Genomic DNA, 72,089 nt, shown 5'->3' on the forward strand with positions numbered 1-72,089 from the left:
AGATACACTGGAGAAAAAACCCTAAATGATATCAATAGGTTTTCAGTTTATTTGCTTTCAATGTCTTGGGAGAAAGAAAATAACTACTATAAAAGTTTTTTTTTAAACTAAGACACATCGTGACCAACAGCTAGAGTTCAGAAGTTTTTGCTTGCACCTTGAGGATCACTGACCAGGAAAAAGAACATCTAACTTGGCTTAAAAAAACCTGCTGATCTGGTATTATCTCTTGTAAATAGAGAAAGCACAATCACTCACATGCTAACAAACTGAAAGCCACTGAGAAGCTCCATCCTGAGCTGACAAATCTGAATCACAACTACAATCCCCCCTTGCTGTCACCAAATTTCTCTGCAATTGTTCTGCTGATGAATATTTTGAAACAATTACAACTTTGCATGATGCTATATCCTTCTTTACCTCTGCACCAATGAAAGAAAACAGAAAACAATTTTTTAGTATATTTCCTAATATGTGTATAGGTTGGTTTAAGTTACATAGGTAGTTTCACAGAGTATATGTTCGATGTAATTTATATAGCAGAGATTTGCTACTGCATATTTAAGACGCGGCAGATTATTATATTTAAGCAGTGACCAATATGCTTAGCTCTCTAGAAGTGCATCACTCAAATAATAGTGGTGATCTGGGAAATCACAATGATGGACATTCATTTGGATCCAAAATAATGATACTACAAAATAAGCACCCTGGGACTGAAGAGCTGCTTTCAACAGTTTGCAATTATTAGACATCAAAGGTTCGGCTGAAATTAGCCTCTAATATAATCCTAAATCATCTATTGAAAAGTACTATGTATCTCACTCACACATAAGTACAATTAGCAATTTGGCAAGTTCTTCTATCAATAAGTTCCTTCTTGTAGTGATGTAAAGTTTCAAGCTTATAAAAGCAGAAATTTGTTCCCTGCTTGCCATGAATAGTTCTTCACTAGGTGCAAAAAAGGGACTTTGCCATTTGACAAAGACTCAGACAGTGAAGTCAGCAGATAAAGAAATGACTATGTTCTGCATTGTTATTTCCCATAATAATATAAATTTAATTCTCAAAGTTTGCTTTAGTCATAACATTTTGCTTTAGAATGTCAAATTGGACTTTTGATCTTGACTGCATATATTCCCTCCCCTTTCAGTCCCCAGAGTTGTAACTGCTTTTCTCATCAACTACTAAATACCCAGAAAAAAAAGCTATCAACAGCAAGATCAGGTCATACTCACAGCCTGTGCTAAACCTCATTAAAGCCTCATAAATGACCAGCTGCAGCTAACCTTCAGTCCGTCCCCAGCACATCAAGCCTTCCCCACACACACCTCACAACCTGGGTTGGGCTGCTCACATTCTCCTTGCCCTCCATAACCACCAGTCCTCAAATGATGCTGATTTAAGACCCACACTATATAATGTGGGAGATGCTGGAGTCTGTGCAAGAGTCTGAGCACTTGGCTTAAGTGTACAGGACAGCAGGATGTACCTGCACACAGGAGCCACTGCTGGACTGCAGTGATGGGGCTGACGGTAGCTGAGCCTAAGCTCCAAGAAGCTCATAGCCTGAGATACATCACCAGGCTTGTTTTATGTTTTGCTTTGTTGCTTTTTTTTTTTTTGGGGGGGGGGGGGGGGGCCGGCCAGGTAGAAGATTACTTTTGTATTTAGAGATTTGGGTTTTGTTTTTTTTTGTTTGTTTGTTTGTTTTTCTATTGAGGAAACCCTCCATGTTCTTAAATAAGGGGCACAACTGAACTGCAAAACAATGAAATTAACCCCCTGACTCAGAATTACATAACGAATGAATATTCACTTAAAACTATAGACTAAAAGAACCAAAAATTAAGCCAGCTGAAGTAGCAAGAAGAAACCAGAGAGGAATAATATACAGTATGATACAGATAAGACCTAGCAATGCTCTTTGAAACAAACTCAAGTTTGCTAAAACATATACAGTCAATAACATAAGGCTTGAGTACTTTCACTTACATTACACTTGAAATACTTCAGTACTTTCAAGTAGTATGAGAAAATTAACATCGGTGTCCACATCTGAGTCTACTTTAGTTTAGCACATAATCGTGAGCACAGTGAGAAAAAAAAAAAATGAAGGCAGTGGCCTGAAGAGTCAAGTTTCAAAATATTTTCCTTTTTTTTTAAAAAAAAAAAAAAATACACTGCTTTAATTTTACAGTAATAAATTTGTTTCTTAATGAATAGATATTTTTCCTTTCTTCTACTCTAAATTGAACATGCATAAATCATGTTAACATGTTAACAAAATAATTGGAAAGCTAAAAATAGAGCAGATCTCCCAGTCTGAGAATAATTTTACTGTTTGACCCACAGACAAGATTTCTGAGAAACATTTATCACTCTATATGATCTCCCCAAAGGACAAAGATAGAGAAATAAAATTTCTGTAAAAATAAAATAAAAATAAAAATAATATTGATTTCAATACTAGCTACTTCAAAATTATTTGCTATATTGTTAAAATACCACAAAATGTGAAAGTAAAATATCAATGTCATGGTAACACAAGTGAAATATACATATATATGTATGGTTAAAATCAAGCATAAGGCATTCAAAGTGACCAATTACTAGTTCAGTTCAAGATTTTAGTGCAAAAGCATGCTTGAAACTATTTTCTGATGCGGCTAAGCATTCCATTGTATAACAAAGCTTATAACACCACGAGCTGAGAGAAGGCCCATTTTAGAATATTTCAGCAGTAGGAACATCCATATTGGTTTAGGAATAAAATTGAGCTGAAAGCTCAATATTCTCTCTGAGGATGGACATAAGAAAGGACTGGAACGAAGCTATGAACCCTGCCTGGTAAGCACAAGTTCTGAGAGGTTCTCTCGAGGTAACAATAGTTCAGAAACTTAATCAAAAAGAAATATTATATTTTTGCTTTGTGTTGGAAAAGAAGCAGCAACCATAACGTGAAGTAGTTGAGAATAGTCAAGATACAAAACAGCCCTCAAAACGTCCCCCATCATCTCACTGAAAAATAAGCTAACACTAAGAACACAGAACATTTTGCATCAGTTACAGACAATAAGTATCATACCCAGAATTACTCACTATAGCATTAGAAATGGATGGTGATTATGATAATACCATTCATTCCCTTCTAGAGCAGGTTACTGTTTGGCTGAGTTTTTCCATTTGCACTGCAAGTTGAGAACAGCCACGAGCCACAAACACCTGGGTTCGTATTCAAGATTCAGTTCTACCTTCATAATCCTCAAGTGTACGACTGAGCACAACATAACAGAGGGCTGCTAATAGGCTTTCCAAATCTGTCTTTTTAGACCAGAATTCCTTTACTGAAATAATCAGGCTTACCTAATTCTGTCATTAGGTTGCTCTCCTGTTTATTAATGTAGTTTCCAGGAAAGGTAAATGCGTCAGCTAACTAAGAATATAGCATCCAACATTATCAGATTTAAGTACAGGACCATGTTTTAGTATTACAGACTTCCAAGTGTAAAAAGCAAAAGAAATGCATTGCTACTGTTGGTGTTACTTTTACAAATGACCCAAATCAAATCGGTTTAACCTTGAATCACCATAATGCATCCAAAAAAAAAAAAAAAAAAAAAGAATTCTACACTTTTGTCCCTTCTGTTTTGCCCTCCACCCCTGCAAGTTTACATTTTCCCAGAGCTGTCAGGGTTCCACTTTGCTAACACAGTTTTATTCTAGCAGAGGTTCTAACAAACAAGAGTTGATTTCTCCAGGTATGCCCTTAACAGAACGAAGTCTGTTTCAATACAGCTTTTTAAAATAAACTGGAGCACCAATTCAAGTCTATCTAAACTGAAAAATACGGCAAAATATCAGACAATGAACACATGACATATCAGCAAGCGTCCAGGAATGACTAATACAGAACTAATTCAAAACATCAAGCCAACACCTTTACAGATTCAAAGCTGCATCCTCATGGTGGGTATCTGACACAGTGGGTATGCTTCCCCAGCGTGAAGGATAGGGCCTAAGTCACCTTCACTCTCGGCTCACTGAGCAGAAATTTGTACTATGTCAGAGAGAAAACCCTCACGTTATTGAGAAACAAACCATTCATTACCTCCAGTATATTGTGTGCAGTTTTATCCAACAAGTGCTACATAGGTGGGACCTGTTAGGCCCCTGATCTGTGCCCTAAAACTCTGCATGTTGCCATCTTTTTTGTAATACTGCAAGAGAGAATAGAGAAGCTGTCCTGAGAATGAAGGCCTTGTGTAAACTGTTCTGTTGAGAACTGCTGTAGGGACTTCCAACCCAGAAATGAAGATATGGATTAAACCATGGCGTTCCTATAACTACACGTTAAAGCTGAAGCACCGTTTAAACATTTGGGGCTGTCCAAAGGAAAGCTTCTGTCTGTCTCATTCAGGTCTTTTTGAAATAGGGATGGTTTATCAACAAACATTTAGATGATAAAATGCATAATATTCAGACAAGCAATCTGCTTTCAAATAGTTTATCTTAGTTAAGGTGATTCATTGCTTTTTCCTTATATTTTTTCCAAGTGAAATATTTGCCTAGCAGTAGTTACTGAGCTCCCCCAGTGTTAATCTTTGTTTGATGGTCAGTTCTCTAAAGGAAGCTGGTCAATAAGATGCTAACCACACAAATTCCTAAAACAGAATGAAGATTATTCCTCTTCTTGGTAATCTTCACCTAGGGCAATTTGCTGCTTTTCCTGCTGGAAGGTCCAACAGCACAAGCCACCAGTTTCACTGGCCAGTTGTGTGAACTGAAGGCAGAGATTGAACCACAGAACCAGTAACAAAAGGACGTTGTCTTTCAACACAAAAGGAAAACCAGCACCTGCAGGCTTTGTTAGCAGCTCAAACTCTATACGCTCAGCTAGGAAAAAAAAAAAAATCACCCGACAAAGCACAAGGTACTCCTCGCTGCCTCAAGGGGAAACCTACCTCGTTGGCTGGCTTCTTTCTTACACGGGATTTCTCCTGGAGCTCCTGAAGTAATAATAAATGCTAACTTCTTCAACATCTTGCCAACAATCAGGAACTCCCACCATCACCTGACTTCCAGGCAGCTCAGTCCCCTGGAGCCATTCAAGGTCAGGCTGGACTCGGCTCTGAGAGCTCTGATCGTGCTTTAATGAGTCCTTGTTAATTACAGAGGAGTTGGACTAGATGGCTTAAGGGTCCCTCCCAACTCAAACCATGCTATAAGTTTAAAAAAAAAAAAAAAAAAAAAAAAAAAAAAGCTTCATTTTGTAGTACTCAAACATTCTCGGTAAGGAAGATGTAAAAGAATAAGAGATAACCGGCTGATGCTTTCTTTTTCTTAAGTGCTCGGTGGGCAATAGCCCGCAACAAAGAGAAGCTACCTAAATTAGCACCTCTTCAACACCTTTTTGAAACCATGTAATTAAACAATTGAGGGTCAGAGAAAGGAGAATGTTTTTTTTCTTCCTCCTAATTTAGTACCAGTTGTTTATTGGCAGGCTGTAGATGCCAGGACTGGGAGAGGGGCTGCCTGCCTTAGCACACATTGCTGTCCCTCTGCACCAACACCCCGGCTGCTGTATCGGGTCCTGGTTACGAGGTGCTCAGATATCGCCAAGTACGGCCTTTGAGGAAACACTGTTGAAATACAGCAACTGACAGCTGTAATGATTACGCTTTACCTAAACTGCTGACTGCTATCCCTCCCCAAAAAAATCTCATTCCAAACTCCAAAAAATAAGGTTTCACCCTCACAAGTCTCTCTTTTTTCTTTTTTTTTTTTTTTTCTGATGCCCATTGCTCACCTCAAAGCAAAATCAGTCAGATACTTTTAATGCTGTGTTCTGGTCACAGTCGGTGAAGGTAGTGGAATTGAATAAATCTGAGGATTAATTGAGGATTTACTGTTAATCTGGGGATCATTTTAACAAAGATGCATAGGTTGAATCTCATATTTAAACCCGCAGGAACTTAATGTTTACCTGCCTTTGTGGGTCAGACACACATCTTGATGATCTTGGTTGCAGCGTGCATAAAAGCCTCTTAAAAACACTCTGGCTCCCACTCTCAAGGGAAAGGTGGAACCTTGAAAATGCCTAGAGCTAAAAATGGAAAGCCATTCCGCTCCAAGTTGGTGGATATTACACCAGAGTTCAGCTGGCAGAATGAAGGCTCAGCAATTCAGATAAGGTTAGCACGGTATTAGGTACTGAAACACACAAAGAAACATGGGACTTCAGCAGTTTAGAGCAGAGACTGGGACAGCAGCAGCAGCCGCATCCCTTTACCATCACCTGCAATGCTATGAGAAGTAAAAGCAGAACAAACAAACCAACAAAACTCCATCCATATTTCAACTGTATTAAAATTAATGTTTGATTTGATAGGCTTTGATTTATGAAGTTATGAGTATTTTGTTTGCTTGGAAACTAAATCATGTGTTTTTAAGTCTGAGGCCTTTGCTTCAGAAAAAATAAGATTATTGTGGCAACATCAATAAATCATACTCAAATCAGTTCGCATATATGCGGAAATTATCAAATGTTGTAAAAATAATTTTTGAGAAATTCAAAAGGAACACCGAAAGTGAAAAGTAAATCAGGAAGATCCTTTATTCCTTTACATAAACAGGTTCATTTAGACTGGTGAATACTTTTCATTTCTTAACATTATGCTTTGAAAATGGGTTTCAGTTCAATTACTACTTTTTGATCAATGAAAAGCTTTAAGCCTTCCCAAAATTTATCCTCGACTTGACACACCATTAGAGATGAATAAATATCCTTCAAAAAAAATGCAAAAAGTGGTTCTACTGTCCTTTGGTGTTTTGTTTTGTTTTTGCTGCAATTCAGCTGAGCCACAAACCTTGAACTCTCCTTTGCCTGAGCAATGCAGGGCCATCTTGATGTAAGGCCCTTGTACATGTGGCTTACAGAGCAAACAACTACGCTTGGAAAAGTTGTAAGGAAATTAGGTTCTAAGAGAGCATGCCATAGATCTTCTTTTATACGACAGGATACTTTGTGTTGCCAGAATCATCTTGAATCATCTTACGAAATGAGGAAGAAAAGCCAATCGTGGTTCTGTTTTGAAGCATTTCAGTCCCTTGAACAGGTGAAAAAAGTTTATCTGCAATCTGTCAGCCAAAATGCACTCTATTCACACAAGTTCACCTCTGCACATAAAAAGCAAAAGCCTTCCCTCATCCACAAACATTTTTTTTTTTGGCACAGAGACATTTGTTTCTTCACCATATCACTGATGGAACAGCTCTTGTGCTATGTGTCCCCTTCCTTCTTTCCACTAACAAGATTCTGCTGTGCAGCACATCTTGTCAGAGACTAATTATAACAGACGTTGAGAAGCATATCCTCCAGAATAACCTTTGGCTCCAAGATGGTTCATTCACTTGAGGCACATCCCCTTGCAGAGCCCAGGAGACCAAGTTTGGCTTCAGAACAATGTCTAAATTCAATAATGATGCCATGTGCTCAGCTGACCAAGTTGGGCAGCTTCTGATTGATTTCTTTCCCTTTTCAATCCTTTCCTGTCACCATCAGCTAATTAAAAGTGCAGTAATCTGATATAATCTGTTTCCCAGTTGGTGTGACAGTTGGCTATCTAACAGAAATAATTGATTGTAAACTGCCAAACCTCAGACATTTAGACTTGCATTGTCTCCTCTGAACCATGTATAACAGGCAAAATTTGTCTCTTGATACATCAAATGACCCACAAAACAAAATTAATTCAGCCTTTGCTACTATGGAAAAATCTATCTGAAAATAAATAGATAAGTCCTAAATACAATAAAGATCCAGAGGAAAAGTAAACACTGACATCCTTGATTCCACAAAGTCAGCAGTACAGCAGCATGTAAGTCACATATCTTCTCCCACTACTGTTGTTAAAGTAGCCATAGGAACATTGTTGCTTTAGAGGATAGCATCCCTATAGTTCTAATGGTAGTTTTTTCTTCTTTCTGAACACAGGTCAAACCCTTGAGAAAGTGTGTGGCTTCCAATGGCTGGTGGTCCTCACAGCACATTCAGTCAAAGAATGACAGTCATCTTTCTTTTCCTTGCAGTAAGGATAGGATATTTGCCTTTCAGTATCCTTAACACAGAAGAATACCTCCTTCTTGGAGGGCACAAATGAAAACCTGAGTTAGAAGAAGTCCAAGTATCTCACAAGAGCAGCAAATATATTGAAATGCTACTGAAATCACTGCCACAGCACTAAATCTTTTGCCAGAGCTGTTCGCTGCCTTGTGAAGTTCAGTTCTTCATTTTCCAACCTGACAATGAGCCTAAGCCTCTGCATTCCTGTAAGTTTATAAATGAAGCAAGAGTATCAAGCATGGAAGTGTTTTATGGATCAGGTTAGGACAGTTCTTGGAAAGCCATCTGCTCATAAAATCATCTCAACACTCATCTCAAAGCAGTCAATTTTTGTTATTAAAGCTGGGGTTTGCACCTCAGAAAGGAAACAAGCTAGAAAACCTGTCACTGTTTCCACAGAGAATGTCTGGAATAAATCCGTTTCTTTCTGTTTTGTCCTTTTTTCTTCTCTTCAAAATATTTTCTTCTACATAGATAGGCTCACTAATAAATCAGCATTCTAAGAATAACGTTATACTGAAATGGGATGGCATGTGTTCCTCTGTAAAGACACCCCAGGCCCTACCACTGAGCAGCACAGAGCAGTAGCCCCAAGCTTTTGCTTATTGAAACAAAACACGGCAGATTCTTACTCTGCTTTGCAATGCCCTAAGCCAGCTGACTTTTCTCCTTGCACTTCTCATACCAGGAGGATCAGATCACACCAGGGAGCACTGCTGTCTTGTGTTTGAGCAAACAGTAAGTCTTGTTCACTTTGTTTGCTGTCCTTGATTCCTGTCAGAAGTAAAGTTTACTAGTATGTTCTACTTCAAGTCCCTGACTTCATTCTGTCCTTTTTATAAGCACACAGACACACGCAAATACATAAACATATACATTTGCTTTGAATATTTGCACACATTGTATCTATACATATAATACAAAGTGTGTATAAATTTCATAGAATCATAGAATTACTCAAGTTGGAAGGGACCTCAAGGATCATCAAGTCCAACTGCAGCCTAACCATAGTACCCTAACTCTAACAGCCCTCTGCTAAATCATATCTATGGGCACCACATCCAAACAGCTCTGAAACACATCCAGGGATGGTGACTCAACCACCTCCCTGAGGAGCCTATTCCAATGTTTAACCACCCTTTCTGTAAAGAAGTGTTTCCTAACATCCAACCTAAATTTACCTTGGCGCAACTTGAGGCCATTTCCCCTCATCTTGTCACCTGTCACCAGTGAGAAGAGACCTACCCCACTCTCACTGTAAGCACCTTTCAGGTACTGGAAGAGAGCAATAAGCCACCTCTTCCCCAGATTAAACAACCACAGCTCCATCAGCCTCTCCTCATAGGGCTGACGTTTCCAAGCCCTTCACTAGCCTCGTTGCCCTTCTCTGGACCTGCTCCAGTACCTCCACATCCTTTCTGTACTGAGGCACCCAAAACTGAACACAGTACTCGAGGTGAGGCCTCACCAGTGCCGAGTACAGGGGCAGGATGACTTCCCTACTCCTTCTCACCACACCATTCCTGATACAAGCCAGAAAGCCAATGGCCTTCTTAACCACCAGGGCACACTGCTGGCTCATGTTCAGCCAACTGTCCATCAGAACACCAAGGTCCCTTCCTATCAGTCAGCTTTCCAGCCACACCTCCCCAAGCTTGACGGGTTGCCTGGGATTCTTGTGACCAAAATGCAGGATCTGACACTTGGCCCTATTGAAACACCGTTAACCGTGGCCCATCAATCCAGTCCCTCTACAGTGCCCTTCTCCCCTCTGGCAGATCAACACTCCTAATATTCACTCACAATAATCAAGTATATTCACTTATGTATTTATATGCAAGTAAATATAAATACTTCACATAACCATTTCTGTATATTGCATAGATGTGTGTTCACATAAATGCTGTAAATTGCAATCGTATCGCTATCTAAAACTCAGGATCTTGTGCCCAGTTGTTTACTCACTATTTATATCTCCCACTCTTGTCTTCTACGAGTATTCTCTAATTAAGTGTATGATAGTGATTTAACTTCTACATGCAGTATTTGAAGTTGAAACAAATTTTAGAATTGAAGTTATTTACCTTCTAAGGGACATGAAAGTAAGAGATACACAGCATTAAGAGATCTAACTGATCTAGTAGACTTGAATGTCCAACTTTTAAAAATAATCAAATTTGGCAACTGAAGCCTGTGGATGGTTAAGAGATTCAGACTCATATCTTTAATAAGAAAAATTTTATACTACATGCAAGGTGTACGCAAATATTTCAGGCTTGTTGGAATTGCACGGAGTACTGGAAATGTAGTAGGAGCACAGATGTGTGCATATAGAAGTGTACAAAAACAAGGCATCAAAATTAAAAAAGGTAACAAGCATCAACAATACAGTAATGTGACCATCTTCCAATATGTAGGTTATAATGTTTTTTTTTTAATGTAGTTTTTTTTGGTTCTGTGCAAAAACAAAATCATTCAATCATTCAGGTTGGAAAAGACTGTTAAGATGAAGTTCAACCATCACACTGAAAGCTCACTACTAAACCATGCCCCTTAGTGTCACATACGCATCTTAAACAACAAAACAGCAGTATTGGAACTTTCTCCACCTCCCTGTACAGCCCATTCCAATGCCTACCCACTCTTTCAGTGAAGAAATTCTTCCTGATATCCAGTCTGAACATCCCATGGTGAAAATAGAAGCTGTTGCCTCGTGTGCTATCAATTTTCACCCCTGAATGAAGACCAACATCCTCCTCACTGCATCCTCTTATCAGGCAAAGAACAATTAGGCCTCCTCTCAGACTTCCAAATTAAGCTGCCTCAGTTTCTTCAGCTGCTCCTCATTGGCTATTTTTGGCTCAAAAAACTTGAAAAGTAAACCAACTAGAAAGAACTACTCTGTATTGCTTATTGGAGGTACACTGACTTCCAGCCCAAAAATTAAGCTCCATGTCCCTCCCCAAGAAATGCATTATGGTCAGTTTTCCCATGTTATCTCACACACAGGTTTTCCCTTCTTTCAGGAAAAAAAAGGATTTCCATTTCAAGGTATTTAACTGTGTGCTCAAGTACCAAAAACCTGATTAATGTTTTAAGGAAACCCAAATACAGAATTAGATCAAAAACAAACAAGCGTAAAAGAACCCTAACTGTCACATATCCCTCTCACTGTACTTATTTCCAGCACAGCCTAAATTATATTCCTGAGTCAACCAAATGACATTGAGGAATTAATTACTGAGGCATTCAAAGTGACTACACAAAGATTTCCTGAAGGACCGGTATGGATTAATCATGACATCTCAAGGTGCAACCCTTAATAGGATTTCCAAAGATTTGATCTATGAGTAAATTCTGAGCTCATGAATATCACACACGAATCCAGATGTATTTTCCCATTACAGCCATAACTGCAAAAATTCACCAGGCTTTACATTGTTAGTGGGTACAAACATCCGCTGGTAATTTTAAGGAACAATCCTTCATTCAAAAAATAGTGATGTTTTTCATCGTGAAAGCTGAAATTATACCAGCTGGAGATTTCTACATAGATGCATAAGCTATATATGAGATATGCATTTCCGATTGGTAGAAAGGAGTTGTATGATGATTTATTGCTTTAGAAAACGAGTCTTCCTAGCATTGGTTATCATGTTCTTACACTGCTACACATTGGTATGTAAGCTATTTTATCAAAAAAATTTCCATAAATTATTAGTTCTATATGTTACCTGTGGAAATTATTTGAGCTATGTGACAGAAAGTAAAAAGATGTTTTCACAGACTCCTTTTGGCTTCTTTTTAAGAGTAAAGCATATTGTGTTGCATACTTACTCCACTGCTTAGTAAAACCATGTTATCCCATGAAGGCAATAGAGGGAAACGGACTACTGTAAATATTTTCCAGATATGTCCATGAACAGATTACAGATGAACCACATTATCTTCCTTGCTAACACTTGTGCTACCATCCCTACATTTCACTTTAGATCCTGACAAGCATTTCTGTAGCAAATGACAAATAAATTCAAATGTAAATCAGTGCCTTTATACCATCTTCATGCAGATATGAGTGACAAGAGTGATAAGGACCTGACAAAACCCTTCCAGTTTAATAGGTAACGTGATTTGGACAGAAGTGGACATTTGGCCTCACACAAAACATTTACTGATTTTTAATGTTTATTATATGGCTTGTGCCAAGAACTGAAGTGTTGATTCACAACTCTAATTTACACTTCAGAAAACTGTTGGATCAGAACCACATTTGCTCAGACTAAGGCAAGATCATACCATTCCTGGGTAATTATTCAAATATATGTATTTTCAGCTGCAAAATACATATTTCTGTCCAAGATGGAGAGAAAAACTAATCTTTGGCTCCACTGATATATTAGCCTATGTAGCCTCTGATGGTTTCAAGTTCCAACCCCAAAACTGACTCCATTTCTACACATCAGCGGCTATATAAATACACATGCTTTTGACTTACTGTTTGCTCCTTAAAAGAAAGATTATTACTACTATAGCCAAGGTAAGTAAAGTCCTATTATGCTCACATGATAACTGGAAGTGCTGAATGTCACGTTGGTGGATTTTGCCAACTGTGCTTGGTATTCGGCTACCATTTCTCCATGTGGGTGTTCTGTTTGGTCTGGTCTTACTCTGTATTTCATTGATTAGGTGGGTACAGAAGGATAACTTCTTTGTCACTTCACGGGAAGCTGTCTGGATGGCCGCAAAGTGTATCATAAATCAATTCTGCTCAGAGGACTGCTTGCAACAAAGTCAATAACAGAGCAGGAAAGCACACATGCTATCAGAAGAGCTAGAGAGAAAGGGAGAGGAAAAAACCCTGTTCTCAGTTTTTAAAAGAAAAAGAGTTAAAGAACTTCAGCCAAGTTTTGTCAAATACACAATAGAAGACCGCATTCCTTTCTTCTGTGTCATTTTTTCAGTGGTCATCCATTAAACATACCACCATCACATGGATACATATCAAAGCAAGAGTCTCCTGTGAGCAGCTAACACACGAAAGGGGTTGCTCGACCTTTTAAGTTAATTTTCATATTTCACCATAGGCAGACACTACCCAAACTTGCACGTTTCCTAACTGAGTTTCATACTTCTATAAAACCCTGTATTTCCTCTTTCCTTATGGCTACACTCTAGTTTTTCCCACTAAATATTTCTCCATTAACATATGTCAAATAAAATTCTCATTATATTGGTTTATGTATTCAAGTTGAAGTAAAATTACACTTGTATAGGGCCTACTTCAGGCAATATCACAACATATTCTGGCAATAAATCTGCCATTACCATTCGTATGTTACACTGTGTTATCTCCTACTCAATTTCCTGGTCCTGGCATGCCACGCTGGCACCTGTTAAACCTAAGCAGACAAACACTGGGAAGACAGAAGAGAAAAGAAGCCTGTACAACTGGATGACATTCTGATAAAGGCATTGCAAACCATTATTTGTTTCTAAATGTCTACAACAAAACAAGTAACATCTAAAGTACTCAGTGCTTCAGAGAAACTCTTGATTTAAACACCAATCATTTCCCTTCAGTTTAGAAACCATGTGCTGAAATGATTAGCATAATTTGCCAATCTGTGAAATTGCTAACAAAAATCCTCTGGGGTCAACACAGATTTAAATATTCTTAGTTAGTTTTCATGATGAATATTAATACTCTGTTTCCCAGTTTCAAGTTGCTTATTTTTGATTTTGTTCTCTAATCGAAATGGTGCTTTTCAAAGGAAGCTTGCTGCTTTTCTCTGGTCTTTTTGTTCCATACTTTAAGGATTTGTAGACAATTCCTCTGAGAGTCATTAGCCTTAACTTAAGGCAACTATGAAAGTTAATTAAAAGTTTAGTTCATTGACAGATAAAATAAAACTCTACACTTAGTCTGGAAAATAATGAGTAGGACTAGATGCCACCTAATAAGCAAAGACTGCGCTAAAAAAGCACAACTTAACTTTTCATCGCTGCGGTCAGAAATCGTACATTTCAGGTCCTGTTTTGATCTCTCTTAGCTTATTAGCTGTTACCTCTGCTTAGCCATTTCCACACCTCCCTGCTTGATTATTGAGTTCAAGCACACTTCCAAAAGCAGCTACAAAACAACAGGAGCTCCTATCATTAACAGCAGTTTTCTGGGAGAAGAAAAAAGGTGATGAGGTCCATGAAGGTGTGACCTTCCCGTTATACAGCAGCTGAAAAAAGACAATTTGCTTTTTACTCTCTGTGGAGTTCTTACCCTTCTCATCTCCCATGTGGCCTGAAGGGAATTGAATTTTGTGCCTAACAAGCAGAGCTCCTCACAGATTGATTTTTTTTTTTCCTGGTCTATGCAATTCTACCAATTCTGCCTCTACAAGCTAACTCAAGAATCTGATAGTGGCTCCAGGAATACTCTGACCAGGTTACACAGGGCAGCCTTTACCAGTGCTTCTCCTTCTAAGGAAAAATAAGGAAAGAGACATAGGCTGCTGCTTTTCTTTCTAACACTGTCATCTCTTTCCTGAGAGCAGCAGCTCAGTTCTTACTAAAAACAGAAACGTGAAATCTATGGACAATGTTTTATATTCCTCTGCGCCAAAAGCCTCAGCAATTGTTTCTCCCATTCAGCTGAGCAGTACCCAGCAATACCTGTTCTTTTCCCAATGCATTTTCTTTTCCCTCGTGTGATGAAGAGTGCATGAATTTTGAATGCAGCAATTATCATTCAATAGATAGGTTTAAATGCCCTAAATGCTGCTTAAATTCACAGAGGAAAACATCTTTTTCTTTCCGTGCTGGTGGGTAAAATGCCATTGAAAATACAGTAAAATCAGTTTTTGTAGAATTATGTCTCTTAAATTGCTGTTGGGGTTTGGATCTCACTACCTCAGTTATTATAACTCAAACTAAAATCCCTTAAAGCCAAAGATGTCTTTTTTTTTTTAAGCTGTTACACTTAGAAATGGACATCCCACATAAGAACCTACTTGTAATGTCGACCAGTGGGTGTAGCCATACAGAAAAATATACGGATTAAAAATCTGCCAGATCTACTTTTAAGATGTAGCTCAAACAACAGGCTGAGTTACCAAGAGATTGTACTAAACTACAAAATAGAATTTCTTAAATTACACAATTCTTTCTGGGTGCACAATGAGTTATGAAATTTCACGTGAGAGTTAGTTTTCCTCATCGATCTGGCTTTAAAAACATGCTATGCTACGATATGAAAGACACTTCAAATGGAAGCTTCAAATATAACGATAACATACACACAAGAGCAGGATAATTTATCTTTATGGCTAGCATTAAGCAATGAGAAGTCTCACAGAACTTGCAGATTCTAACCAGCAAATAGTTTGGTGAACATTGCAATAGAGGAAAAAGCAACTTCTCAAAAGTTTTCTTGTAAAGAAATAAAAACGCAAATGATGAGCTCATGAAACGTGGTCCTCTGCTGCATCTTCACAGCATGACTGACACTAGAGGCTACCAAGCCCCCACGCGGAGGCCCAAAGGCACTTTCACAGAAAAAGTGAACACCAGCCAATTACCAACTTAAATGTGCTCAGGAGATTGTCCTTCCTTCAAAATGGTTCTCAAAGCACGTGATGGTGTTAATATTTAAGGACAGTAATGCTTCTATAGTGAAGGCCAGAAAAAAGGGAGAAGAAAGCCGATAACAAGCAACGCAGGAGAGCTCAAACCAATTAGTAAAAATAGATCACAGTGAGTCAACATCCAATAGCTCATGGTTAAGAAAAGTATTCACCTTGAGACAGTCAATATGTGCATTACATGTGGATATTTAACAGATTATCTCCCTCGTTTTAATTAACTGTGCAAACAGTTAACAATGGTCAAATGCAAAAACTGAACATCTTCTGCACAGCTCTAATGAGAATGCTGTCATTCTCCAGCAGTTACACTCTGATGTGGATGCTCCACAAATTGTGAAGAGATCCTTACAGATGTCTGGGATATCCACTTTAATGATGCTTATTTATTGATCAGTGAAAAATTCCCAAGGCAATGAAAGCAAAATAACATGTAATTGCCAATGCTAAAGCTTCAGATCTACAAGGGCCAATGTTTACAGTGTCCAAGAGATTATTTTGGAAGCCAATTAAACATATTAATCTTCTGGGTCGCATTCTAAAATTGCTATGGCCAACTCCAGTAAAAATGGAACATCTATTACACTATTAACTGAAAACAGCAGTATTAACTTCTGTCTTGCAGTTCTCTTGTGGAGGCCAACGTCTCTGTTTTCTTCCTTCCCAGTCCCCTTAGCTGACTTCTGAAGTGAAAGAGTGGGGTGTGAGAAATGAAAGCTTGCTCAGATCTACAGAGGCTCCTTTAGGTCTCCCCTCACTGAAGGAAGCTCTGCCACTTCTCCTTAATCCCTGTCCCCTGCCTACTTTCATGAGTCACCTGCTACTCACAGATGATCTTAGATAAGGGAATCCCAGGTAACTGGCTGGGAAGGTGTTGCATACTTTCAAATTAACATCACCACTAGTCTAAAAGCATTACTAGCAATTTAATAGGTTTGCACTAATTGTCCCGAACAATGCAAAGCCGTGTTCTAGGAATGAAATATTGGGAAAACGTTAGGAGGCAGCATACACCACTCTAGAAAATACTACGGTGAAAAGATGTGTCCTACAGTGAGACTGAGCAAATGGAAATATTTCTGTAATTTTTGTACTACCAAAGGCTCCAGGTGCAGCATGTTTCCTGTCAGATGAGCAGATCTAAAACCAACATTGAAACGTTACTTTACACCAGTGGTTTTCAATTTTTATTTTCGTTTGAGAATACTTGATTATTTTTCCCAGAGACATATATAAAGTAAATGTAAGCCTACTATCAATCATCTTTAGTGGCCCTTCTTGTCAATTTAGCTTTCAGGGTATGTGCGTCAGAGGTGAAAAGTCCTGCCCTTGTGCCCTTCTGAAAAATTGGTTTGGTAAAGCTTGTCACTTCAAGGAACGGACTGCCTGCCACAGCTGTAAGAGTGCCTTTGAATTTTGTTATACTTCTATTTAAATCTGTTGGACCAGGTGGGCTCAGCTAACAAACAAAACCTCAAGCCATGAAGTACCAGGTGGTGCTGGGGAATGTATAACAACCTATAACTAATGGGCAGCAATGGGTTTCTCAGAAGGCAGATGCCATATAACAGGGAGTTCAGATACTGCTGATTTGGAGCACTAAACAGAAAAAAATCAGGAACTTGAAATCAAAAATACCCTCAGTCATCATAAAACCCAGGTAAATATTTTCATAGCAACTCATTATGTCCCCCTCCTATCCCCTCACTGGGGGAACAGTATGAGAAGCTGAAAACCGAAATGCCTTGTCTCTGTGCAGCACTGCTCAGCACCAAATAAAACATTGGTGCGGTGGCAACGTTGTTTTTCCTTACATTGCCAAAACACAGTATCAGACCAGAAACTGAAAAAAAACAGCTGTCCCAGCTGAAAGCAGGACACCATAACCAAGAGGTTTATACAAGTTTAGCTGCATCTGTCTGCCTCCTGCAACACCAACTGCTGACACAGGTACTGTGCAGGGGAGAACAGAAGGATGTTTTCAAAGTCACTGGGAAACACAATGGTTTTTTTCCTCTTTTCTCTCCCTGGCCCAGATCAAATGCTGAGAAAGAGCACTTCTGCCTGGAAATCACCTTTCTGGGGTGACCTCAGACCCTCAGAAATGCATTTAAGGGCCTGTTATCTGTGTCTGCTAATTACAAAGGTGGAAAGCCTCTAAATTTACCTTAGGTTCACAACACAGGTAAGAAAAGACTGAGTTTGGTTGGTCTTGAGGCACTAGGTGCTGCTTAGAGATGCTCCCCTAAGGAGGCATTTTTGTCTCTGCCCATGCATTGTAAGGAGAAGTGGCCAACATATGAGTACAAAACAAAAGCAAGAGGCAAATGAGCTGGTAATTTTTTCCCTTTCTCTAAGAAAATTTGTGCAGAATTAAAGAACATAAAGCCAAGAGAAATAATATAGGCCATGTCATCAGGCGATGGAATTTCCAAGCCTGAAGGCCACCTAACTCCTTGTTTCTGGTGGGCTCAAAGCCGCGGCTCACTTCAACTTGAATATATTTGTGGATCCAATTAAGCAGAGGCCAAATCAGCTCTGGAAATAACTCTCTCCTAGTAAAACTCTGATGTGTATGTATTTTCATTTGCATTCATTTTACAGCCAAAGAAGAACTGTGTTTATTTAATGTTACAGTTCATTAACTGTCTTTCATTTCTTTCTAATAGTAAGCTGAATTTCATTGGCAGCTGCTTTGGCTGTTTTTAGTTATGGTGAGCAGTACAATGATGCATGATTTGAGGAAGTCATGGACAATAAGAAGAGAACTGCCCTTCTAGGGACATCAGTGTCAGAAAGAACATGAATAAGAGCATAGCAGATGTAATACTCAACTTCGCAGGCTACTTGGTTTGTGTTCAGAACCAGTCAACCATATAAGTATTAAACAAAGATTAATGCTTCATGACACTTCTCACACAAACAATGTGTTCTTTCCGTTCCTGTAGCTAAGCAACAACATTGCAAAAGAAAAAGAAAAATACCTAAGAGCTATCATTCAGTTTATGAATTTAGGAATAAACTAATATTTTGTTAGCATGCACAGACCTTGTGGCTGCTTTTCCTACTCATACTGTCATTTTGCTGGGGACAACTGCCATTCACCCAGTGGCCATTTCCCACCATAGTATGAAGTGCCCGCATCCCTGCTTTGCATCAGCCGCCAGCAGTCAGGCTGCATGGCACGGCTCTAGGCTGCTCTCCAGTGTAAGCACATTAGTGTTCGCCCATTCGCTCAGCTATCGCCAACCTTCTGGCATATGCTCTGTTTCCAGTGACTAGGCTGAGCACTATTCATACTTAAAGAGATTTTAAGTAACAGGGGAAAAAATAGAACAAACCCAGCATATTGCTTATCTCTCTACTAAGAAGTGGAAATTCCACTTCCATTGCTTCCCTGACAGAGCTTCAAAGACAGCTATTACAATCAAAAAGATTAATGAGGCAGAAGGGCAATAGAGGAATGTAAGAGCAAAGGGACCAGTGCAGATAGGATGGTATTTCATAGGAAAAGTAAAAGTGCTTACCTGACTGAAGATATTGGCTCACATTAAAGACTCCACAAAGGAGGAATCTCCAACCAGAGATCCCTCCCCAGGGGCAGACAGTCTTTGAACAGGGGCTAAGAGCAGTACAGCCAGGCTCCACCCCTTCCAGTCACACAGCTGAATTGCCTTCACCTGTGCTCCCTTGACTGACATGGTCCTCTCCCCAAGTGCTCAATCAGTGATTCAAGCCATGACTCAACAGTTACCATACAACACCTTGCACAATTCTGTTCACACTTGAGTTGTTAGCTCATATAGAGGACAGTGCATGGTTCATTCTAAGTAAGAAGTCTCAAAAATTCTGATGAAATTCTAGCAACTCCAAACTTACACTAAAAAAAGTACTAACAAGGGTAGACCATAGGTGCTGAGACAGAGCCTAAAGCATTGCTAGCTTTCTTCACCTGTTTGATGTTCAGTTATTTGAGCAGAGCTCTCACATGCACTCTGTTGCAATTCTACATACCTACATCATTGAATCAGAAATGCAAGACCTTGAGAAGACTTCTTGTTTAAGAGTTTCTTGCTTTGTATGAACTCTCTTTCATGCCATGATCTATTAAATAATTTTGCTAGTCTCTGTAGGAGAGCTCTCACAAAAAAAAGCTTTGATTTTTCCTTCCTCTATTTCTAAAGGTACAAAAAGAGTGTTGGTACCATCATTACCAAGAAGGAGACATGACATTTCTGGCATATAACATACAGTATAGACAGTGTTTAACAAAGTGGAAAAAAGGAAAGACTGAAGAGAGAAAGCATCTAAGAAGCAAAACATGGAAAAAGGAAACAGATCATATGTACTGAACAAACTTGTATAGAAAATCTGCCATTTCTTGAGTTTGGGGAGCAGAAATTTCTACCTCAGAACCTGATTGCCACTACTACATTTTACCCCAGGTCACTTGAACATAGCTTGGTGCTAGTGCGATTTGCCACAATGCTTTATAGCAGAGAGGAGGACTTGACACATCTCAGGCATCACAGCTCAGCAGAGTAGGTGGTCAGCCCTGGCCACCTGCTCTACCCCCAACAGTTCATGCTTTCTTTCTTTAAGCATATATGCCATAAGATATCAAAACATTTATCAGGAAACTAAAGTAATAAACCAGAACAAGGTGCCAGTTAAATAGAAAATGTGTAGAACAATACACGAGAAAGGGTTGAAAACTAACTTGCCTCTTAATTTTGCCCTTGAAGCATGATTGTGTCCCTCCAGTAGTATTTACAAGCTCAGCAGCTTCCTGAACTGAGGAGTAACAGAGGCATGCCACAAAGCTTTCCTCCTCCTGTTACGCTGAGACAAGAAACAATCTGCTCCCGGGTCTGCTCCTTCCTCCCTGGTATCCTTGCTGCCCTCACACAGGGCATGCTCACCACCCTGAAACTTCTCCTAGAAACTCCCTTTCACACTGGCCATCCCAAACACCATGCACCTTACTTGCTGCTCGTTACCCCTCAGAGATTGTCTTACAGATCAAGCGCAGTCCTTGCACAGCAACTGGATACAAGAAACATGCCTTTTGACACTTCATCTTTAAGGGAGGCAGCTTCCTCTATGCAGAATTGGAGGTAACTAATATCTGCTGTGGAATTTTCTGTTCTACGGAAATAATTTGTTTCCCACTATTGCTATAATTCTAATTCCAAATAAAGAAAATAATCAGAAAATACCACAATTCCTAATCTGACAGGAATTCCAGTTTACCTGCTTACAATTCAGAGTAGACTGCAGGGTATTTTCTGTACATAGTGAAGCAGGAGTATTTTAAAATTGCTTTAAAAAAAAAAAAACAAAAACACACAACTCGGACACCCTGATGATTTTCTAACTAGCTTCCATTTTATTTGAGTCCAATTCTCTTACATCTATCCTTACAAGATTTTGACTAACTTTAATTCACTTCAAGAGAAACGCAAGACAAAATGCTTTTGACAAGATAGATTCTTATTTTTTAGCTTATTTAAAAGCAAAAAGCTTTTATACATACTGCACCTAATACTCATGAGAAAAGAAATTTATACTTAAGGTTAAGAATTTCAGAAGTGCTGCCTCTGCTTCTCTTTCTTTCCCCAGGATGATCAACCAGCATTTCCAAAAGGTAGTCCTCCTTAACCTGGACACCTAGTAACCAATAAGCATTCAGGTCCTTCCTTTCTTTTCCACTTTCCGCTTTCTTTGAATTTTCAAGCTAAGACAATTTTATGTTTTATTGAAGTCATCTTAAAACACGCAGCATTTCTAGGAGAGATTAAACAAAATTTGCATGATTAACATAGCACCATAGAATGTAGCTCTCCTATCTTGACACCTTACCAAAGACACGGAAAAGCATTTCTAAAAATTTTCAGCATGGAAAGTCAACTTTTCTTGTGAAGACTTCAAATAAAATCAGCACATGGCAAAACTCTGCCAAGTCCTTGGATTTCTAAGCATTAGAGGAGGGTCCCCCCCTGCTGCTTCGGTTGGCAAAGGCCACCAGTAATCCCCAAAACCTTCTTACACTGGAACAATGGAAACCTCCAGGAGATGGTACAGGCTGAGGCTCAGCAATTTCCTAGTTTTAAATTCTAAGTATAGAAATCAGCCTGAGGCCAACTGCGCTGCACTCCAGCTGATACCAGACAAGCGATGGCTTCAATTATTTCCTTTTGGAGAAGTAAAATTCACTTGCAGAGAGTATCCAGTTGAGTTAAAACCTCTTCTTTCTGGGCAAGAGTGCAATCTCTGTTTGACCCACACAACTAAATCATTTAATGGCTATGTAAACAGCCCTCTTCCTAGTTGGCACAAACAGGGCAGAGTCAGCAATAATACCAACATCTGTAGTTTCAAATGGACTCTGTGAGAGATTGAAGCTTCCTTTTTGTTTTTTTTTTTTTTTTTCCTGATAATGATTTAAATGAAAACGTCCTTGCAGTTGTATGTCATTATCCCCATTGCTTCCTTCTACCTGCCAAGTTGCTCACATGGACGCTTCCTAATCTGCTTTGGTGTAGAGAGTTTATTGTAATCAAGTCAAAGTAAATTGGGTTAACAAAGACCTATTTATTAGATTCTTAAGTAAACTCGTTAGCTTTTAAACTGGGAAGGCACACAGCTCAGTGAGAGGACAAAGTACATCACCCGGAAGATGGAAAATCATCAATGAAAGGGAAAAAAGTGTCAGGCAGCTGAAGGAAGATGAAGGGGAATAAGCTGCCCATTTGGCACAGAGGAAGATAACTGCACTGGGGTGGCTGCTGCAGCTCTCCCACAATGACTCTTTGTTGCCTTATTCCAAGAAACAAAGGAGATGCTTGCAGGCAAGTAATTGTTATTCTTCTATCAATTTTGTCCTCAATCAAAATTTCTTTGTGATGTAACTACGCTCTCTTGCATCTATATCAAGGTACTTCACTGCATGTGTATAATCAATGAATATACAGACGTTATAATTAAGAAACATACAATAAAATTCTGCTAAACAAGTTATCACACTAAAAGAAGAATGGATGGAAAGCTTACCCCTGTCCTGGGCTCATTAAGACAACTCCAAGAAGAACAACCTCCGAAAGAGACCCTTCCCCAGTGGCAGTCAGGTCTTAAACCGGATCAGGTCTTAAACTCCATGAGAGGTGGAGCATGGCTCCACCTGTAGCACTGGTGAAATACCATCACCTGTGCTCCCAGGTCTGACTCACTGCTCACCTCAGGTGGTCAATCAGAGGTTCAGGCCATAATTCAGCAGTTTGCACACAACATGAAATAAGCAAAAGGATCCAAGAGGAAGCAAAGAAGTCTTAAAACAAGCGTCAGATTTCTAGGCTCTGAGTAGGAATCCAGAGTTTGCGGTCTCTGAACTCTTGATGCCAATCCCCACAACTTGCTCAAACAGCGACAGTAACAGAGTAGCCCAAACTTGGAAACAGTGTATACAAGCTACAACCGCAGTCCAGCTACTACTTTTATTTGAACAACTGCCTAATTATTTACTTGAAACTGCAAATTCCAGTATGGTCTCAGGCTTTTCTGGCATTCATCTGTCAAACTGTCTGTCATACACAACCACCCAGAATTAAAAACCACATTCCTTTAGCATCTCAGCAAAGATCTGTCAGGCAGAGCTCTCTTTCTGATGGATGATACTACTGACACCTGCCAGAAAACACAGCTAAATTGCTTAACAGACACCTTGAATGTGTATGCAGCAATACATACTACCTACAAAGAACCCATGTATATCTTTTTCTTCATCGGTTTGAACTTGTACACTTTCTTTAATCCCAACCTCCTAAATCCAATTTCCCTGGAGATACTTACTCGGACATCGCTGGTATGATTAATAAAAACAGAACTGGAACTGACAGTGGCTAGATTAAAATGCCATGATCAACCAACAGAAACTAGAAAATGGTATAGATCCATGGACAGAAGCATGCCAAGGGTGTCCTTACTGTTTTTTCTAAGGCCATTATTTCATTATCGTGCATCTACTAACAGAATTCCATGCCTCCCAGACCTCACTACTAGAGCAAGCCCAGATTATTATCTTTTTTTTAACTGTCAGTTAATTTGAGTGTCTTAATTTCTTCTTTTTCTTTCCCTTTTTATTCTCTTCTTCCCAAGTAGCTTGTTGGATTTACTTGGTTTGTAGCATGACCAATTTGTCCTTAAATTTTCAAGTAGATCCACCTTCTGCAAAGCTACAAATCTTTCTGTGCAAAGGGTTCCATTTGTAGAAATGGCTTGTCAGTAGAAAGAAAATTTGATAAGTACAACTTCTGGTTCCTTGTGATTTTTTGTTTTTCATTATTTAATCAAAATCAGACCACTTATGTACTGTCACTGGATACAACTCATTTGAATGAAAATATACTGGGTGAATGCTTTTTCCCCCTCAATAAGCCTGTTATACCCAGGCATTCACAGCTTTCACAGAAAACCATAACATGAACATCCATTTCTCAAAAGTCAAGGTTCTCGTCAACAACCTTCAGCTCTGCATAAGCTACAAGGAAGCAACAGCCCAGAAAATAAGGATGAAAACAGTGTCCTTGGAAAAAAAAATAGAAAAAGGGGTGAAATAGCTGGGGTCAAACTTCAGGACAGTGGAGGAGGTCTAAAGAGGGCACAGGTCACCCTGCTCCTTGCCTGGTGCCTGCTTCTGGCCAACAACATCTCTGATTAGCAGTGTATATCTCCACTTTACTCATGTCAATGATATTTACCTACTTAAAGCTGTGACCACAGTTAAAGAGCCACATTGAGGCTCCCTTGGAAATCCAGGTTGTTGTATTATAATTAGCATAGTATATATACATACAGGACTAGGATGTCTCAGCAATAGATTTAATTCAGCAGCTGAGCCTTGGCAGTCCGAACGTGTTTTAAATTCTCTAAAGCTGTTTATTTAGTTCCCTGTTAATTTTTAGCACAGAAGAAGCTGACCACACATTTGTTTCACAGCACTGCTGTTTTCTGACTAGGTCTTGCCCTTCCTTGCCAATAACCATATTTGCTGTCAGTTTCAATTTTTTTTTCCCCCCAGAATTATGCATAAACCAAAAATATCTACCTTCAGTGCAGTGTATGTATCAAAAGAAAAATTGTCTGTTAACATTTCTGACTAAAATATGGAATGTCAGAAAATGCAGAACTATTTCAACTTGAACGTACCATTTCATGCCGAAATAACTACATATTCCTCCTCCTCCTTGATAAAGTATCATTTGATGTATTTCTACTCCTGTTATTTAAATAACCTCAAAGCAATCAGATTAAATAGCGATGATACTAGTGTAAGCAACTTACAGTCTCTAACAAAAAAATAACATTTAAACATTCATTTTCTAAGGAAAACATACCAAAGAAATATTAAAAAAATTAGCAAGGTATTCAAAGAAACATAAACAATTCAGTGGAAAATGAGAGCACAGATCTTCAGCAATTTTTTAGAACCTCAGCTGTACAATTTCACATGTAAGTGTGCACATTTACTGTGCACAATCACAGTTCTATGTACTTGTAGCCTTCAGCTGCCATAAAAACTTTTGATAACAGCCACATACCCCACAGGCCTTTCACTTCCTAAGAGAGCCAGTTTAATACTACTGATAAGTTCAGCTCAGGTGGTCCAAGAGCAGGTTATGTTGCTTTCGAGCAGCTATTACGAGTGAAACATGTTGAGATGGGTATGTCCTCCTCAAGATCCCTACTAGAATGCCAAAAGATGGTATTGGATCCTAGCAGACAAAGTTGAAAAACGTTAAGCAAATACCTAGGTGATGTTGTTATGGGGAAAAAGAATAACAAGATGAATGGGAGTAAAACAAACCAGACACAAAGGAAGTGGATGTACCTGCTTGTATATACACCTTGAGGCAGCACAAAAGAAAGCAGTATGCAGAAAAGCAGTGCACTTAGAAAAAGGAAGCAAGGATGAGTTCAAGGAGAAAGCGACTGAAAGATTTAAACACTAATTTAAGAAGTCACAAAGCAAACCAGATACAAAAGTTAAGAAACATCTACTAAATGAAAACCACGGTTAGGGATTTTCAATACTGAAATTAAAGGTCCATGGTGGTCAGGAAAGTGAACTGTATTTTAAACCTGACATCCAGCTCAGCAGCACCAGGCTGCTTGCTCGCTCTCCCAACAGCACCAGGGAGAGAACTGGAAAGATAAAAATGTGAAAACAGAGGGCCAGATAAAGAGAGTTTAATAGTAAAGCAAATACTGTGCAAAGCAGGGGATGAAGCTCATTCATAACTTCCATCAGCAGGCAGATGTTCAGCCATTACCAGCAAAATAGGGCTCATCATATCTGACAATTACCTAGAAAGGCAAATGCCATCAATTCTTCATGTCCTTAATCTACCTTTCCCCAGGTTTTTATTTGTGAGGGCAATGCTGAGTGGTAAAGGATATCCCTGCAGTCAGCTATCTTGGTTCTGTCCCTTTCCAGCTCCTCGTGTACCTCCAGCGTCTTGCTGGTAGACCAATGCAAGAAGTGCCTTAGGTCTGCTTAAGCACTGACCTGCAACAACTAGAACATCAACATTTTATCAACAGCTGTCATCATAAACTCAACATGTAGCACCACATAAGCCTCTGAAGAAAATGAAGTCTAGAGCAAGCAAAAACCAGGACAGGAATAAAGATAACAGACTTGGGACAGTGTTAAATTATGTTTAAGTGACTTATTTCTCCACTGTAGTACAGATAAAGCTAACCTAGTTTAGGGCACCTTCAATTAGGGTAGACTGGTTGGTAGTGAGGACCTATTCAAATATTAATCTGCTTTTCTGTCAGAAAATTAAAGCTTAAACTTCTGACAATAAATTAAAGTCCATCAGTGATTCTTGAAAAAAAATATTAATATAGATTAAATATTATGAAGTGATGGAACAGTAATTTTGAAAAAAATGATCACAGCTCTTTTGGTACCAAACCAATAAAAACAAATAGATAACTGTTGAGAGGTGGACTTGATTGATAGCACAACTTAGATACTTGACCTCATCTTTTCATAAAATACTTATAAATATTAGATGTGTACAATATTTTTCAGAAGCTTATTTTAATAATTGTGGTTTGACTTTTGTTGTTTGAACGTCAAATGTTGTGTTCCAAGTACAGTTTAGCTCAGTTTTAACTCCTTTTCTAGGAAAGGCCAAAAACACTGGATTTTTTTTTTTTCTATTTACACTGGATCATAGAACATTTACATATCCATTGCATTTCTGCTGTGTAACAAGCTGTACTGATGTTTACGCTACTGTGTACGTGTGCATTTAAGAATAAGAAAGGCAGGAAACTGCCTGCCTTATTTTGAAGTGACAAATCAAGGCGTTTCTTACTGTGATATGTAATTATTTTCCTGAAGTTACACAGTAGATTAAAATACAAAGTTACCAAAAACTAATTCCTTACTTTCATTAATAAAATTATTGAAAATCAAATACCACTACAAGCAGCTGGGTATAAATTTGGGTTATACTCAAGTCAGTCCACAGAGTAGAGATTAAAGAGCCCTGTAAGAAGCGTTACGGAATTACGTGTTTGATCATTAACTTTTGTCAGCGACGTAGGAGACAAAGGCAATGTACGTAAGAACATTAACAGCAAGTACACTTTGAAGTTAAAAATGACTGAAAATTGAGCATCAACTTCTGTCCTACAGCCCTTCTCTCTACCATACTATTTTCCTTAATGGTATGCAGAATGAAATTTTGTTATAAAATATTTTTACACCTTTATATTGAATTACAGTAGATAGGAATAAACTTGTGACCAACACTGTAATGAATATTGCTATTACAATTTATTATTATTTTTACCTTTCATGGCAATTTTAATTCAGAATGCTATCAATAAAACAATTTTCTGACCAGTTGCAGATAGAATTTTGGTCATGTCATGACTTAAAAACAGTGAATCTGTTTTTGTAAATAACTCTTCAGGATCTTGAACCTCAAACCTACATTGAGTGTCAAAAACAAACACAAAATAAAAACTTTGGGTAAGCAATAAATCTTTACAAACTACTGAATAACAGACAAAGGGAAAAAACCTCAGTGTTTTGAGGTTCAGTAACACAACCCAGTGAGTTCCATGGAGAACTTCTGATTAATTTTATGTAACTCGAGCAGATGGACAGACTTCTTAAGACTTCTCTCCAAAGCTCTGCAGGAAAGACAATTAAATGCACCAGACAGTGATCTAATTATGCATTTCACAGATAGAACCCTGCATAAAGAAACGTTTACATTCTTGAACACGATGTGAGGAAACAAATTAATTTTCTTGGCCAGAGAGTCTGACAATTGAAGCACGACAGGTAGCTTAAGTAGCTCAAAAGAGACGAATTTCCACCAGTATCAGCTACTCCTACCTGAGGGTTGAAGTCTCTGTTGGAAGTCCAGAGCCAGTTTATACTACATTTAACATTGCTGGGTGCAAAGATTTGAGGTAGTTTGGAAGAAGAGAACAAGCTTTCTCAATATGGAGCTGGATTTGATTTAATTATAAAATCTAAAAGAGTCAGAATACCTTAAGCTAAGTGTGCACAGCTTCTAACACTCAAGAACCTTGTCTGCATGGTGACAGACAACTTCTGCACAAAGTCTATTGCTTTTTTTGTGTCAAGGCTATTTAAATGAGACTAATTTTTAGCTTCACTGGAAAGGTGATGCTGAACTTTATCCGTTTCTTTATCTAATTCAGCCTCTTGCCCTGTAGTCATATCACCTATTCTCAAGTCTTTACTGACAGATGTTTGTCAAGAATCTTAAAAACCTGCATTGAGAGTGTCCTCACATCATCCCCAGGCAATCCATCACCTCGTGCAGCCACCTGAAGACAAGCTTAAAGGCACAGAAGGTAAAAATGAGAAGTGTGCTGAGAAACAAGTGCCTTGGGGAAATCACAATCTGCTTTAATACTTGGAGAATACTGCTCATTTTACTCACCATACTTCTAGATAACATGTATTTAAATCTTAAAAATGAAGTAATAAAATAAGTACATTTAAATGGAACATCGTAATAATTAGTTTTAGCCCTGGGCAAAGGTGTCAGGTCTGAAAAGACAATATCTCAGCTTCTTCCTGATAAACTGTACTCAACATGTAAGGGAAAAAGGCAGCCCATTTTCAGAGTGAGCCAGAAACATCAAGGTGTAAGATAGCACGGACAAGCAGGCAAGACTTCATAATTCAAATGCTCACGATGTTATGGTAAGATTTTAATGGAATCATGGAACTGAAGGGACAGAGAAATGTTACTGTATGCTTATTTGTGTATAATTAACTCCCTGATGCTACGAGAAGCATCAGAGGAAAAGCAGAAAGGTTGTTCTAATGCAGATCCTCCAGTACAAGATGTTGATGACGTGGACTGGTTGAGAGTCAGACAACTGGCCTCTCTGTAATCAATGGGAAATTACATAAGAAATGATAGGGCAGAAGTAAAAAAGTGGGAACAGACTGCAAGCAGCTTAAAAATTGATGGCAAGCACTTGTATTTGATTAGATTAACAGAAAGAACTGCAGAGAACTGCTTATAAAGGGCTTAAAAATGAAGAAACACGAGAAATGCATCTTCTCCTCAATATTTTGCTGAGATTACATTTGTCAGGGCTAAGCAAAAAAAAAAGTACAAAAAAAAGAAAAATTTCATCTGTATGATTTGATACAAAGTCCAAGTTTCAGCTGTAGTATTCAGAAAAATCTTTTGGGAAGCCTAAAGGACTAGTATGTTAGAAACAGAAAGGCTAAGGTTATTACCTGTAGAAGACTGGTCTAACAACAGTGGGATATTTTGCAACACTTCCAACAAGAGGTAGTAGGATGATTTTTGAAAATTAAGATCCATTTGTCATTCATAACTTGCAACCTTAAACCAAAGACAGACATCTGAAGCACAGGACAAGATTTTAGCATGGAGAAATCTACTAAACTGTATCTGCTAAATCACAGTTGCAGATCCATGACTAAACTAGCTGAGAAAAAAAAGCTTATGTTTGTTAATGGGAAGTATAAATGGAAATTTATAATTCCTTCTATTTGTGTGTGATCTTTTTGTACAGAGTTTCAAGCTCTTCTGCTAGAACATGCATGCTGACACCGCTCTGGTTTGCCACAATCCTCACACATGGAAATGAGAGTGATTAACAAGGAGCCAAATAAGTTTTTGAAGCTTCAACCTTCAAGATAAGGTAGTATCTAGTTTCGTCTACAGGAATAAATAGCAAAAATTTTATTTTCAACTCATTCTTAAAACTTCAAAAGAAGTTCCTTAGTACTCACTACTCAAAAGTAAGTATTCAAAATACGTTCAGATTAATACATATTAGTTTAATGTCAATATGACACTGAGCATTTATAATTCCCTGGAAATCAACGCTGAAAGAAATTATGGCAATACAAAAAATATAGCACAGATCTTGTATTCCTCCGAAGCTCGAGAAACAATTGGTCTATGTGCAGTGATCAACTCTGAACCAATAGGGAGGAAGTTCAAGGGATATTTCCATAACAAGAAAGCACGCATGTAAGGGACTAAATGGGGAAAGGTTTCATTGCACACACAAAAAAAATCTCCTGAATCTAAATAAACCATGAGAGTTTATTTAGTACAAAGACTACTACCACAAATCCAACGTTATCTTGTGCTATTACACGCATTTGACAGAACTAGAATAGATTAGAATGACACAGGACAAGGTATTTCCGAATGCTTTGGTACTCCAGCCCTGCTTCTGATACAGACAGATTCTCAAGCCAGCAGGCATTACTAGAGGACTCTTAAACCTGGTTCATGTCTGCATTTGTTTACCTAAAATAAAATACTTCACTATTTTTTTAATTTGATTTAGAATGTTTTAAGTGTCCTTATGAGCAAATAGGCCATTTTCTTAAAAAAAAAAAAAAAAGAAAAGAAAATTTCAATTTGTTTTATTCTGTTTGTAGATTTTCAAGTCTGTAATTGTAGCACTCCACGTAGCCTGGAGAAACTGTATGGTGACAAACTACTTGATTTGCACATAAAACAGGAAAAAAAACCAAACAACAATGCTCTGCAGGTTGATGAAGAGATGCTACAGTGAGAAAACTTCCTAAAAAAAAAAAATAATAAATCTTACAAACTAACCCATGTAAATTAGCCTTTATATAAGAAAGCCACTCAACTTCACCTGTAGAAGTGGCAACACCTTCACATAATGGAAACTTGATCTGACCTTTGTGTATTGCACAAGGCTACTACCATGACACAGTGTCAACAAAGGGACAGTATATAATGCACAATGGCCAACCATTTCCTCCTCTCCTATATTTGGCTATACCTGAAATTAAAGAGCTCTTTGTACAATTGGAAGCTGTGTTACTACTCTGTATGAGCTCCTTGTGCAGTCAAGTCTTCATAAATGAAGTCCTTTGAGGAATTTAATTGAGTTTAATTAAGCTTGATAACCTTCTTTAAAACATGGGGTTTTTTCTTTTGCAGCAGGAACCTCACAAAATGGTCTTGGTGAGACTGCTAGACATTTTTGCTCCAAGATAAATTAGCTTGTGATTTTAGCATGCAAAATATATTTACTTTTTTTTTTTCCAAATCGTTACTCCCATCATATTGAGAATGAGCTTCACATTGTGCAGTAGGTTAAAAGAAAATGCATAAACACTGGGAAGTCTGTATTACCTCCTCAGTTGTTTAACAAGTTGCATGGTCAGCAGCTCCAAGATCCTGCCTCATGAGTAATTAACATCACTGGAGGTTAATTACAGCTACCCATAATGTCTCATTTACAATCAAGCGGAGTGTAAGAGTAGACTGAATATTTTAATTGTATAGTTTAATTATGTTAAAAATGGTTTTATATAGTCAATGTGATAATGAATATACAACAGAGTTTGTACCTTGGTTAAAAACATTCTGAAACTTCAGATCGAATTCACAGATATTGCGTGCAAGCTATTTCATAAAAGTCAAGTAAGGTAGATAGGAAATAGATGCTTATAATCACTAGGAGAAATACAAGCAACAGTGCAAAAACTGCAAAAAAAGAGGAGACTGATGGTGAAGCTTGATTGTCTGAAAATTAAAACTTGGTTGTGATAATGAGGGAATTTTGATCTCATGTTTACCTTTCTCCATGATGCAGTTGCAGCATTTTCTGTATTTACCATTCCTTCTATGTTCTTCATCCAAATCTATAAGAGTTTAAGAACTTATTTTCTTCATGCCATACATCTCTAAATTTCCCAGCAAACAGAAAAATAGATGATGCTACAGTTGTTTAAATACTTTCAAGATCTCTGTACATGGAGCAGATGTACCACTCAATCAGGTAACAGGCAGAAGTGTCTCCAAACTGCATTCAATATTTTCTTCTTTGCAAAGAATAAGAAAAGTGTATGTGAGAAAGAACACGGAAGGAATTACTGTTGTGAATGCTTGGAAATCCCTAAGATCAGATTTGCTTCTTAGTGAAGGTGATTTTTTTTATTTCGCACAGCTTTAATTGTAATCAGAAATTTTAAATGGCTGCAAAGTGCCATAACTTGTCCAGACACAGGTAAGAAAGCTATGGAGCCAATGCTTTAACAGCCCGTAAGGCTAATTCTGCCTTCCAGTGCGAAGGGCTTAAGTCTAAATCTTGTTATACACCATAAACTACATGCAAAAGCAATTCAGCATACCCTATTACCCTGATACCTGTAGTATATGGAGTAAGCTGAAACATAAAGGAACAGCAGGAATCATGCTTAAGAAGGGAAAATTACTACCATGCCATGCCACAAGACCCTTAAGCTAAAGACAATTGAAATTAAGTTTTATTAATCATGTTTTTGATAGGGGTTAAACAGAAGGGTGTTCAACAATTAAAACATGAGACTTTTATACACCTTCAAGAGAAAAAAAAAAGAAAAAACTTTATGAATCTCACTTGTTCCACAATGGGAAACAATGGCATGCTTGTCCTGTAGCCAATATTTTTTTCTCATCCACATTCTTCTAATCCATTTGCAAGAAACAGCAGACATGCCAACAGTGCCATTTGGAATTTAACACGTTATTATCCGGCAAAATTAGTGCATCATATAAAGCACAAAAGCAGCTAGAAAACAGATCTTCACACTCAACCAATTGTTGAGAAATTATGGTGTAAGAACTACTCATACTTAAATTTTGCCCCATCAAAATAAAATGAGTTTTGTTTAATAGTGACCATTTATTCTTTCAACTTCCATACTTTATTTGTTATAGTTTACATTCACCTAGCATCTGTCCTTTTCCTAATATACTCTATTCCTAGAAAAGATGACAAAAGACGATAGAATAAGTTTGCACTGCAAGAATTGTTCTTCCAGTTGTCACTGACACAGTTTGAATCAATTATGACTCACTAATAAAAGAGTAAAACAGGAAGACAAATCAAAAAACAAGTAAAAATCCCATACTCCAAAGAAACTTTTCGACAGCAGAAGATAAAAGTAGCTGCAGAGCTCCATGAGATTTGCTGGATACTTCAATATTACTTTTGAATAAATGGAAGGAACCCGGATAATAAGGTGAACAGAAGCAACTTGAAATCCTAAAGTAAATTAGGGAAGATTAAGCTAGATGGCTCCAAATAATTTCTAATAAAAAAATCAAAGAGAAGCTGTGGCACTGATCCTTTCTGCAGAGAAATGGCAAACTTTGCAGGCGCATTTTTAAAATTGAGAAAAGGAGTCTGTCAAATTATTCCAGCACCCTCACTTCAAACACCAAATTTGTGTTATTTGAGATAATTAAGCACTAAAAACACAATATGGTTTTTAGCATCGAGAATATCAGTCCTTTCAATCGGTCTTAAAGGCATGCTTGTTTTAGACATTTGCTTGGCTTACAACCCTAATTAGTTAGTTAAAACATTCATGATGGACACAGTTTGAAAAAGGAAAAAAGCAGACATTAAACCTTGACTTAATAAAGACAGCGGTTAAAATTTTCAGCAGAGAGTAATGGGGAATGCAGGGTCAGTCAGTTAAGCCACATGATTATGTCCTCCTCGTTCACTTTTGAGGGTTGCTCAGACACCAGTAGCCCAGAGCCTGAAAGAAGCAGCAGGTACAGCAGGAGATGTGTTTGCCCGGATAGACCAGATGCATTTGCTTGGGTAGGCTGCTCCTTGAAGCAAGCATTTAGAGGGGGAAAAGAAGCAACGCACGAAGCATGCTGTGCTCCATGGAGCACTGGAAGCATGTTTGCCAAGGAAGATTTATAATAAGCCATATGGACAGACGCTATAGATGATGTGCCATTTAAGTCATGCTCAACCATTATCAGTTGCTAACTTCCCTAATTACAGGGTAAGCAAGTAAGCTAGCACATGATTTCAGCACTTCTAAAAATTGGTGTATGTTTCTCTCCCACTTACCAATTCAAGCAACTTACACTGTTTTCTGTCATGTATTTTTTTTTTTAATAATAATGCATGTTAAAAAATAGTTTTCTAACCAAATAAACACACAGAAGTTAAACCGCAAATATATCGCAATAATAAAATCAAAATAAATCTATATACAACTTAATTCTCTGAAACCAGTATTGTTCCACTGCATTTAGCACTATGAAATAAAAGAAACTGCAGTTTATAGTGAAAAAGATAGCAAATGGAAATGGGAAAAGAACTCGCATTAACAAGGAAGGAAACCTGTTTCAAACATTAAAATTCACCTTTCATTATCATTAGTAGCATTTAGTAGGATGTTATGTAGACTAACTGAAGTTATTTGAGATGCATAGAGTAAGTAAACACTCATGACCAGCTGTGAAAAACATGACAAGATTGTTTTCAGTGCTTGCCAGAGTGGAGTTGTCTATAAAAAAAAACGTTTGTTTTAAATAACCTGAGATGGATCATGGAATTGGGAAAAAGTCAACATATACATACATAACTAAGAAGGTCTTATACTGTATGGAAATGCTTGATGAACGAAGGCATACTTCAGAACTACGGAATGCATCCAGGATGTGATTTTGAAGGAAGGAAAATACCAAAGATTACATACATGAAATGACAAGAGAGACATGGAAACAGATGCAAGTCTTTAACACACCTAGTCTGTTGGGGCTTCTCAACAATTCATTTACCTCTGCTTCAGGACTCTTTTCATTCTTTTATCTGAGCTAGAGTACAGGAAGCCGTATTTGGATTTACTCTCTGTTTAGCTCTGCTAGATAGAGATAAATTTCTTCTTTATGTTGTAGGGAAGCATTAACAGGGAAAAAATGCAGGTTTCAAGAAAGAAAAACTGCACTAAAGAGTTGTTGTCAATAACCCAGTGTCAATGTCATCACCTGCAGCAACCACATGGTTGCAGAAACACATTTTCCTCCATCCTAGTTAGTTTGATAAGCATCCTTCCCCATTAAGAGGCTCATTCATGCGAGACAACCCCTCACTGGTGCAGGACCACGTGGCAGTTAGAGTGCTCAGCAGAACGAATGAAGGATCCTCCTTAAAAGTATACTGGCAGAACTCTAGAAATTTCACTGAGCATAGTTAAGAGTATAATCCTGAGTATGCACGATGGGTTCTCTATAGCTCACTAGAACCATTTCTATTCCCTCATGCATTTTTTGTCTTCTTTTTTCAGTGACAGTACCACCCACCCAATCCAGGTATTTCAGGACTGATCCAAAACAGTTCACATCACGAGACACATCCCCTTGAATCCACAGAATTTTGGATCACTTTCTCTTTCCTGTTCATTATTTTCCTTAAAAACAATATTTGTACTTAGCTCTTCCTGAGGATGATATTGACCTTCCTTTGTCTTTTCACCTTAGACATAACTCTTTTGATCTCAACCTGGAGGAAAAACTATTAATTTTCTTGAAGGATACAAAGCATACGTTTTGCAGATGCATATGACTGCACAGAGAAAGAAGCCTTCAGTTTCAAACAAAGAGTAACAAATTCCTGCAGCACAATTTAAATTATTATAGTTACTCACTTTTGTACTGACTGCCACAGTGGTTTAGCCCATCAAGGAACTGACTACTCTATGCTTGCCAACTCCCTTCCACAAGGCATAAATGCAAGAACAAGGATCTTCTTTGTTTGACCGCACAGAACGTAAATGCTTATTTTCCGATAGAGTTTCTTACACCCTGCCTTCCTAAGTTGCCTACGTGCCCTCTGAAATAGAAGCCTTGTGACATGTGAACTTGTTTCTGAGAATTAAGATTTAGAATACCACAAAATGAAGCTAATGACACATTCTGGATCAGCAAGGCCATGCAAGCTCTTTTCTGCATCCCTTAGCAGCCCCACAGGAGGTCACCGAGACCATACCCTGAGACTTCAGCATCATCTCCCTTCATTTGCACTTGATCTCATTTCCCGTCTTCGCTCTAGGTACTTATCACCAGAACTGCCTTGCAACACGTTCTGACAACTACTGCAAGGGTGGGGAAAATTCAGGCAGGAGAGCAGCTGCCACGCTCCTGAAATCTCAGAGGCTGACAGTGAAATATTGTGCAAATGGCAGTGGGAACCCTCAGGTCTACAGCGGAGAACCCCAGACCAGCAGGTGGTTTTCTATCAGAATTCTTTTCCCACCCTGAATTTCTGGCTGTGCTTGTTTGTCATCCCACATTATTTATATTCAGTCACTCCGATGCACAGTACAGAATGAAGGTTCAGATTTGCCTGCTGGAAAAAGTTAAGGCTCGTGGTCTGTGGCATCTTCCTGGGGGTAAAAGATGAATTAAATAAATGAAAAGTGATGCAAGGATTTTAATTGTGTTTAATTGGTAACTGGATATTTTTAGAGTAAACAACTGTTAAATAATACTGATGAAGAATCTGTCAAAAGATAAATGCATTGTCTGGTAAAGAAGTGTGTGGGCAAACATTCCAATTGCTCCAGTCTAGCCAGACACAGCGCGTCTGAGTAATTCCTGAACCTCGTCTTTTAAATTGAGCTGGGCTGGCTTCCAGACAAGAGCAAATCTGTCCTCTGGGTTGTATGGCTAAAGACCTCAGAGCAGAGCTGTGATTGTTGCTCCTTCTGTGATTTTCCATTCTTTCAAATCCTGACATTTCATGTTACAGTGTTGCTTTTGTTAACATCGCTTTTATCCCCTAGACTCTGCTAGGTTTAAAAAGCAACAGAATGACTAAACTACTGTACAAGAGGTTGCATCGTCATTACAGGCTAGGATTCCAGTTCTCTACAACTTCATATGCATGGGATAAGTCTCAACAGAACGTAGAAATTATTCAGATCTTTGCAGGATTTAGTTACTGAAAGCTGAACAGAAAATCTCTTAACCTGCTGGTGAAATGAAATACCTGCAATATATACATTAAATGAAGATTTAAAAAGGAGGGAACATTACATAAAAATCCCTTTTAGTTCACATTTTTGTTACAGATATGGTCACACTACATGTGTAGGCTTAGCTGTATGTACAAAATAGTTCTGCTAGTTTTTACTCAACAGGACCACAACCGTCACGTATCTAAAGGAAACAATTCAGTAGGCTCCATCATGCATTCTGTACATAAAATAAACATCCTCAAGCTTAAAACCAACGTAAAAGACACAACCACAAACTGAAAATACTCAATCATGATAATATAAATATGATCAGTGTCTTTTAAAGAATTTACACTGAAGCTTACTAGGGCACCTTTTCTGCATTGAAACCAACTGCTTTCCCCCTCAAAGTTACCAACCACAAAGGAACCTCACTTGTGTATATTGAGAAGGCCACATATTACTGTTATTCATCTAATAATACTTCAAAGGAGCTATGCCTTGAAATACATCATTACCATAAACAACTTTTCATTTCCGATGTAAAAATAAAACAAAACTAGAACAATAAGAAAACAATAGGAACCATTTGTTATCACCACATAAGCCAAAATAATAATAATAAAACACTATCCATTGTACAGGCATCCTTCAAAAGCATTGCAGGACCCAAGTGGTTTAGGTTCTGCTCCTACAAGTGCCTTAAGGGTCTGCATGCCCCAGACTCACACTAAGTGTTAGTCTACCTAAAGAAGGCTCGTGACATTAGAATGTTTCCTTTATCATGTTCAGGTAACTTAACATTGCAGCAACATACCAGTTAGGCAGCATTCAGATTAGATGAAGAATCATCTTTTCTCCCCTTTATTTTCAAGATTGGAATTAATCCCTGCATTAGATACTGAGAGAATTTATTTTAGGGATTAAATTTGCTCAAAGCCTTTGTTCATAGGAAATGTACCATGTGATACAGAGATGACTCCAAGCGTTATCGTAAGCTAATGAAAGGACAGAGATAATAAGGACCAAATCAGTAGAAACGAAATTTCAAAAGGTAAAATATTCCCTCTGCCTACAAATTTTCTTTGCTTTTCTCTTCTTTTCCCTTGTACCCTTTCTGCTCTACTTTCAGATTCAAACTCATTTCTTCACTACGTTATTTTATGGAGTCGATGAAAACCTGATAACCTCCCTTTGCTAAGGAGGCAGAAGAACTAATTGCTTTTTGTTCACTATCTTGGCTGATGGGTGAGAAGCTAAAACCCAATTTATCCAGTAATTGCTACGTTCATGAAAAACAGCATCAAAGCCTTGATGCGTTTTACTGTTGTCTCTTGGGAAGGCTCATGTCTAATTCTTATGCTGATATGGCTCATAATATAGTCCTCTGACTCTTCTATTTGCTCTTGCAATTACAAGGCTTCTTATTCCATTGTGCATATTCCTCTGAACTAAGATTAGCTTAACTGAGCTTCCTTTGAAAACTTGCCTACCCATCAAATGCATCAGCCCTAATGCATTCTGTAGCCACGCAAAATCAATGAACAGCACAATTTTCTGCTTCCTGCAATGATCAATAGGATTCACATAATGGGTAGAAAATTTTTAATCATGACAGCCCAGCATCTAGCAGGCATAAATCTTCCCTGCATTATAACCTCCCCATTACGAATTTGCAGGTATTGAATAATGTTTATGTAGCAATACAATTAGAACTTCACACTTCAGCGGTGATAGGTTGAGATCCCAGAGGCTTGTTTCCTAGACAATGTACTGGCTCCCATATTCCATATGCAAAATCCTGTTTCACTCCGAGAATTAAGACTTCTGTCAGAACTATACCTCCTCCAAATCAGGTCTGAAATAGCTCAAGAACATATAATTTAAGGCAACCATACAAAACAATTAAGTACACTTCAGCGAGTAAATAATCTGCCATCAAATGAGCAGTCCTATCTGACAGACTTGCTTTCGCACCATTGCATTGACCCACTTTACGGACACACATTCTCATCCTGGACCCATCCTCCTCCAAAAACCCACATGGGCCAAGAAGCAATAGGCACTGACAGCATGATCTCAAGTACACTTACCTCCTTCAGCAAGTGCACAATCACTTACTTGATTTCATCTATGAGACAGAGAGAAGAGGAACAACTCCTTTTTCTGGCTTTTTTTTTTTCCTTTGTTAATTCGTTTTCTGTTCTTCTGGGGGCCAGTGGGGCTCAGAAGTAATGCAGAATTATAATCTTCAAGATACAACATTTTTTTTCCCTTTTATATCTGAAGTTCAGTCTATAGTCAGAATACATCTTTTCACATATGAAATAACGGAAAAAAATTTCTCTATTAACAAAAAAAAAATAATCAATTAATGTTAATACAGAAAGCCCTATTTGAGAATTTTCTTCATTTCAAGCAAGGTTTCTATCTGGTAACTATGGCGAGATTTTGAAAATAGAAATGGGGTGTTTGGTGCCCACATCTGAAAGGATATTAAGTGACAGTTTTGGAAAACAGAGTACCTACTTCGGGCTTTGTTAAATTCCAGTACATTACTCAGAGTTACAGAAGGTACTCTGCATAGTAGAGCATTAGCAGTCAGCTTAGTCTGAATTCACAATGATTATTCTGTTGCCTTTGGGTTTAGATTAGATGCCCAAAGGCCAAATTTAGTAAAATGAATGGAGGATAGTAGCTAAGCCAATTAAATCATTCCACAGTTTGTTTTGGGGGGCAAGCTGAGACAGCTCAGTTATTCCACGCGTACAAGCATACCAGATTAGTACTGCCAAACAAAGCTCATAAATGATAGAAAAATCCAGCTGCACTAATATTAGTCAATGAATTTTAATCAAAGAAACTTGAGCATCTTAAAATGTAACCTGTCATTAAGATGATTCATTTGTAGTTTTGACCAGCTAGACCTTTCAACTGCTAGGAGCACACCTCTTCAACTGGAAGCACTTGAAGTAACTTTCAAAACGTTGGTTTCTGTTTTCATTTGTTGTCAGCCCTGAAATACTGTTAATCAACTAGATATCAGAAAGCATTAGATAAACCCTGGCTTTCTCATTTTACTTAGGTCTACATAGATTTATCCAATTCTCTCTCTTTCAGCATTTTAGTTGTAACGTGTATTTTTGTGTTCTTACCAGCCTCCATATCAAAAAGCACAGAGTCAAATACAACAAGCCTTTCTGAGGAAGCAACCATTCCTCAAAGGCAAACGGACAAGAAACTTTGCAGTCTTTCACCCAGTATTCTATACAAGAAACAGGAAATTCAGCATAAGCAACTCAGTAGGAACATCAATTTTGAATATTTATGCAAACATGATCATTGTCCCAGAACTGTACACGAAATGTGCATTTCTCTAATTTAGTGCTTTTACAGAAGCTAGTCTCTACAAAATCTAAGCGCTGTGAACGTACAACAGAAGACTCGGAAGCCTAAAAAGGTTTTTAGGATTTTTTTTGTTTTGTTTTTTGAACTGTGGTTCACAGCCAAAAGTGATACGCAGTAAACTCTGCTCTGATTGCTTACCAATCTACATCACTTCTCAAATCTGGCACTTACATCTGTGATACAAATCATACAGGTTGCAGAAGACAACAGTTTTAGACCATTCTTGCAATAATCACCGAAGTGATCAGGAAAAGCAAAGGTTATGTGATAAGTGGTTCATTACTGCATTGTCACAACTGTAGCTGTCTACATATTTGCTGAGGTTTAGAAGGGAGATTCTTTCCTTTTTCGTTTTTGTAAGAACTTTCTAAAGGAAGTAGTATTAACTCGCAGTGAAGACACGTGAACATAATCATTTGATACAGACGGTGGATTACAGTGAGAGTCCATCAAATATCTACAGTGAACATAAGGGTTTTCTTCTTCCTTTTTTTAAAACATGATAAGCAGGGCGAAATAGAAACATGGATGAAAACGCTTAGTGAATCTATCATTAGAAAGCTAATGAAATCAACATTCACCGGGGGGCTCTGCTGTTAATTCTCAATTTAGTGTACAATTGAGATACAGAAATGAAAAGCCTCAGTCTCAATAAACACAACATCAAATCACAGTTTCTCAATCCCAGCAAACACAAGACTTCCTGGCCCTTAGTCTGTGTTGGAAACTAGTAACTCAGTGCTAGCTGGAGGCAGGCAGCACAGGAAGCAGTTTCACTGATCTGTGCATATAGACCACGTACAGCTGAAGCACAGGGATTGTCAGAAATTAAATATGCCATTTTTTTTTTTTTTACAAACAATGTAATTAAGTTATATTCCTCTGCACTGTATTGACTGCTTGCTAGTAGATATTTCTGTTATGATCTTTCCTTCTTAGCATGATGAAGAAGATAGAGTTACAGTTTTGCACTCAGCCTGCAGGAATCTATGTGGCCTGATCAAGATTTAACCTACAGAAAAGTCTCCAATTGCTGCTATACTAAAAAATAGCATCTAATAAATTTCTTCTCTATGATTAATGCTTCCATTTTGACTGCTTCATGATATGATATAATGAGCTTCTAAATATTCAAATTAAGAAACAATCAAGGAAGATGTACAGAATAGTAACTCAGCAGTATAAACACATCTTTGCATCCAGCTTATCATACACAGAAGTATCCACATACCACCATTCAGTTTTACTTTGCACAGGACATCCTACACATCCTCAGGAGAGAAACACGCCTATTCAAGTATAAGAAATCAAGTCACAGGCCCATATTATCAAGCAGTTTTTCAAATTCCATTATCATTATTAAAACAAAACGCATAAAATACCATTGCATTAGCAGATGATCAGAATTACTGCTCAGCTTAAGTCCTGCTATTAGTATCTCCAGAGTAGGATGCATTTATTCAAGGGTTCTTCATCTGTCTCTCAATCCTTAGTTCTTCAAACACTGACACGAGACCTAATACTTTTCATCAACGAGACAACATCTTCTAAGACACTTACTTCTAACTATCAACAAATGTAGACAGCTCTTGTTACCAAAAAGTATTTCAGCAGATGCAAAGGGTAAGAAGGAAATAAGCAAAGTAAGAGCGGGCATATCTCCCTTCTCACCAACTTCTCACACCAGTGAGTGCTGCTCACTGCTCCCTTTATTCCCCCAAGGTTGAGGTGGAAATGTGTCCAGCAATGCTTTGGCCACACAGAATCACCACTGAGCGCAGTGAAACCACAGTCCTTCACGAATGCCTTCACAATCCAACCCTCACTGAAATGTAATAGGAAACTTGCTTCTTCACACTGCCATCCCATTCTGGCAGTCAGGCTAACTTGAAGCGTGAGGAAATGAAGTATCTACATGAACATAATGCTATACAGCTGGGTGCTAATGCAAAAATCAATACTTCAGCATAACAATCTTATGACACATTAAATGGTTCATCCTTGATCCTAGAAACTCTGCAGACGAGTTACTTCAGGTGGGCTCAAAGGGACAAAATATAAACATACATAGATAACTACGGAGTTGTCTACAAATTTTAGTTAATAACATGAATAAAATGCAGGCAATGATTGCACTACTCAGACTAAACCTCCCACACTAAGCTCTGTCTGTTGTCAATTGTGATGCTATGTAGATATCATTCCCAGTAAAAAAATGTATCCGAAGTCTTTCATAACAATTTGTAACTTCATATTCTGTTAATATTTATCTTACTAAACTTACTCATGAGTATGCACAAATACATGCACACAGTTGCCTGGGCTACAACCATCTCAAGAATGATACACGCTTGAGTTCCAGTTTAATTTGCTATTTAAGTTATTGAAGGCAGTGGCTTCCTCTTAATATCAAGAAAAAAGGATTGCAAAAATACATTAAAGGCTGAAATGTTATATTAAAATACATTGTTCAGCATCATTCCTTGTCCCCATGCCCAATGTAATTTAAGTGTTTCACCCTATTTTACATCACACATTAATTGAAGTTCCACAGGAGCTGGAGAGCCACAGTCTAGACAATATAAAACACCAATCAGAAATGACATTGCCTACTGAAAAGACTTTATGTTCTGGTAGTTCTTTTTGTCATTATAACTAATTATATAAGAGCAAATAAGCCTGCAATATTAACTCAACACTCAGGGGTTCCTAGAAATGGATACTCCCTGTGATGCTATGGATATTAGAAAATGCAGTTTCACAGCTTTGTTGTCAGTAGGGCCATGTGATCTGTTGTGTAGGAGAAAAAGGGGAAAAAACAGCAAGTTTTCAGAAAAACAGCTTTGTTCTCAGTGGCACTTTCCAGTGCTCTAATTTTTATTATAGTTCATTCCTATATAATTATATGTGTACAGCAAGTTACTTTACTCAGTCCCTTGCCAGGCTACATCAGCGATCTTTAAGCTAATCTGGTACATTGGTATCAGCAACAGTTATGTTTTTTCTGGAGAAAATAAAATGTCCCTTGACTACTATTCATTATGAAGTGTAAAGACCAGGAATTTCAAAAACCCTTCAAACAGATCTCCAACCATTTTCCCCCCCTCAGATGATAACAATAAAGAAACCGAATACTAATTCAATTGTTTTCCATGAATCCTAACGTTTATATAAAAAAGCAGGTTTGTTGTCAAGATATATTCTCCTGTTTAATGAAGATGCTTCAGGAAGGAAAACTCATTTTTACTACTAACAAGAAAAAAAAAAAAAAAACAGATGAGACTATGCTAAACACTAAGAAATACCTAACTGCTTTTTCTCAGCTATTTTAACTTTGACAGAAGTAATAGATTCAGCAACTTCCAGGTAAGTAATGGGTTAGTTGTCCTATTTACTTGTATTTCTTGGAGGTTTTTTTTCATTAGTAATCATTCAGAGTAAGTGCCAAAAACTCTGCTCATTGTCACTGAGCATGAATCACTGATAATCTGGAAGAAAATACATTTTTCTTGAGGCACATCCCTCATGTAATTGCAACTGTACTTCTTGTTGAGTCTCTTAATTGAGGTGCCTCACTGTTTTCCCCTTCCTTTTCTTGGTTTCACTTTGCTAGACTAAGCAAGGCTCTCCCTTGTGTACCAGAAACTTTGAGAATTGAGTTGTTATTGAGTAGTACGAGTATGTAGCTTTGTACCTATTCGGTGCACAATACAGACACACTTGGATTTTTAATTCAGATCAATCAAGAGGTCATTTCTGCCAGATAAGTAAAGCTGTTTCAACGTGTAAAGTCCTCCCGGTGCAGGTAGATGTTGCTCTATCATCAGCTCAGGCATTTCAAAAATCAGTTGAGTGGGTTTTTTTCTTGCATCAAGCACAAAACGATACTTGTTCAAATTTCAACAGTGTGCACAACACTTACAAGCTAAGAATGTGTTCATCCCCCTTTAACTACCATATTGTGGCAAAGCCACTCTGATTGCAACTTGGATTTTTCTGTCCCCATGACTTAAACCTACTGACTGTCCTCTGGTACATCTGCAATGCTAATATCTGTTCCCTTTGCTGAGTATACCCCTCTCATCTGGCATCTGTCCTGACTCAACAAGCCAGCCGTGAACATTTATAGGCAATCACGATAATACTCGAAGTAATGCGTGCCGGTGCCTCGCCTGGCTGTTTGAATAAACAAGCTGGGGTTCAGGTTGGCAAGCAGAGCCAGGCGATGATTGTTGAGCTCTAGCATTTTGCATTTTCATACAGTGGCAAAGCATCTATAAATAGTCTTTGAGGAACATAAACATTTTAGTATAATGGGATTCATGTTTAATGCGGGCAATGACTTCCCTTCCCTTAGGATCACAATTAAAATGTTTAGACGAAATTAAACTGCTTCTTGGGAAGATACAATGATGCAGAGCACAATATTTAAATGAACTCTCTGTGACTGATAGAAAATGGATCTTAGCAATCAAGCTCTAAAAGATAAAACAGCAAAGCTGTTTATTATCACTACATATGCTGATAAAATACAGGCACTTGAGAACCACTGACAAAAAACATTCAATTCCTGAAAGAAACCGACATTCCTCTTTCCTAGAAAATACAGCAGTTGGAGGCAAGTTTGGGATCTGTTATTATTATTAACTAGCATCATATTATTCACCAAGTTCAGCTTTGGCAAGACAGATTTTTGTGTACAGAGTAGTTTGATAGACACGCTGTTATTTGCGAGGAACAGGTTTTGATCACTGCATTCTCTCCTTGCGAGATCCTTGGCTTTAGCTGTAAAGCTCTTGCAAAAAGCCCAAGCAGGGAGCAAAGTTGTGTAACGCTTTTATGAGTCTCCAGGTAATCCAGAAGCAAATCAGGGATTGTTGAGCCCTTGGCACAAACTGGGATAATCTCTGGGCAACTCCCGCCAGTGTTCCGTTCCAGTCCTCTACACTAGGCAATGGCCACATTATGATTAATTCATCTTAAAGTAGCCAACCAGGACTTTTTCCTCTTTGCTAAGCTCTGCATCCTACATGTAGGAAATTTGTGTAAAAATGTTATGACATGGATTTCTACAGAATGTTTTTTCCACGAGACAAGTACCTAGCACTGGCAACAACTGAATAGCTCACACAACATAGTGTTATTTAAGAACAAAATACTTAAGCTGAATGACCTTAAAAGAGAAGAGCTCATGTCATCAATTTCCCAATACAGGAAACAATTTATTCACTAATGAGTTACGCTTTTCAACTATTTAGCTCTTCTTAGTTTTGCTATTCCAGTCACTAGCTGAAGCACTTCAGCTTTTAAGTGCTTTCAGGATTAGATTACATACTATACTGTGATTGTTGTTCAGATTTACACAGCATATGACTATTGAGAACATGCACATATTAACTTAGATCCCAAGTGCACTAAGAAATTCCTGTTGCTTTAGAGAAAAGTCTGTCCCTACTTTTGTCAGGAGGACAATTCTGCATTTCAATTTGTTTCCAATTTTTGGTCATTTATTCTCAGAGCCCTAGAAAGTTCCTTATCTATGCTCTGAATACTTGTTCATACACATTAGCTTGGACAAATTCCTTATCACCCTAGAGCATTTTACTGTTTATCAGGCACCATTTTGAGTTCAAGCTGTAACTACACATAACAGCAGATCTACTAGTTCTGAATCTCATCACATCAAATATTAGCAGAAAACATTTCCAATGAACCGAACTCATTAGCTCTAGAGAGTTGCTGTTGTTCATGACATAATGAGAAAAGGAAACAGACACAGCAAACGAAGACATTTCTGGCTTGCCAGAGCTATTTAATCTGAGAAGCATATTCTTTAGAAACTGAACTTGGGGAGCTGTCAACTTATTCTGTTAATGTTACTACTCTGTCAGTCTATACTGCCCTGCAGATATATATTCAATGCTTAACTGTAATGCTTTTTGGCTTCCACGCCTTTCATCATTGTGGTTTGGAGTCATTCCATACCCTATGAAACATGTAGCTGAGGTTTCTCATGTTGTGCATCTTACAACTATTTTGTATGATCACAAAGAGAATATACCTGGCTAGCTTCTGACTGATTGCCACGTGTCAGTCATGTTGACACTCCAATTCTCTTACCATTGCTTGCACTTGAGGACCCTAGTTACGCACCAAAGCTTCAGAAGCACAAACACACTTGTTTTCACAGTTTTAGCTAGCTTTGTTCAGTTAACACTAGAAACTTGCACCTCTCTTGAATACGTTGTATGCATTTGCTTCTCACAGAGCTCACAGAACACCATACTGTATGGAAGGCCAGTGGAGCCTGAGTCTTGAGATAAAGCATACCTTCCCAGCCAGTGCACTTAGGAATCTTGCTGTAGCTCATCAAGACACTCTGAGATCCAATTTATACCAGCATTTCCACTCTGTGAAGCCAGAGGGGAAGTCCTGCAATGACATCTAAAAAGTTCCCCATGGTCTCAAAGTACTCAGTGTAGCGTGCCACATCTTCTCATGTTCTTACATTATATATTTAAAAGGCTAACATTTTAACCAAAATACTGTGGAAACAATTAACTTGGTTTTAGGAACAGTGCCTAAATTCCCTTGTTCGAGACTTTAAAATCAGTTCTGGAATACAGTACAACTTACAAGAAAAGCCAACACAAGAAAGCAAGGAGTCACTAGAAGGTATAGATATATTCTTCCTACTACTTAGAACCAAGCCTTTCATAGCATCTGTGAAGACAACAGAATAATGCATTTAAAACAGGACAAGAAATCCCTACTCAAAAATACCCAGAAACTGCTAAAATGAAACCATCCATTCTGAAACAGATCTTGTAACATGTTCACTTCCTGCAGCATCTGCAGCTACAAAAAAGTGCTTCTACCTCAATTGTGTGTGTCTTAAAGCTCACTCTAGTCCATTTTTTTCATTCTGGTAACACATGCAGACTGCACAATAGACTTTCACAAGTTCAGTTACGAAATGCCTGAAGCTTTTCTTGAACGAAGGTATCCAAAAATACAAATAACTCAAAACAAAATAGTTTCAACAGTTGATTTATATTACCTTACTATGAATTCCCTGGAAACTACTTTCTCAGACTTTGTTGCTGTTGTCTACTATTAACTAAACTTAGAACACATCAAGAAAGCAGCCTACTTAATTTCTTTCTGATTGTACCGATTTTTCCAGAAGGTATGGCTGCTATAGAGCTTTTGTCATAATACTTGAAAAACAACATAGCTGTTCTTCAGTTATTCTGTAAGATAAAACAGTTAAGACTCTGTGCAAGCTATTCTGAGACTTGAATCAACACTCCACTATTTAAAGAATAGCTGTTATTTTGAAAGACAGTCTGCTGTTTGTAGCTCTATTTGTATTAGTTTAAGAATTCAATTCTGTATGCTAAATGTTAAATGAATGAAATAGCCAAAATATAACAAGATATGTGCCTGTATACAAATACACTACTTAAAATGTTTAGTCATTTCTGTTAATTTCTACAAAAGAGAATTATGTCTTTTTACAAGTTCTATCTATTTCATGACAGAGCCTTTGGTCTTCTAATGACAAATGACCTAAATAAGCACACTGGTCTTTACTGTACAGTTTTATCCTAAGTGAAATGCATTTGCCTGCTTCCTGACCATTCAATCATTAATAAACTGTGGAAACAAAAATCCTCTTAGAGCTTGAGCAAAGCTTGAGTCCGACAGAAGTCCCTTTACAGTGAGAGAAGCCAGTACCTCGCAGACTACAGGAGATAAGCTTTTCTCCTATTACTTCCAAATTTAAAAAGAAAGCAATATTTGGGCAGGAGTGAGGCTCAGACTGGGACTGATCACAAGATTTCTGACTAAGCTCAGGATGAAGGTTTGCTAAGCACCGTCTGTCCCACAAGCGTGAGGACTGCATTTCACTCATCACACCATCCTCCTCGCTTCCATCAGGAACAGATGGGTAGGAAAAATAAATGAAAAGTGGGGCACAGTGGAAGCAAGCTGTTTTTCCAAAAGGAGCAAAGTGTGACTGTCAAAAGCATTAATATTTCCTAACATTGCTTTTTCTAATTAGCAACTGTTTGGTTGCTATAGTGATGATTTGCTAACACAAATCCAAAAGGAAGTAAGACACACAAAGGGAGGTGAGCTACCATAGCAGAAAAGAACACAGAGGTGACAAAGTTGAATGGGTGAAAGGAAGAGAGTCGCAAACCATCTTTATCAAGATGGGTGCAGTACAATAATGCTTTTCTGCAAATAGCTATGTCAAAATATTTTTCACAAGCTGGAGGTTACACACTTCATTGGAACAGGAACAGAGCTCTCAGTGCTTGGAAAACAAAGCTCACAGTGCTACATAGGATTTAATTCTTGTCAAACCTAAGCTACATAAATTAAAAAAAAAAAAAAATCTTCAAAAAGGAATACTGCCAGCATACCCTTTAAATACTACCGATTTTTTTACAGGACACACTGGACTAAATGTGGAATGAGTCATTATGGTCTGCTGAGTAACTAAAGCACATTTTCATAACAGCTCTAAATATCATGCTGATTTTTAAACATAGGCTATGCACATATTTGGGTGGAGGACAATTAGGGCTGCACTGCTGTTTTCCTGGGAAACAGAAACAGTATTTTTGTCCTCAATCTTAGGTTCATCTGCAAGAGGGACTCTCAACCTAATTCCAAGAGAAAGTTAACTTTTCACTTTTTCCCCACCAAAAGTAGAGTCCATCTCATTATGAGTCTTTAAATCATTTGACATTTTTCTAACAGTCATACTAGGCTTCAAAGAGAAGCCTGATTAGGTTCTTTAACCACTACTACACAAAAATTAGGTCACAATTTATCTCTGTCCCAGAAAACTGCAGCGGAGAGCTAGATCCTGTGATCATAGCTCAGCTCTCCATAGCAAGGAAGATAAGCAAACTGGGAGCTGTTCTCAGGTGGTCATCATAGACACCTGCTGTCAGAGATAAGTCTTAGTGGCAATATCCCATGCTCTGGATTCTCATTTTAACAAAGAGCTGTATCAGAGATGAAACTGACCTGTTGCTTTAGATACATTTTGAACTACAATTTGTGCAAACTGGAGCACAAAGCAGCAGCTCTAGTGTCTCAAATAGGGGAATTTAGTCTAGTTGCAAGCCAGGAAGCTGATTTTTAAACTTCCTCTGTGCTTGCCTAGACATAACCTCAGACACAGGGGACTTGCTAACCGAGTTGCAGCTCCCAGATGCAAAGGTCAGCTGTGGAAAACAAAGCTCAAAAATATTATCACAGTAGAAGTTAGAAGAAAGAGAGAATCATACCAGCAGCGGAGACTAGAGAAATTGAGCTACACAGGGAAGGAACAGCTGACTAGCTAAAAAAAGCTGAAATTGTAGAAGTTTTCTTAGGTTATACATATTTACAAGAGAAGTTGTCTCTTCACGTGTGGCACAAATCAGAAAAATAGAGCCTTACCAACATGTGAATATTATGGACTCCAATTACTTTTATAGGCATAAAATATTTAATTCATTGAAACCTTATTTGCACTGTTGTGTTACACATTCAGCATGCAGTTACGGGTCTCCTTGTACCGCCGCAGCATAAACATGCATAAAAGCTTCGATCTCAGTGGTTTTGCTTCTTATTAGTCTACTCAACTGAAAAGACAGTCTGCCAAGAGCCATCTTTTCTCATTTATCAGTCAGAAATTTTGGGCCAAATCTAGTGATGTAGACTCATAGAAACAGAATTGTTGCTCACAAAAATACTGCCGAAAAGAACAAAATTTAGCAAGCGTAACTGCCAGGCAGTTATTGGTCTGTGCTTATTTTCAACTCATCAGAACAGAGTTTCTCTTAAATTCATCTGACATTAGTTGTATCACTCGGCTGTTAACTCAAATGCTATGTTTTCCCCTTAAACCATCAGCTTACAATCTAACAGGCTCAAACACCCACACCTGCCTGGCCCTTTCACCTGGTGAATTTCAAGCAGGTAAATGTAACCTACATTGACATTTGATCTGCTTTCTTACTCAGAACAGCACAAACGTAGCCCACAGCTGAATCTAGGTTTTAAATAAGTAAGAATCATCCCACAGAAATTTGTTCAAAAGACTGTGTTGATATAAATAAAGTGAAGATTGATTAGAAAACCGAGCTGCAAATGAAGTGCTTATTCAACAATCTCTAGAAAGGTAATGAGATAATGATAACTCTATCCAAAACACTTTCAAGTTCTACTATTTGTCCTGCAACAGTTTGAGGAGTCTTGATATTCAAGGGTACATCCAAGGACCTGACTTTTTTGCTGATAATTTCTCTTCTACGCAGTGCTCTTTGTTTTAATCCCTTCCTTATTTCTACAGTGAACCCAGCTATTTTTTCCAGGGATGTTATTAGATTCTCTACCCATAGAAACTAGGGAGATGCACTCTGCTGTAAAGTTGCCTAGTTCTGAGCATCACTGTCTATCTGCAGTACCTAACACAGCAGGATACTGCTCTCGATTAAGACTTTCAGGCTTAACATGGCATTCATAAAAATCAGGAAGATTAATATACTTTCTACAGGAGTACAGAACTGAAGACGGAAAAGCAGTAGCAGAAACACACAGGAAGACTATGCTGGTTTATTTTATCATTTCCTGAGGGCTGCTACTCTCCTCCCTTCCGCTCCATCAGTACATAAATCACGCTTGCAGTTCCTTACATCCATTGAATACCAAATCTCTTGCTGCCTTCCTTCTTATGAAGATCATGAGTTAAGGGAACAATAATAGCCACATTCTTAGGCTATAATAGCAACATTTAGAGGTATTTGTCTTTTCCATTTTCTGACAGATCCATTACTAGTTCATTAGCGTTCAGTGGGTAGAGACATTCAGTAAACAAATGAAAGTAACTCCATTTAAGAGCTAGTGAGCTAAATACAGCTCTACCACTTAGCCTGCTAATTATATGGAGTGTTGCAAGTGCACACTGAAACAAATCCATCCTTTTGCAGCAGTTTTAGAATGCCTTGTCCTAAAATTTCTGGAAGTGAAAGCACACAAATTGGCTTGCTTTGTCACATTGTCAATGACAACAAAGATGGGAAATGGAAAACTAGTCCAGGAGAATTTGTGCTACATAGTTCAAGAATTGTGGAGAATATGTATTTCAAATTCAAAAAAAGATCATTATCTTTCCCTTCCACTATTTCCCTGTTAAGGTGACAGACTATTCCAAGAACTAAAAAGCACAGCAGCTGAAAGGTCCATCTCTAATTCTCAAACATAATACTGATTTAAAAAGGGATGTAACATGAAAGTCAAGACTTGATTCTTGCCATACAGTGAACGTTACTTTTTGCTAGAGTATTTAGTTCCAGGATACTTTGTCTCAAGCAACAGGATAGCATTTCTCCAGCCCCCCTTCACTTTTTCTTCCCACTATATCTACACTACTTCCCACTACTCTCACAAAGAAACCAGGAAATTGATCATCTCTGTACCATTGCTTGGATCATAACCCCTTTTGATCAGGCACAGCACACAATCACAACACACCCTAGATCCCAAAGCTCCTATTAGCTAACCTATCTGCTTGTTACATGCTGTTCCATCATATTAGGTTCACCTGCTTTGCTAAGTTAGAAAAAAAAACAAAAGGAACACAATGCAATGAAAACTTTCATATCTCAGCTGAAGATATTTCGTGTATTTAGTGAACTAAACAATATCTGTTTTAAGGGCAGAAAGGGAATGCTTTAAAAAAAGTCAAATTATTTATTTTACATAGCTGGATAAAAATGAACCACAATTAGTATTACCTGAAGAAAAGAAAACATGCATTAGTAACTTGGAAATTTACACAAGGGATTTCATCAAGAACAAGTTGTCTTACTGTGTGGAATGAAAAGGAACTAAACAAGAAGCCAGCCTCCTTTCTCAGATTTAATACAGTAGAAGTTTCATATAATATTTTCTCCACTAATCTAAGAGCTGCTTTTTGTTCAGGTTACTTCAAACTTGAAATTAAATAACAATAAACCACCACCACTAGGATAAAATAGCTTTCTGTTGGAGCTGAGAATGAAGATTCTACATGAGGAATCCAAGCTTTTTTACTTTGTTGGTGCAAATGCTGCCTATATTTTGACAAGTTATGATGTAGCTGTCAGAAATACACATTTTGGGAAGTTATGTTATTGCAGGGCCCTGTTGTAAAGATGCTTTTAAGAAGATGTTGCCTCTGTTTCTAATTGATCACAGGAAGTTCATCTCTTTGAGAAGCAGTGAGAGCTGGGATCAATGACCCTCTAGTTTAGTGCGGCTCTTAACAACCAGCAGAGATTAGGAGCCTGTCAGAAAGATAACACCAGAGATTTATAGATTGTTTTCTGTTTTTCAACTCTCATGAGTGCTCTGTTATGTTTCTCTACTCTTGGGTCTGTGATATGCACTCCCCTTACAGATCTAAGCTGTAATTCCAATTTATTAAGAAAAAGCACTGCACCTCAACGTGCTGCTCAACTTATAACCAACTGGGAGAAATATGTGGAAGCTAAGTCAATTAAGCACTTAGAAAGGCCAGAGATCAAGGAGAAATCCAAGTTATAGCTGCAGTTTCTTCTGTCATTTAAGTAGCGTGTAAAGGGCCTGAGCCTGCTTTGCTAATGCTACTAAATTGATGGAGAGACATGATCAGAGAGTAAGCCCCATGTACTCATGCTTGGGTGTCCAGTTTCTGAAATCCTTGGGAAAGGGACACAGGGGCAGGCAGAGTCACTTCTACCACATTCATAGCTTGGGAAGGAGTCAAATTGATGCATGACAAAACCATTAGTACAATAGTCCTTGTACTGATTTAGCAGAATTAGGCTACTTCACATGATCTGAGCATCTACTTCTCCTCTCTCTGGCTGAGCCAACAAATTCATCAGCATTACACTGAGCTCTCCCACAGCCTCTTGGACATGTACATAGCACCTGTTCAGACTAACTCATTTAGTGTGGATATGTCTACTGTAATTCTAAAGACTTTGTATTTCCTACTTCATATGATTTCAACTGGGCTATCCATTGTAAGTAATCCTGAAGATCATGTCACTCGTCAATATTCAGTTCAGAGAAAAGTAAAAACGAACTACAAGAACCATCACCACTTAGACACAGAGGGCACTCTGGTCTGAGGAGAAGAGCAACTCAGAGTGTACAGGGAAGGGTTACACACTCCAATGCACCTAAATTGTAAAGCAGTGAAGACCGGGTACTTTCAGCCAACAGATTTATCTGTACTCCTTTACTAACTCTGCAGAGGACCTGCCATTATTTCCCTAAGTACATGCCAAGGACAAAGATGGACAAAGACATTTAACTTAGTTTCTCATGAGCTTTGAACAATGTGCAAAGTGATGACTCAAAACCAAGCCCCAACAACTAAAGGTATACAGCAGTCTAAGTGGGTTTGTGTGGTTTCTTATCTATGAAGTGAAGCATTAGGCAGCACTACACTGCCAGCAGCAAACGGTTACCCATTTTCAACTGAGAAAAGAGAGGACTCATTTTCAGCAGGTTAGCAATGGGGTCGCATTCATTGTCTTATCTTTCCTAGTTATATTTTAAAATACATTTCTTTTGTCATTTCTGGCAGTCACATGAGGTGACTGACATTCTACAGTTCAAGTTTATATATATTCATTATATTTTTACGTCACTACGCCTTGGATGACTTAAAGAAATATATGAAGTGAACAGGACAAGTTCAAAATTGATAAAAACTTAAGGAACTGCCAAAAAAATTATATGAACTTTGGAATTTATTTTGATTAGATAGTGAGAACCACATTTTATTTTTATTTTATTTTTTTTTAAGAGCTACACGCACCTCTAGATAGGGAAACTTGTACAGGTTATTTAGCTGTAGCAAAGAGGCAAAACAAAAAGATTCATGGTTTACAGTAATAAAGAAATCTTGAAACAGGAACTAAATATGCAAGACAGTTGTGTTCCCACACTGCCATTTTGATTAATATCAAGACATCCATCTGGAGAAGGTAAAATTCCCATCTGTGAAAAGAACGTGGCCAGCACTAGAAAGCACTGGAGGAATGAGGTCTATAAAGATATGATTTGCGTAAAACAGACTTTGTTTACCATAACTTGAAACAATGAAGACAAAAAAAGAAAAATACCTCTTATCTTTGTACTTGTTGGCATGCTTTCTCCAGATTGTTGTTCCACTTGTGAACACCAGATAATCCTATTGCATGCATGCAACCACAGTTATGTCCAAACACTACTGTTTACTACATTGAATACTCGTCCTTCACAGCTCAAGCAACAGACTTAAAGACAAGATAACAATGCCAGAGGAATAAAACAAACTGTACATTAGTAATAAAAATATAAATCTCAAGTACGTTCATGCCAATTTGGGGTGAAAATTCCCCCATAACAGAAGATGTAGACTGTGATTTTTAGAGCACCTGCTCAGGATGAGGCTTGTCAGAAGTGAACTACAGCAGGAAGGAGTGCTCTGCTAGAAATTTAAGTGAGAACTTGATATTAAAATCAGTTCTATTTTAGGACTGCTGGATGATTATTTCTAAAGTGTTTCAGAAGATGGGGAATACAGAAGATCTCATCATCCACAAGACATTCCAAGATATCCTTCACTGAACTTGAATGAATGAGGGATTGTTAAGGCTCATTGTACTGATAGGAATAGGCCAATATAACTTGGAAGATGTTCATACTGGTTCCAAAAAGCATCTCCAGCATAGAGCAATAAGCACAAATGGAAAAAAGTTAGGCACTTTTTCTAATGTATTGTTTTTAAGTAATTTCCTTCACTAATAGACACTATCAACAAGCAGTTCTTACACACTAATCAAGCAGTTTTTAATTAACATAATACAGCCATCAGTAATGACTGTCAATCCACAAATATTGACAAATCTTGGGTAAAAATATTTCAGTTCATTATACATAAGTTGTTTTTCACCATACTCATCATACTTACCCTGGGTATAGAAAGCATTTTAACAGTAACCACACATTTTTAAAGGAGACAGATCCTGATTCTAATCTAGTCCATTTTGTTCAGTTATAAAAAAAACTTTTGATGTATACTGTGACTTACTTATATTTTCTACAGTGTAAAGCTAACACTTAGCTAATCTCTGAAATCTGAAGATGCACTGAGAAACAAAACAAGAAAACATAAATCCTAAGACAAAACGCCAAACATGGAAGATATTATGCATTTCCACTGTGACAATCTCTCAGACTGCGGCAAGCGTTACCAAGACATGGCGTGCACCAGTGCCAAGTGAATGTGTGCAACAGCCATTAGCTATTCCTTCTCCAAATCCCTCAAGTGACAAACCACTAAGTCCGGAGGCCTTGGACAAAAAACAGCCATAGAAAGCTATTTCTATTGACATGAGGAAATATAATAGACTTAGACAACAACTATAATGAGAAAGCCTCAGCCGCATCTCAAGATTACCCTGGACACCATGAAGTTTTTCAAATACTGGATTAAGAAACAGTATTACTTAGGCCAATGGAGAACAGCATGGTTTTACAAAGCTCTGAGGTTTTCCAAGATGCTCTCTTGTGTCTGAAATTTGAACTTATGTTACCACCCTCAAAGTTTTACATTGCAACAGTAATCAGCAGATAATAGCAAAGGAAAAGATACTTCCGTTACTTCTTGACATTGAGCAACTACTGAACTACCGGTCTGGCATATGTTGGATAGCATACGTCACATAAGTAATATTTGATACATTACTTACGTAGGTCCATACTGAGAGGTATGATAAAAGGTATAAAATAATGCTATGGAACAGAACCAAGAATTACTGAAGTAGCAAAAATAAATAAATAAATAGAAAGGAACAAAGAAAATGCCAACAAGTACTCAGCAATAGCTAGGAGAACAGGAAGGCAGACAGGCATGATATGCACCTGGGCTCATTGCTGGACACATCTGAGTTGCCTAGCACATTCACAGAAGCCCAACTAGTGCTACAGTAAAACTGGTTGTGAAGACGAGCCTGTAACAGAGCAAACAAAACCAGCCTGCCTCTTTTCCTTGTTGTGCTTCACCTTGCAGCTTGCTTCTTCTGCATTTTCACATCCACCTCTGCTGTGATACACATATTACTTCATTACCTATGATCTTTGTATGCTTATTACAGGAATTGGGGAACAGAGAACATAACTATCTCCTTTTAGGGATACCAGTATGAAAGCTTCAAACAAGTGACATGCCAGGAAACAACAGCAGTTTTCTCAGCTCTAGAATGTTTATTTACTCCTTAAAGGAAACAAATTTTGTTCCTATAAATGAATTCACTTGGATTGGCAACTACATCTGCATGGATTCTCATAGGCATTGATGAGGTAACCCCTAGGACAAGAACCCCAAAACCTAGCTGAAGGATTAGGCCTGTACTTCCATTGAACCCTGAAAGCAGAAAGCTGTTGTTGTTTTGCTTTTGACTTGCACAACTTGGGTGGCCTAGAACTAGAAGCGCCTGTAATAGATGGTCAGCTGAAATGCCACTATACAATAAACAAACACATTTGGCCATTTGATGGCAGTGTTAAATTGTGCATCACGGATACTAGTTAGGTTCAGGATTTTGCTCCTTTGGACCATAAACACCTCTTGCAGTCAATCTTCAGGAGCTTTTGATTCACATATCTCCATCACCTTCCCTCCCTCTCCCACTGTTTTATTTTTTTAATACCAGAAGTACAAAGATCATCAGAAAATAAAAAAGCACAATACAGATTAATTATCTGAAAGAAGGTGAAATATTGGTTTATAATATGTGTAGACATCTTAGTGGTTTGAAGGACACAAAGTTCCTACTGCCACATTCCTGATCATGCCACTAAATTAGAAAATAATATGAGTCATTTCTAGTCACAAATCATCACAAAAAGCAAATGTAAAGTGAAAGGAACCATTTTTCTCTCTAAACTCAAGAGGACCATCCGCTAGTAAAGGGCCCACCAGAAGGATTTACTTTCCCCACTCTTGTACATTTCCACAGTGCACAAGATCTAGAGCTTACAACTAATTACTAGCTCTGAACACACTAGCCTAATAACAAAACAGCTATCCTAGACTATATCTACTTGCTCAAACATCTATCAGCACAGTGTTCAGTCAAGTGAATGATTCGGAGTGAACAATTAAATAGCAAATTTTGCCTTTTGTTGCATTTACAAATTGTTGCCACCCCCACGCCCCCTCAGATTTTTTCATTCAACATAATTATTAAGTGAATCAGCTCAGGAAGTGATCTGCATTCAGGATTCAGCCTCTACAAATGAAGCTACCAAATTCATAGCCCACACTTACTCCCTGCCGCCCCCTTCCTCAGCAGCCAAATAAATGCACAATGCCTTGCAGCAGCCAAGACATTTCTCATCCTGACTATTTAATTATAGTTAACATAACTGAAACTATTCCGTAACCCTTCTAACAGATGGGGAATGCTCACTCTGGACAACTCCTTCTAACAACACAAATTCTATTTAAATAAAAAACTTCAAGTCCATTGGCCCTCAGCTCTGGAAGGAAAAATATAAAGAAAAAAAAAAAAACAGCAAAACCAGACATTTCCTTTAACCCCCAGCTTTACTAGTTGTATTCTGAATATATTACACCAACACCCATTAACACATTGTATAATCAATGAATATTAAGATACTATAATTACAAAATAAACAAGAGAGTTTGGCAAAACAGGAAGCTTACCCCTATCCTGGGCTCACTTACAGGACTCCAGCAGAGCAGATCTCCAGAAGAGATCCTTCCCCACTGGTAGCCAGCTCTTAAATAGGTCTAGCAGCACAGGTGAATTGCCTTCCCCTGTGCTCCTCTGGCTGACTCCTTGCTCACCTCAGGTGATCAATCAGAGGTTCAGGCCACGACTCAGCAATTCCCATACACACACAAATATATCTAAAAAGCAAGACTTTGAGGTGACTAATTTAGAACCTGCAATGGTGACCCTTCCCTACCTGCTGGACTCTGCCAGCCACACCTTTAGGCAAAAAAAAAAGATGGAAACAGCTCACAGGACAAGTTACCATCATGTGAAAAACAGATGCAACACAGGAAGATCAATTAAGCTTACCACTGATTAAGACAGTACTGGACAAGAAGAAACAAATGCAACAAATAAAACATATGTCCAACTTACACTTCCCAGATTCAACTCTTGCCTCTTTTCCCACCCCTCTCACTTCTTCCCCAAGACATTCAAAGCTAGATGAGCAGACTACAGTACCTGTCCACTGCGTTGTCCTCATTATGCCTTTCTCCTGCTCTGGCATGGTTCCTCTCCACAACCCCTGCTCCTTTCTTCAGCCACTAACTCCTTATGGAGTTAAGGCTGTTCTTTCCGGCAAGAGAATCACTTCCTACTGACTCTTAGATACAAAGAAATAGCTACCAGTATCAACCCGACAAGTTCTCTCTAAATTCACAGTTACAACTAACACAGCAGTACGTAACTTATTGTTTTTCAACCCACACAACAGGTGAGGGGCATTTTTTTCCCCACCCCTGAATTTTCACTGAAGAGCCTCACCTGGAGTGACTGGCTCAGCTGTGCCCTGTGGTTATCTGCTGGATCCCAGCCAGGGACAAGACTCCAGCCTCTCCTCATACAGATCAGCAGCACCAGATGAAGATAAATGCCTAACATCCTAAGTTAATCTTTTCCTAATTACAAGCAAATAAAATGAGGGAGGATGTCAGAAAAGGGATATGTCAGATACACGCTCTCTTTTGCTAGATTGCTACAAAACAAGATTTGTTGCTAGTAGCAAAATAGCAGTGCTATTACTTCCAACACAGCATTTTCCTAGGATTCCTAGTGCACCTAGCCTGGGTGCACTTTTCTGTACTTATTCGTATTTCTAGGGAAAAAAAAAAAAAAAAAAAAAAAAAAAGAGAAACCTTTATATAATATTACCTGTTATTTGTAATTTTGAAAGTGTTTAATCTCTTAGTTTAAACACTCTCTTTGACAGGAGTAGACAGAGTAGAAAGCTTGTGACTCAGCTGTCCCTGTGATAGTTTAGTATGGCCATGAGTGCACGATGCCATAGAGTGCTCATCTGTTAAAGGGAGAAAATGGCTTTCTATTTCAGTATTTAAAGAGCTTCTATTTATTGATTTCAACAGCTTAGTTTATTCTAAGATTCTGTGGAACGCAGACAGTAATAATCTATCTCCTCATTCTGGGTTTTTAACAAAATAAATCTGATACCACCACCTTCCCAAATGCAATTTAAATTCATTTCTTCATACAGTTCACCTTAAGTGGCCTAGAAAATATCTCAAAATCCAACTGGAATGATCTTCCTACTTGATAGGAAGCTTTCAGTTTTAGAGCTCCTTTCTTCCTTTGGCACCAAATATAACCAGATAGCATAGTGACCCCAAGCAATTGTGGTGAATATCCGAAGATATCGCAATCATATTAGCAGCCTCTAAATTATTCAGAGCACTTTCTGGTAAAATAGTGCTGCAGGACAATGAAAGAAAAAAAACAATTCCCAGAAGATTAGATTCTACCCCCCCTTCTCTCCCCATCCTGCTGTCTGTAATTATTTCCATCAGATAAGTTATTTGCTATGCAAGCTTACCTTCAAAAGCATGTTTGTTAAAAAGAGAAAGGGGAAGAAATCCTTTGTAGGGTCTGCACATGATTAAATGGCTTTAACAAAGCATAATGAATAGTAATGACACAGACCTGTCAATTGGAATGTTAAGCATTCTGCTTGTGAATCAGAAGAGCAAATGATATCAAAATGCTTACTTGTTCTGTTCCAAATAAGTGTATTCTTGCCAGTGCTGCTTATTGGTGAATATTACGCATGAATTGTTATTAGTTTGCGTGTTTCTGTAAATAACACACACGCTGTTTTACCATACTTATAAGATGTGTAAAAACCAGTATGATGCTTCCAGGATGTGTAGAGAAAACCAGTATGAAGCTACTGCTCTTATGAGCTTGCTTTGTAGCTCTCCAAGATGAACTACTATATGGGCTCTTCACTTGGACAGCCCAAGGAAATGACTGCATATATCTGTATATATACAGGACCTTAGCATTACTGATCTTAGGAAGTCAGAAATAGCCAAGCAAGACTGTAGTATCCTGACAAAAGTACACGTGCATTCTAGCAGTGTTACTGGAGGGGTGATCTGGAGAGAAGTGCCCAATGTTATCGAGTGGAGATGACTGTAGCGTTCTGTCCTCAGTACTGCACATAGTAAGGTGGGATATGTTACACTAATTTAAACTGTATTACTGTAAATCTTTTCTGGTAGTTGCCTTTAAGATGACAATGTTATATCATTGCAGAGATTAGCTGGGTGGGAACTAATTTTTTTGCTAATGTTTTCTTCTATACGAAGATACCTAGGGTGGTACAGCTTTCTAAATACTGCCATCATTTTTCTCTTGTTTCATGAACAGGACAGGCCAATACTAGGTGATATGAATTTGAAGGAAGGGGGGCTTTTCTAAGGTATTTCTATATCTTTCATCACCATGTACTTTAAAATTACATTAAGTTATACAAACACTTGGACATACAACTATAGAAGGCAGGAACTGAAGAAAAAACAAAACTTCTGTTTTCCATGTTTTTTAGCTTTGGATATTCACCACAATTGCTTGAGGTCACTATGCTATCTGGTTATATTTGGTGCCCAAGGAAGAAAGAAGCTCTAAAAAACATTAAACTTCTGTTTTCTGTTTTTGACAAATCCATTTATGCAGCTTCTCTGTTCAGGAAGGTCCGCAGAGAGAAACGGCTGAGGGTGTATCACTATCACTCTGGTGACATTCATTAACAATGTCACCTTTTGTTTAAAGACAGAGTGTTCTCTACGTAATCTGTTTTTGACAACACACTATGTGGCTGAGGCAATTTTTAACAACTATTACTCTTCTATATTGTGTTTGAAATTGATACTATTGAATGTATTACTTCTACTATTGCATATTCATTGTGGAAGACAGAAATGTGGTGAAGGCCACTACCACACCATCAAATAAAAAGAATAGAAATCTCGTGGCTATTTATTGAGGGACGACTGATCAAAAGGGATGCTTTAAGAACACTGGAAACTATGTTTTCTCCAATGGAGAAATGTATACCCTGTACTCTGAAGCTCTCTATCAGACCTGTCAGTGTTCTGCTGTCAGTTCTGTGAAAAATTTCAACGTGATGCTGACTGGATGAAGTGAGGGGAGAATGAGGAAAGCAATAAAGGAAAACATAAGTCAGAGTAGGATGTGGTGGGATTTTTTTTTTTTTTTTTTTTTTTAAGAAAGCTTCAATATTTTAAAATAAAAAACGCAGCTTATATATTCCTTATATATTCCTAGAAATATTTTAGCAGCTGACAGTTCTATAAGTAGTTTTCTATTAATAATGAAGAGAAATGAAACAACTTAATGTTGTTAACAACAACAAACTTAACTTGGAGCAGATTCCTGAATGTAAGCAATAGTCCTGTTCTGATGCAATTTATTTTCCAGTGGGGAAAATCAGCACTTCTGAAGCATTACGTGTATATCTGCTCTTGCAGAAGCCAGATAAATCAGACTGTTGAGGTAGATCTGTGCAGACCTCAATCCAAAATTGAACTGACCAAAGCAGCCCTAAGGTACAGATTGAATAGCCTGATTTTATTAGCAAATGAACGAGAACTCCTCTCTTTGTAATTAGAGGACATTTGGTTGTCTGATGACACAGCCCTACTATGACTCCCTCCTCTCTTGCTTCCCCTGGGAGCCTTTGGCAGCTCCTCTATGTGTTTAGATAGTCCCTGAGGAAAGGGAGCCTCTACTCATTCCACTTCTTCAGGAACAAAGCATGCGAACAGGGAGGAAAGAATTAAATTGGGAAACATATTTCACACAGTCTGATTAATGCTTGTATAGGCTTCTTAGGAGATAAGTACTATTTTATTAAATTCTCACTCTATTAATATCAGAAGATTTTCTATGTTAAGCACTGAGCTGTGCAGGTTCAGTATTTACTGCATGCTTGATATTTTTTTTCTTTTTTCCCCTAAAGTTTATTTTGTTTCTTAGGTCCATTTTATTGGGAAAATTTTAGAACCTTGAATTTTATTTTAAAAGCTTGAAATACGTATATAAACAAACTTAGCTTCATATTCTTCCACCTATCAGTTTAAGATAAATGAATGTATAATGAGACTCTGCTGTGATTTTTTTATCACGAAGGCTCATGAGATAGAAAAAGTAAAGCAGTAGTTAAGTAAAGAGTTGGTTTTATTTTCTTTTATCGACAGTAGAGAATATGATAGTTTAAAAAATATATTGGTAAATGCCTTCTGGAATCTGGCTACTAAATTATGATTTCAGTTCATGTTTATAAAAAATATAAAGTATGGCTAGACCCGAAAATGATTGGTGATGACAATCCTATTTTACTAAGTGAAATTTTGTTTCTGTGTGAGTCAGTTGGCTATCACTAATTTGCCCTGCATCACAAGAGTGACAATGAATGGTTTTTAATATGATAGCACCGACAGCTTCACGTCATTGAGTTCACTTGAAGAGATGTTGATCTAACTCACTGAAATCAGAGTCTGACAACTGTATTTAGTTTCTGTGTAGAGAACGACATGCAATCCTGCTGGTATACCCCAACCAATACTCACAATCTTATGTTGGAATACAATCTTGACAAATCATTTAAGCATTTACTTTATCCTGATTCACTGCAGCAAAACACTCGTGCACATGCCTAAAGGTACAGACATGCTCGAGTGCTTTTCTGATTAATGATGGACCAGAGACTCAGTGTCTAATTTCAGGACTAACGGTGTCTCATTGCTAGATTGGAAAAATTACTCATTCTTGTACTATTTAGGGAGACTAACATCACATTCCTTTTCTCTTTTTCCATGAATGCTGCAGGTGAACATATGTAGGGCTGAGCCCTTGGGCAGAAAGAAGATTGAAATGCTGGCACATCACTGGGCTAGCCATGGGGTGACGTCCTGAGCCCCTCAGGGGCCAAAAGGGCCACGTGCACACCTGTACATATCCACAAAAGGAAGTTTATAAACTGCTAACACTGCATCAGTTGAATGGGCGAATCCTAAAAATTTATTTCTAGGAAATGAGAGAGGAAAGAGTTAAAGGCTTTTAACATCCTGTCAAAATGTCTGCTGTGTTCAGGAATGGTGTGTTTTTTGCTTTAAAAAGAGATAAATGCAAAAAAAAAACAAAAAGCATGACAATCAGTCCTGAGCAAAAAGGAGGCAGGGGAAGAAAACAAATGATGAGTGTTGTCCTTAATGTGAATCCTGATTTCAGCCTCCAGACTTGAGAACAACAAGGTCAAGGTCTGAATTTAAAGAAAAATGCAGCCTCCCATTGCCAAGGCATCAAAGACAGTGTCAGACTTAATTGTTAGATTACTGTCTAATCAATGATTTCTCTGATTAGTGACCCACTGACAATACAACCAAATCAATGTGTTTATTCCAAATGTTAGTGCTGATGTGCTAGAAGAGTGAAAATCAGGAAAAAAAAATTACAGCACTAAGTAACTCAAACCCCCGGCATGCCAACTGATGCTGTCGTTTGGCTTGCTTATTTACAATTTTTGAAAGGTTTACTTGACTACAAAAGGGCTGAGAAAAGGAATTCAAGTCATGTTTAATGACACCTGCTATATTATCTAAATCAATCCGCTGCTGTGCACTGTAGTATCTTATATTTTTGTACAGTAGAAGACAAAATATTTATTTATTTTTCTTTCATACAGTTTTTGGCCCGTATCTTGTTGATGAGTTCATGCTTGTAGGCAGGAGGGCAGTGCACTAAAGCTTCACACAATCACTGTTCAGGTGAAGAAAAAAAGCGCCCTGAAAACTGAATGGAATAACAAAAAGACAAGAGTCTGTGCTCTAATTAATTTTACATGAAAAGGAGAACTTATAAAAGGCAATAAAGGATTTAATGCCCAGAGGTATCTGGACAGAAACTTAGGAAAGATTGCATAACTGTGGAACTGATGATTAAAGTCCATATACCAGCGTTTGATTACAAGCAGAGGTTATATACCAAAAATGTAAATTATGACTTAATCAATGCCCAGAGTAGATAGAATGCAGTATCCTCCTGATAGTTGAGACAAATGCGGAAGGAGGAAACTGGATAACACTGCCTTCAATTTTTAATTTACATTTCAAATGCAAACCGTTTTAATTATGTCTAATTGAAATGATTTATTGCCTTAAGTGAGAAGGAAGAAGGCCTGCACAGAAATGCAATTGCTTAATCTTTGTACTGCATGTTTTTCCTGATCCTCATTTGTTTATTGTGCTGAATGCAGAAATGGGAGATATATCTGTGGCCAGTCTTCGCACATCTAACTTCTCAAGCTGAATTGAATCATGATATGAAGAGAGAGAAAGTACTTTCTACAGCAGAGAACCAACTCTGTGAAAAGGTGAGCTGTTTAAAGGTGAACTGACATTTTGCTTCAGAAATGAGAGCAGCTGAGCCATGGGGCTGTGACCTTGTGGGAATGCAGGTCCGGGGGGGAGCAATGTGAAAATTTTATTTCTCTCGTGCTCTTCATCCAAGAACTTCCCCTACAAAACCTTTTTCAAAGCAAAAACCTAGAGTTGGCTATGTGTATCGATCGTTGAGCTCTACACTATTTGCCTGTTAACTGTATATCAGCCTGTAAAGTAAAACTATAAAACATTCCTTTAAAAATATCCACTGACTTTAAAGTAGGTGAATCTGCTATTTGAAACATGTTTCAAGAGTTACTACAAATAAATTAAAATTAAAGAAATTGATCAAAACACATTAAAAAAAACAGTCCTCAATTATAGGAATAATTGTTTGTTTTTAAAGATAAACTATTTTCTAGTAGTTCATAAAAGCAATGGAAGTGAAAAAGCAGTTGCTTATGGCGTATGTAACTGACCTGAGGGAAAGCAACCTGCCAGAAATCTCTCATGAGGACTAACTATCCATATAATCCTTGCGTTTGAGTTGATGCTTGCAGACAAGCAAAGGCGGATGTCAAAGTTCTGAAGGCCAAATTAAGACAAAGTTTCTCCAGGTTTCTCTGAAGAGCAAAGCATTTCGGACTATCTTTCAGCTCCTGTAACTCAAGTCTCCTTGACAGCCTATTATTAGTTCAGTCATATTACATTCTCTTGATTCTTTCTGACAAAGTTATCAAACACCCCACTGGGACCACAGCCAAAGAAGCATTCACCTTTACACAAAGGGCCAAATCCTGATAAAGAACACGCAGCTGGAGTAAATGGACTGTTTGGTGAGAAAATAAAGCTAGATGGAGATTTCTGCTGCATCTTGTCACAGCTGGTGTAAATCCAAGCCACAGGAACTACAGAGTATAGGGAGAAATAAAATATACAGCTCAGCAGTGTAGGCTTCTCCCCATGCTAACGCTCCCTTGCAAATAGCCATTGTGGATTCATTTTACCGAGATGTGCTTTTACTCTCCCCTTATATGCTCTCTATTGTCTATTCCTTCATCCATAAGGAAAGAGCTATTTCTTTATTTTTATCTCATTCACAGCAGCAATATGAGCAGTAATTCCTATTCAAGAACTGATGCAGTAGTCACTCGTAATACCCATTTTTTTTCATATCCTTATTACTTATTATTTCTGATATGCTTATTGCTTTTTATTTTAGTGCAATTACTTCATCAGATTTTCACAGTTTCTCTTTTAATGATCTGACGATCCATCTTTTGCAAGTTCAAAGTCATAAATTTCCAACTGTCCTTCATTCTCCAGAATATTCAGCCTTGTTAAGGTGTGCTGGAACAGAAGCCGCCACTCTGTATCTTCTTATTAATTTTTCAAGAACTCAGAATAGCTCCTGGAGATGAACGTGGTGACTTTTGATATTCACACCGTAGCTAGAGCGTAGATAGCTACCATGGGTACACCAGCGCACTACAAAAAGACAACACAACTCTTGCTGTGATTCTATCTGATTAAGTTGAAAAGTCCAGAAAGAAAACCAAGCTCTGCACTCTGTGATCTGTCTGCTGTAGCACGCTTGTACTTCCTAATCAATTGCAGTCTAGTTGTTACACAGCTGCTCAGTAGTGGACTGCTTGTACATATGTACACATACATGCATGTGTATAAACATACATTCACAGACTAAGGAAAAACAGAAGATGGCAAATCCCTCAAGAGGAAGCTAGTAATTATAAATGGGAGACAGATGATAGAAGATGAAAGCGCGTGTAGGAATTTATTTTGTTTTACTGGTACCTTTGGCTCCTGATTTACAAGCTTTGCAGTAAGTAAGGTGGAAACATTCCCACGATTCACACAGAAGTGGCATCTTTGGTCAATGTAACTACCTGACTCTCTAATGCTAAGAAAGATCTCCGTAAACATCATTTTCTTTTTCACAAGGTAAAATTTCTGTGCTGTAAACTTTAAGAAATATGATTCACCTTGTAAAAGGCAACCATCTGTCAGCTCTAGGTTCAGATACCTGCTTATCGCAGCTTCTGGTGATTTGCTCCAAGTAGAGTAGTGCAGGCAGATAAGAAGGAGTGTTAGCATACTGCAAATATATTGTCATCTTCTGCTGTGACAGACAAACCAAAAACACGTGCTTGTTTAACCTGAAGCAAGCACTGCATTGGCCATTAAGACAGATTTTTCAATTGAAGGATTACTGCTGATTACTGATTACTTTGTGAACAAAATTCTTTAATGAACTTTAATTTCCCATAGCTAAGTCCTTCTCTCTGATCCAAAAGTCATTTTTGAACAATGCAACAGGTGACATTAATAAATTCCTAAAATATCTTCTATCTTTTGTAGAATCCATCTAAATCAAGATAAGTGTTTTTCACTTTTTTCCTTATCTGGCATTCCACAACCTAAAACACTTTATAGAAAAAGATAGTATGTTTACAAAAATAAAACTGCAGGAGATAGAGATAAATTAAAACGCAGAGTAAACAGTGGATGAAATATGTATTCTTCTTTCTGTGTCATGTTACAAGGTGCAGTCAAATACTGCAGCTTTGTCAATAAAGATCACTGGTCAATGCTTGTATTTAATATGCAGAAATGCAGTTAACCTGAGAGCACAAGCATTCATTGGTATTTCAGCAGCTTTTCTTCTTTGCCCATGAGCTGAGCTTCTGCATCTAGTAAGAAATAATAAAAGTGAGCTGTGGCTGTCACATTTAAAGCAGAAATCAACCCGGTTGATTTGAACCCAATTTTCTACACTTGGCACTCAGAACTCAGTTGGGAAGGTCACTCCTCCTTACACGTATTGCTTTAAAACAGTACGTGCTATAGACTAATATGTATAGGTGTTTTGTTTATTTGCTTTTGGTAGACAGTAGCATCCTTTTCCTTTGCTTACAATTTTGTCATTATTCCTGAGGCGGAAACATTTCCTTGTGTGTATTTAACATCGACTCCATTGCAACTACTCATCGGATAAGCCCCAGTGGGATTTGTGTGCAGAGGTGAAGTGACACAAACAAGATACTGAGCTCCTGCTGCTACTGGCAAACCACGCCTTGAATCAAGCTAAGACATTCCTCAAGGTTGTTGCCTTTTTACAAGTGCAGACTCTCACTCAAGAGTTCAGTAGTAACTAGAGCAAGAAACTACCAAATGTAGGAGTGCAAAAACACTGGATGTTTTCAAAATCTCTTTTATAAGTCCTCCTTTATGAAAGTCTATCATCCTTGTATGTTAATGAACAAAGGAATGCTCTACTCTTCTCTGTATAAAACCAGCCATTTTATGTTTCCTAGGCCAGTCCAGATATTTTTATTGCTTACATCTGTGACCGTTCAAAGATATGTTCTGCAGAGAAAAAAGGAAAGAACATATACAAATAAGAGTAATCTTTTTAAGTAAAGTAACTCCATTTGTTGAAGATTTACTTACAATTTATTTCACTGATATTTATATGAATTAGAATGAAGAGGCAAAAAATGTGAAATGTAACTGTTATGGTTCATATTATTTCATATTTTAACGCATTGTTGCAGTCACAAATGAACAACAAAAGCTATAATTGTCTTGGTTCTCTCACATGGACTATTTTAATGAAAACCAAGTATTTGCTGTTTTTATAACCAGTACTATGATTTCTCTCTGTGCCAGGCAGTTAAAATTAACTCATTTTCCAAATAACCCTCTGTTATAATGTTTGAGATTAAAAACCCCCTACCTTAATTTCATAGAGAACAGTTACTCAAACTTATTCCCAAGAATAGTCTGGCAAAAGTCTGTCTTTTCATATGTCAATATCAGTGAGAAAATTCTTATCTTTACCAACGCTGTATCTCAGTGTTCAATACGACATACAAACTGAAAAGTACGAAATTGTGTGTAGTAAGAAGAACAAGTAAAGGCAGCTGTAGGAAGAACATACTCAGGGGCAAAGATTTGCTTAAAGACTAAACTGAAATCATTATTCAGGAATTTTGCTGAAATATCATTGTAGCACTAAAATCAGATGCAAAACTTATTTTGTGAGCTTTAAGCATATGTCAAACTCCTACCCAGGGAATGTTTGTCAGAAATATGCCATGTACAAACAGAAGATAATATTAAATATGGCAAAATGAAATCTAATTCTAGAAATTTTGCTTCAATACTTGACTAAAATGTCTACATATGTTTCTCACACAATTCCCCATCCCATGAGTGGGGGCTTCCCCATCAGAACTGAGAGAATCAGGAAGAGGTGAGAAGTACCCCCTGCACACCTGATACTGTGCCAGGGCTACAAAGGAGTGATCCCCACTTCCTTATTCCATATTTATCTGCTTTTATTCTGATACAGTTTTGTTGTAACTTGACACAAATAATTCAGTTTTTCCTCTTGATGTGAAGAATGTGCATGCCTAGCTGCTCTCTGAAGTTCATTCCCCTTGTAATTCCACAGAAAAACAGTTGTACTTGCTATGTCGAAGAGTACATTTATGAAGATGAACTCATGAATTTGTCCAATTTCTGCTTAGATTCTGCTGTCTGCCTCCACACTAAATCTCAGTAGCAAAGCAATCCAGAAATTTGCTGTCTACTCTGCTTTCCTGTACGTGTTTTAGAACAGCTTCCACTGGTTTGTGATTATTGCCGCATTATTAGACTGTGGGATCTAGTGAAAAACAGTTCTAAAATAAAGTATCCACAGCCCTCATGATTTTGTGGGTCTCAGATGAAAAATATTGCAACTCAAAACTTCCTGATTTAAGCAGCTCAAAGTAGAAAAAATGGCAACCAAAATATATGTATTTTAATTTTGAACGAACGATGATAATTTTTTGTTGTTTTGCTTGTTTTGCTTTCCCAGAAATTATTTTCCCTTTCTATGCTATGCTACTCATTAGGAAACCAGGAGAAACTGAAGCCAGTTGAAAGTGTTAATATTTTAAATGAGATGATATTCAATGGAAGATATTAGTGAACAGTGACAATGGAGGACGTGCATATGAGTAGCACATAAACATTATTGAATATGGAAGCAAATGTTTACGGTTTCTGCAAATAGAAATAAATATGTAGTTAGGGTAAGCCAAGTACTCAGCAGTGTGGGCCATAGGCTTTAAGTAGCTGTGACACCATTATCCCATGCATAAATACGACGTAAATCAACGTGCAATGAGATGGCGTTTTCTGCAAAGCAGTCCTTTTAGTAATCATTCCAGAGTAACTTAAGGTTATCAGATAACTACATGGAACGCAAATAGATAAAATAATTGCTCTCTCAAGACAGTCTGTTAGGTTTTCCTCTTCACCAGATAGAGATCCTCCTGTTAAGCTTGCTCCTGGCAGATGTAAAGTATCATAACTGAATATGATATGAAATAAGTGAAAATCACATTGTTACAAGGACTCTACATACACCAAGTTCTAGTGAAAGTCTAGGCCTAGTGGTCAATTCTAAGCATTTAGAAACCTAAGTGACCAGCTCAGAGAATGTATAGTAACAGTGCTGAAAATACAGAAGTGGGAAAGTAGCATGCGTGTGTCAGTTCCTCAATATATAGTTTTAATATTTGCCAACTACTTTGTTTCAGCTTTTAGATATCTACTAAGCATAGCTTACTAGACTTACGGTAATAGATGATCATTTTAGTGACTGCTGGCAAATGAAAGCTATCTTCTGACAACTTCTAGAGCTGCTTCAATACTATTTAATCTCAACTGACCTGAAACACACTCTCAGAGCAAAGAAGCAAGGCTTACAAGGGACCAAGGATCAAACATGTTGCTGTTCTGCATCGTCTTCATTTTCGATTACAAAAAGAGGAGTAAAACTGCTGCTTTTCAGATCTGATCGTATTATATATCCACTTCACAAAGAGATGAGGGATGACATAAGTAGAAAAACAATGGGGAATATGCCCTTAAGAAATTATCTTTGTACAGTTATGCATTTGGTTTTTGAGCTGTCATGTTTTTCTCTTGTCCGCGTGAATGTTATATACTGGAAAGTAAATAACTTAAACGGCTATCCTGTTCCAATATGCACATGTAATATACAAACTAGAAGATCCCTGTTTGCTGCTGTTGTTAGTAGAAATCAACAAGTGACATTTTCAGTGACGTGCAGAGACAACGCCTTAGGAAACAAAACTGAATTCAGTAACAAAGTTTTGTAGTGTGTATTACATGGTCAAGTTGGTAGATTAATAGATAAGTATACAGTATTACTGACCTCACTAGATTCTTATCCTGAATTTTTTCAAAATTGCTTTATGTGAAAGAATAAAGTTTTCACAAGGTGCTCTGAGAAGAAAAAAATATGTATATTTGCTATATCATTGAGTTTCTATAACAAATGACAGAATGTACAAGCTACAAACACTGCTTGTATGCTAGCACTTAGAAACTCATATTTCCATTTCAGCTGCTGCATAAGTTATTAAATGTCATCTCTGCATTGGTACACAAAACAAAATATGACAGACATAGAAGTGTCAAATAGGATTTGTGTAGTCTGTTGGCAATCTGTTTTGAGGTGTGTTTTCTTGTAGCTGTGAGTCACACTGTAAACTAGATTGTAAGACACTTGAATTTAAATGTGTATTGCATTACAGGGTATTGTTGCTGTTTGCTATGTTTCAAAACTCTCAGTGTTTTTGTATTCCAAGAGGGCTGCAAGATGAGACAAATTCTGAAAATCCTGCTTGCAGATTCCTGCATTTCTATTGGCCGTGCAGTGCAGTGCTTTTCCTCTACTCTGGATAAATTTGTTTGGGCACCTTCACGTGTCCACAAAGAGATAAGTAGGAACATAAAGCTACTGTTTGCTGGTCAGCACGCTCAAAATACAACCTGATCAGTCGCCTGGGCTGAACACCAGTGTTTTCACCATACCTTGACAGATGGAGAAATAACTGTAGGTCTATAGTTCTTTACTCCTTATCCTTTTTTTTCCTTTAGGATTTTCCCTGGAGGGATGGCAATATGTGGTACAACACAGCTCTGGAAATGTTGCAGGCAAGGTCA

Source organism: Lagopus leucura, unplaced genomic scaffold, assembly GCF_019238085.1.
Source record: "Lagopus leucura isolate 7727_CA_CO unplaced genomic scaffold, USGS_WTPT01 Super-Scaffold_100012, whole genome shotgun sequence".
NCBI classification, from domain to species: domain Eukaryota; kingdom Metazoa; phylum Chordata; class Aves; order Galliformes; family Phasianidae; genus Lagopus; species Lagopus leucura.